The sequence below is a fragment of the Ochlerotatus camptorhynchus genome, unplaced genomic scaffold (assembly GCF_037179485.1).
Source record: "Ochlerotatus camptorhynchus isolate MF236.1 unplaced genomic scaffold, CSIRO-AGI_Acam_v1.1 ptg000513l, whole genome shotgun sequence".
Taxonomy (NCBI): domain Eukaryota; kingdom Metazoa; phylum Arthropoda; class Insecta; order Diptera; family Culicidae; genus Ochlerotatus; species Ochlerotatus camptorhynchus.
Genome location: NW_027040997.1, coordinates 49,892 through 121,980, shown reverse-complemented (window position 1 = coordinate 121,980; position 72,089 = coordinate 49,892). Strand labels below are relative to the sequence as shown.

At 36.9% G+C, this 72,089-nt stretch overlaps 1 protein-coding gene across 2 annotated transcripts; it reads left to right on the top strand.

Moving 5' to 3' along the window:
* Nucleotides 1-24,959: 24,959 nt before the first annotated feature.
* Nucleotides 24,960-61,696, top strand: L (Lobe). 2 transcript variants are annotated; one of them, XM_065235990.1, is made up of 8 exons: nucleotides 24,960-25,080; nucleotides 43,089-43,402; nucleotides 56,613-56,755; nucleotides 56,825-58,147; nucleotides 58,204-58,323; nucleotides 58,391-59,176; nucleotides 60,398-60,760; nucleotides 60,822-61,696. In XM_065235990.1, exons 1-8 carry the CDS (start codon nucleotides 24,975-24,977, stop codon nucleotides 61,645-61,647), a joined length of 3,981 nt encoding a protein of 1,326 aa, XP_065092062.1. In that variant the 5' UTR covers nucleotides 24,960-24,974; the 3' UTR covers nucleotides 61,648-61,696. The 2 variants fall into 2 exon arrangements, with proteins under 2 accessions (XP_065092062.1, XP_065092063.1); XM_065235991.1 differs by having other exon boundaries at nucleotides 24,998-25,200.
* The last annotated feature ends 10,393 nt before the right edge of the window (nucleotides 61,697-72,089 follow it).

Sequence of the window (72,089 nt, the reverse complement as noted above, 5' to 3'; positions counted from 1 at the left end):
TTCAAGACTTATATTTGAGTGACAGTATGGTAATTTAATGTGGATTATACGTCTACTGAACTTTGTGAACATTTAGACCATTTCGTCTCATAGTTTTTTAAATGAAATATATCAATACAGTCAACATTTTGGCGACCACCAGAATCTTCTTCGTTGTCGTCCGTTCCGTGGAACACTCCGGCAGTTTTTTTTTTAATTGATTGGCAGACACTAACTGAACATTTTTGATCATAAATAATACGTAGCTATATAGCGATCCATCTGTGAGAATCCTAATAAGCGGACACCATACATTAACGATATTCGAAATGGATCAACCATATATCTTACGGTTGGGATGATATCACGAATACGTTGTTAGGCACTTCTTTTGTTCTATGCGTTTTTTATTGGTGTTATACAAAATCTGCTCGGGTCTTTTTTCTTGTCTTGATTCCAAAATAATATTAGTATTAGTATAATATCAAAGTTTAAATATTGTGTTTTAAGTGTCCCACACATGAGTATATGCAATGTGGTTAATAAATTGTATCTATGTGTCGGACACATACTTACTATGTGTACACACAAAAGCTGTGTGTGATCAAACATACTATTCATTTGACACATAAATTTCATGTGTACTTCTGAGTGGATTCTGTTTCTGTTTATGTGTTCATGTGGAATTTCACATGGAAATTGTCCAATAGATATGTGTGGAATGTTTTGAGTGAGGTACACTCAGAATAATTTTCACGTCAATGCTACGTGAAAACATACGTAGATTTTTTCCATCGTACTTTTCACATAAGAGCCATGTGATTCTCATGTCGCTAATTTTATGAAAATTAACCGCCATAGGATTATCACATAGAAGTTTCGTGTTTTGGTCGGTGACATTCATTAGAGGATTCTAGTATCAATATTTGACACTGTTTATACAAATATGTCCTTAATATGTAGATAAAATCTTTACGGTATTAATAGTAATAAAGGGTGATACGGTCAAAATTTGGTCAAGGGAAAACGCGTGTAATTCGGTAAAATCGTTTATTTAAAAAATCAAATTAAATTTCTTTTTCAAGTTCAATTAGTATAAAATTCAGGAAAAATATTCAGTTAGGCTTCCGCTTTTTCAAATCCGAATTGCCGGGCCTTACGCTTGACCCCTGCCATCAGATTTTGTACAGCCACCTTGTCCACCTTCTTCGCCGCAGAAAGCCAGTTTGCCTTGAACTGCTGCTCGCCCTTAGCAGTTTTTTGGTCTTCTTTAGGTTCTGCTTGACAATAGCCCAGTATTTCTCAATTGGGCGGAGCTCTGGCGTGTTGGGAGGGTTCTTGTCCTTGGGAACCACCTGCACGTTGTTGGCGGCGTACCACTCCATGGCCTTTTTACCGTAATGGCAAGATGCCAAATCCGGCCAAAACAGTACGGAACAACCGTGTTTCTTCAGGAAAGGCAGCAGACGTTTATTCAAACACTCTTTCACGTAAATTTCTTGGTTGACAGTCCCGGAAGCTATGAAAATGCTGCTTTTTAAGCCACAGGTACAGATGGCTTGCCAAACCAGATATTTCTTTGCGAACTTTGACAGTTTCATGTGCTTGAAAACATCTGCTACCTTTCCCCTTCCTTTTGCCGTATAAAACTCCTGTCCCGGAAGCTGCTTGTAGTCGGCTTTGACGTAGGTTTCGTCGTCCATTACCACGCAGTCAAACTTCGTCAGCATCGTCGTGTACAGCCTCCGGGATCGCGCTTTGGCCGTCGTATTTTGTTTATCATCGCGATTTGGAGTCACTACCTTCTTGTAAGTCGATAGTCCGGCTCGTTTTTTGGCTCGATGCACGGTTGTAGACGATACACCCAGCTTATTTGCGGCATCTCGGAGAGAGAGGTTAGGGTTTCGCTTGAAACTACCGGCAACTCTCTTTGTCGTCTCAGCGGCTTCCGGTTTTCGATTTCCCCCCGATCCAGACTTCCTGGCTGTCGACAAACGTTCCCCAAACACTTTAATTACATTTGTAACGGTTGATTTGGCAACTTTTAGCGATTTTGCCAACTTTGCGTGCGAGTAGCTCGGATTTTCGCGATGCGCGAGCAAAATTTTGATACGCTGCTCTTCTTGCTTGGACGGCATTTTGACAACTGAAGAGTGAATTCCAAAATCAAAATAGGAGCAACATTCTACACACACACACCTTCAAAATGAGGGGTGTTCAGGTTTTTTAAATGCAAAATTGAAAGAAATACGTCAAGTTGATATTGACCAAATTTTGACCGTATCACCCTTTAATAGTAATATTCCTTTAATTTATTAAAATTTTCTAAATAAACTACATCAGCATTTTTTTTATATTCGAAACGCAGCACAAATCTGGATGATCATGGAGATGGGCCTAGATGCTTTTCTCCCTTAATTAAGAAACTGCTGGGCACCTTGACATCATTCTGTTGAGTACGATGAAACAGTTGAGGTGTGAAGCCATACTTTCGTATTCCTCTGTTGTGGCAAAACTAAATGATAATTTTGTTAATTCTTCTTCTTTTCGATTATTTGCCCAATTATAAAGCTCTCTTGCATTTTTTTATTGGATGTTCACGTTCTTTGGCCAAACTTGCTCTAGTAGCCATGCGTTTTATTGTACCTCCAATAGCGTCACAAGGACCTTTCCCATGTGATGTTGCAAAGAAATGCCATTCGGCTTCAATTCCATACTTTGATTAAAATTTACAAAGGCTAGCAAAATTTTTCCGGTTCTTGTACTGTGACGCGGCTCCATTGGACATACAATAAATCTTGTTGATATTTTTACTTTGGTTAATGCGTAAAAAACTTATCATTTTAGATATAAATAATTCAACAGCCACTGAGTCATGCCTTAACTCTTCAGAAATTATAATAAAACTTAAATGTTTAACTTGCATATTTTCTCTTAAATATATAACAAAGGGATGAATGGTAGCTTGCTGGACATTCCAGTGATGAGACTGAACTTCATCCTGTAACACAAAGCTGTAGTTTTCGGAAAAATCGCAAGTAACTAAAAATTCACCTTCTTGCAAATTATTTCGTGTAGTTTTCAAAAAATTAGATTGCTGTGTTTTTATGAAATCATGTGGTATCAAACTTGTCAATTTCAAGCAGAAAAATGAAACAAACTCGTCTGCAGGCTTTACAATAGTTTCTAAATCACATCTATCCGTGGTAACTCACTGTTCAAATGAAAGCTGATCAATGAATTTTTCCTCTAATTGTTTTAATAAAATGTTTTCTAATGCGGAAGAGTCTGGACAATCTTCACAACACCGTAGATAACAATATGTTGTCTTGTTTTCACAAAGTAGGCTGTCAGTGAACGTTTTTACATCATTTAAATGGTTAAGTTTTTTCAAACTGTGTAAAATTAGATTGATCTTTTCATGCGTTGTGCACACGCAAACATTGTGGGTTCCAGAGCTGGTTAAAAGTTTACATTGCTTAGGGCGGAGTTTTGCAAATGAAGAGAATCCAATTTTTACATTGCAGTGAATTTCATTGAATCGTATATAAGCTTCTCTCAAAGTCATCATTAGTAATCTTTTTTGAATGGCTTGTCGTTTTCCTTCTTTCTGCACAGACACATAATCTTTTTGACCAGGCAATGCCCGGCTTATATCATCATCTTCAAAAAAATGTATGACTGCCAATTTTGTTTCATCACTTAAGGCTGTGCCATATTTTGCGGTTTTTGACGAATGACCTTCCTTTATCAACTTAGCCTCTGTTGCAATATATCTACTAGCATTAAATTGATCCATAACTTTTTGTGTTGACCACGAATAAGGCAATAACGATAAAATTAATAATTTTTCACTTCTTGCAGTGGATGCATTGGAAAACTTTTCCTTCATGTTTTCTAAAACTTCTTTGAGTTCATTCACTTCGTCAGCCTCAGGCTCGAAGTTGAAAAGATTCTTTCTAATACCTTCGTTGATTTCACGGTGCTTCTTTTCGGGGTAGTGGATGTAGTTGAGTTTTCCCACGTATATCGGTGATACGTGGATTCCTGCAATGCCTCAGTTGAATATCCCGATGTTGACTGGTTGAGTGAATTCTTGGTACGATTAAGCTGAAGTAACTGGTGGTACAGTTGTACTGTAGTTGGCATCTTTGAGCTTCCGACAACATGCTGTTCCTCGTTTGAGATGAAAAGAGCTTGTTTATCAACACGAAGACGGCAAGACGTGCAAATGCGAAAACCAGTATTCAATCCTGATGCTTCAGAATATCCAATCGATTTTAATTTCTGGATGGTAATATTCGAAATATTCCTCAGCTCTTTCTAGCACTTGACTTCCTCGAACGGCCGAATGCACCTGATAAAACATGCTCGTTCACTCATGTTGCTTCCTGTATTAAAAAAAAAAAATAATAATAATCTTTAAAAATGATTTCATGATCTCACACTTATTTCCTATGATAACTTTTTAAGATGTATGCGGTAAAAAGCAGTCTTTGTGATCAACTGCTTGTTTTCACCATTCAAACTCATTTAAGTTTCAGATCGATAGGTACAATTTCTACATTAGCTACAGACCGATGTTTTTGGTGTTCACTACTACAGTGTTGAGTATTTGACTTATTACCGTTTAGATCACTGATACAACTATGCAAAATTGAAGACAATGAATAAAACAGAAAATTAAAAAATCGTCAATTTCAATGGAATTGCTCCTTCAGTAAGGGTCGCTAGTTTGAACATCATATCACTTTTATTTAGTTCTAGCTTTTCATGGTATCAAATGTAATGAATCCTAACTTTTCAATAGGGCCTGTGTAGAAAAACACTAATGAAATAAACATACCTATATTGCAAAAACGGCTTGCTTGATTGCTATAGTGTATTGGGGAAAGTTGTGCAAAATTAAAATGCGCTTCTTAAAAAAATATACAGAGTTGAAAACATGTGATTTTTATAAAAATGTAAAAATCGTGAAATTTTCAAAAAATCATAACTTTTTTGTTTTTGAGTTTACCATCACCAAACTTTGCCAGTTTGTAGCAAACATTATGAGGCAAACAATGAGGCTTAAAACGAAAATGCACTTTTTGAGAAATTAACTTTTTTAATAGCAAATATAATTTTTTTCATTGAAACAAACGAAATTTTTTACAGTGTATATTTTTAACATTATTGCCAAAATAATATCTACAACTTTGCTGGAAACACCAAATCAATCCAACAAACAGTTTCAGCAATATATATTTTTTAACTCATTAGTACTATTTTTACACAGGCCCTGTTAGAAAAGTAGTCGTGATTCAATTTGAAGAACTGATAACACAAATTGGCATCTTTACTAAAAAAGAACAACTGTGCAAATTTTCTTCAAAATCGGAGCCGACAAATTAAAAAAAAAATTAAAAAATTCGTCGATCTGTAGAGAATTGATCTGTCAGTTTTTTTGTCAAACAGAATCAAATAATTTTGTACTTACATCTTGCCACATTCTTTAAAAAATACCAAAGCCCATTATTATGCTGCCATGATTTGCACCGCTCTGAGTGTACGACTTGTGTACGAGTGTACCACTCTTTTGTTTACATGTGGACATCTCATAAGCTTTACGTGAAACGCACATATACTCAGTGTTATGTGAAAATCACGTACATTTCATTGATTATGTAGGTGTGTCAAGCAGGAACTCCCTGTGAAATTCAAGGGACATCACGTACATTCTACGTGAGCAACGTAAAACTGAGAGGAGAGGAAAAAGTGAGAACTTCCGTGATTTTTCACGTAGCTTCAACGTGTAGATTATTTTGAGTGTACTCAATGGATTGTAACGAAACTTGACACATGTAAACAATACACTTTGAACTAATATCCCTCATTTTTATAGATTATACCTAGCGTGCTTTAGGAGATATAGACCTATCTGTGTGTCGCATTTTTTACGAATACACCCTTTAAGACTGTGCTGGTAATCGTTATTCATTACCCATCGTTAACGGTCTACTAAGCTTCCGAGGATAGTCAACATAAATTGATCAACTTTTTGGAATAGTGTTATGGAAACTTCAAAATTTGTTGAAGTCTCCAGTTAACAATGTGTGTAGAACTAAGCATTGGTTAACGTTGACTTGCCTTTGAATTTCAGGTTTTGCTGAATTTGGAACTCGTCGAGCACCAAACCAAAATCGCATTTCTCACTATTTTTGTAATATGTTCTGTAATTTTGAACAGATATTTGATGATTTTGTCTTGTTGGAAAGCATATTAGTTTCCGTTTCTTGGTGATGAATATGATTTTAAATTCACATGTTTTGATTTTCTAATGATAGATAAAGTTAAAATTGGTTGATAGCTCCATTTATATTTTTTCCTAAAAGCTCATAAAACCTCATAAATGCTCCATTACTGAACGAGTACTGACCTCTAGACAATTAAAAAACAATAATTCGGACGAACAAGTTATTGAAGAGGTAACCTCTGAGTGAACGCTTTTGAATCGTAAAATCTCTGATTTTGACTCTCTGAAATCGAAATTGACAGGTTTTATGTGCCAAAAACATGCTTCACAACCTATTCTTGTATCTTACAAGTACAAAATATTAATCAATCTAATGATTTCATAATTCCGAAAAACATTTTACGTACAGAAAAGTGAGTGGAAGTAACCTTGAAGTCACAATTTTACAATAAATTTGTCATGTTGTGTTAGCCACAATTGTTACTAAAATCAATTGATTTTTTTAATGAAATTACTCACAGCTTTCATTGAAATGCCAAAAATTCAATGGTGCTCAGAAGAAATTGGTCACAACTCCTAGTAAGATTGATCACATACCACAATAGATCAGATTAATGGTCGCAGTGGTTCAAATCCCAACAAAAAAAAGATTGATCACAGTTTATAACGAAATCGCTTCTACCCCAACTAATTACAACTTTCAACGAAAATGATAACATTCAATCAAAAATGTGATGTCACAAATAGTTTTGCTATTAATATGATGGTAACTTTTTAAATAAATGTTTGGCACAATATCGTTATGTTGATCATACATAAATGATCACAATATTAAACATAATTGATCGAGCAGGTAATTTTCTAACTTCACCAAAGATTGAGAAAATTATGATACATATCACTCGCAGTCGGAGTCGGTTCTTTTTTTCGACTTCTTATGCTGAAAAACGACTTCGTCTCCGACTGAGACTCCACAGCTCTGGCAATAACTAAACCATAGTAGGTAATAAATATTTTTCTGCAATTGACTGTCTGATTTACAGTTTGGCCAAGTCTGGTCCTATAGTTTAGTTGGTAAAGACGCGTATATAAGGGGGTAAATTGTTTTCGTGCCATTAAAACGATTAAATACACCATACTCAAACCATACTACTCTACAAAACATTTGAAAATCGCTCAATTACACACATCATGGTAATCATACATGTAGTTCATACATTTAAAATAAGAAAAAAAAATCTAAACAAACATGCTAATTTGTCGATAATTTCAGAGAAGGCATGAACTAACCGTCAATGTTTGTCATGTTTGCAAACACTTAAAAAACAACAACCATGGATTCAAAGGGGACACTTTTCGAAACCTTCCAACTTCATTCATAAAATAAACCAGTCGATACACTGCAGATATAGCCTTCGCGCGAGATTTGAAGCTCTTAAACAACTCATCCCTACCCCATCTCATACCTTCTCCCACTGATTGAGTGTGTAATACCGAAAATCCGATTTTCTCATCTCCCTCAACAAGTTGCTCGAAGCTAATTGATTTTCCATATTCAACAAAAAAAACACCTCACGCAAGCTGGTTTACTCTTGCCATCTTCTCTTTGCTTTCTTACACCCTCGTCCCGCGATGTTGGGATGAAACAACTTAATCCGCATAGTGCCGTGTTGGATTTTCCTTTTGTTTCATTGACCAATTTCTTGGTCCCCTTTCATCACCTGTTTCCGCTGTAAACCATTGACGGACCACGGAATCGATCGTAAGGTGTATCGTTCATGTTCTGTATGCCACATTTTTTTTTTGTCTACGTGAGAAACTGGTCAAAAAGAGAATCGAAACCGTAACTCATCGTATCGTAGCTGCGGTTTGTAAATCGGTGTCAAGTGAAAGAGGATTAGATTTATACGAGAGGGACTCTCAAGCACAAGGGTTAAGTTGAAGATGATTGGTTTTTCTGGGTTTATTTTCAACAGGTCGTCCGTGAATGACTGTTGTTAACATGAACTTTTCAATGAATTGACGTCTATTTCCGGGAATTAAATTGTTGCCATACTGTAGTTAATCGTGGTTAGTTATTTAACCGCTACCACGAGTGTCAAATCCTCTAGCTCAGTTGTAAGACCTGATTAAAGTATGAACAAAATGACTTTCTACTAAAAGCACATTTTTTCGGCAATAATGCATACAATATGACAAGATATCAAGATATCTATATAATGGAGGCGAACCAGCCCAAGGCTGAAAGCCTCATTAGTAAAGTTAAATAATAATAATAATAATATCTATATAATGTAAAGTTAAGCAAGAATATTTACATCGAATATTTAATTACCTTTTTGGCTGTCATTGAATATCAAAAAAAATACTGAAATTTAAAGTATTGAGTATCAACAATTACGTGCTGTGCCAAATCTAGTCGTTATTCGATTTTATAAGTGTGGGTCTTTTTCGTATTGAATTACTAATTAGAGGTGCATATTTAACTGTAAACTACCCAAGGTGCACCTGGAACATGGCCAGATGTGTCCAATGTGATCCTTGGCACTTAATATAACCACAATTAAAATTGTTTTTGAATTCATATGTGATTAGAGGTGTCGCATGATGGGTTTTGTTACAAGTTAGAGACTGGCCACTTCTCCTTGTGGTTCCCGGAACATGTACGAATGTATCCAATATGGGCTTGGGCACTTTAAATATTCACAATTGAACAATTAAATGTGTTTTGAGGTGTCGCAGATATTGGGTTGGAAAATTTTAATGTAGTACGACAATCATTCAATTTAAATCAAAATTGCCCAGTTTCACAAGTCATGCCATATGGAATTCTTAAGTTTATTTGCCTCAGCTAAAAAATCTATTTGAGATTGCTTCGAGAGACCATGTTTTAGTTGCATTTTATTGTAATGATTTCAGAACATTTGTTATCAACATCAAAATAATGAAAATAAAAATAAATAAAAATTAACTACACTTTGACTCATTAGCAAAGATTGCAAAATGTAAGCTTATTATTCATTAGCAATTTCAACTATATTTGTTGGTGGACACTTTTGGTTGAAATTCGTTTAAGTTGAAACCTTCTTTCCATCATTGTATTATTTTCTGACCTCCGATGACGGAGGATTAGTTTATTGAGTCTAGCATTCACTGTCTGAGCAAGGGTGACAGAAAAAGAAGAAAATCATTAAAAATTCATTTTCACCACTGCCAATAGCTGAAAATTATCCAAACATCGCGATGGCCTGCAACATGTAGAATTTACAAAGGATACTGATAGTGCTGACGCAAAAGAATGTAGCTGGCAGTGGCAAAACAACAGTCCATGTGCCCGAAATCCATAATTAATGACTTTGGATTGCTCGCATGGTGAGCGCTGTACCTTCTGTCGAAAAGTTTAAAGACGGTTGACCGAATCCATGCCATGCAGAAGCAAAAATGTTTTGTCAGCACTCCCGACTGTGATTTGACCCATTAGCTGTCATTATGGGTTATCTGGAAAGCCGTCTTGGTTGGAGGTAAAATAAAATCACGGAGTAGGGTCAGTATTGATGATGGGATAGGCGACAAATGATTGAGTCAGCTTAAAATTGGGAAATGTTACTCAGCGGATGATTGACTGACTGAAGACAGTTTTTTTTTCGATATTGCTTAATTTTTCATTTTAGACACAGTTAAGATCTTTACTAATGTTTCTTGATCAGTACTCAATCGCTGTAGATATATTTCCAGTTGACAACGACTGCTTCTTTTCCAATTTTCCGTTTTTCTAGTGACCTTTATGCGTCATGTAATGAAGATAAATCAACAATGATCGAACCATTTGACCATGTTTGTTGATTTTGTCATCTATTGGAGCCAATAGATTAATAGTCAATGTCTGCTGGCAAACTTTTTACCTCGGGACTTTTGTTGAATCTGAGTGTAATCGTAGTATTGATGTAAAATTGTTGTTAATTCTTACAACTTATTACTCAAATACTGAATTCAGTACCTTGACCTTCATAATGATTAATTACGTTCAAGTTATTTGGTCACTTGTGTTCGATAATAAACGTTAAAAACTTTTTTGCTGTTGAATATATGTGCATGGGTAATGTCATGCTCAGAGTACGGTTATACAGTAAATTGCAGTATAGTTTAACATAAATATCAATGTAGTAATAAATTGTGACACCTTTCGCTAAATTAATGACATAACATCAGTCAAACTATAAGAAAAAACATTATATTATACAAATCATTTGAAATATACAGATACGCTATTAATGAATCGATTTTTAGTTTATAACGCTTTCCGTGTCAGTCAGCTATTTTTTCAGACAATTATTAAATGTTGCATACACTACGTTCTTACGTCAAGAACGAGGAGTTTAAAACCACTGAAGACTTTCCACGTAGAATGTAGACAACCCCTTAGGCCTTTTGATAGAATGGGTCACGAATTCAAATATCATCCCCAAGTCAAGTCACGAATGACCTAAAAAGTACTAAAGTTACTATAATGATAATTGTAAGGTAACTCGACTGTGATGGGAAAAATCGTTTCATTTTGCATTTACTACTCACACACGCGTATACAACATCAGAAACGAGCAGTAACCTGTGCGAGCCGCACTGATTTCGTTCGTTTTCTCATTGCGTCTCTTCGTTGAACGCAGCATTGATCAAAACAGACAGCTGAGCGTAACATGTTTGATTTCGCGTTCAGTAGTGGGGATGATTCCACACTTAAGCTGGGTTTAGACAGGGCAACTCAATTGATCAAGTCAGTTGAATTCAACTGACTTGAACGCGAATTGAACGTGTAAACTATGCCATTCAACTGATTTGATCAACTCACTTGAATTGAAACAAGTTGAACCAGGCTCAACTTTTCAAGCCAATTGAATTCAACTGAGTTGATCATTTCACTTGCCCAGTCTAAACCCACCCTAATCAAAATAACCATAAAAGAGAGCTTAACGACGTGTTCGGGGTATCATCCAAACCATTTGTGGGATAGTTTACCAATCCGGGATACAGTTCGTTTATGGTATTTGTTTATTAGGGCAGCTTTATTATTTTGTGCATGCTGAGTCTTTTACGATTGCATTCTTCTGAGTGAGCTGAAAGAGAATTTTGTAGAAAGAATCACTTTTTATTTTCTAGATTTAAACATAAATTTACAGATTTAATCGGTATTTACATGGAGAAAAGTATTTTACTGTAAACATAAACGTAAGCGTCACGCAAATACTTTAAAACGGCTGTGGCCAAGTATCAATATTGGGGTTTTCACTTTCAAAGACTTTAAAGCCAAACCCAAAAACGTAAAAACAAGCAGCGCGAGCTATCTAAAATAAAGAGACTAACAGTGGATCATGTGAAATAATAAAATCAAGTGTTCTGTTATAAAAACTTATGCTCATCTCACCGAGGTTCTTTCTACTAAGGATGGTAGAAACGTTGCGGTTCAAACGTACAGCAGCAGCTGTATTTTTGCTTAGAAAAACGTATCTCCAATTGTTATGATGACAGATACATCATGGTTGTATTGAAGACCTTAAGCCAACTGTCCCCGAAACATCAATATTTTTCAAGAATTAGGCATAGTCCGCTTAAGGTGATACGGTCCAGAAACCTTTGCTCTGATGCTACTTCAAATATGCTGTAGTATAAATAACAACTTCAAAAAAAATAACAAAACTGCTTTCGCGTGTTTGCTAGGTCCAGGAAATTTCATGCTTGGTATCGCAATAGTTTCCGAGATTTACTCTAGAAAATCTGAAGTGGTAGTTTAATTCAGTAATCCTGACAGGGATTTGTGGACTCTGTATCGTATCACCTTAAGAACTGATTCAGAAGCAACTTGTTTTTACTCTTATGAATAATCAATAGAGAACATTTCTCTTAAAACTCCTCTAACCAGAACAATTCTAGATCAACATTTAAAATAAGCGGAACAAGGAAACGTAAACAATGACTTAAAATGCAAATTTCTCGAGAATCAAAACACATCCAAGCTATCTAACACCAGCAACTGATAGAGCACACTTGCTTTATCGAATGGAATTGTTAGTTTGCGTGGGTGTGATTTGATTCTCGAGAAATTAGCTTTTAAAGCCATTGTGTATGTTTGGTTGTTCCGCCTATTTCAATTGTAGGTCTAGAATTAATGGGGATCTCTGTGGGAAGAAACTATTTAATCATCCCTTCGGTTAAGCTCCTTAATTTATAGGGCTGAATTTCCGCCACCAGAAAGTGCAAATAAAGTGCTACAGAATCACGGAAGGATGCAGTGAGCTCACAACAGCCCCCAGCTCATTCATAATACGAAATTAGCAATATAATGAATGTTCGGAAGCATTACAAAACTGCACCATACGAGTACAAAAGGTAAGAACGATGAAGAACCATTTATAATGTGTGTTGGAACAATAATCCTAAACCCCTTAAAATAAGGGTTGTAAATAGATGGTACACACAAACAATTGCGTGATCCACGGCTATAAAACTTCCCTTCCACTTTTTTCTTCTACATGCCTGAAAATACCAGTATCCTTCCAAGAGAATAATCCAACGGAATGCCGGAAATCTAAAACCCAACACAAAAAAGATTTCAATGCAATATGATCATCCTCATCTTTGTACCGTACCGACCGATACTCAAAGCATCAATATTGTATAGAGAGAGAGAGATAGAATTCGCTCACACACCCCTTAAATTTTCTCTCTGTTTATATTTCGTACCGGCTTTCTGCGATCCTCGTAAACCACATGTTGCTTTGAACATTCACTCTCTTATTTTGCTGGACGGTAAATAACGTTGGCTCCTCCCACTAGGGGCGTACTGATTTTTCTATTTCTCACTCTCCTCACTACGAAGTGGTTGTTGCTCAGAAGCTGTATGAACCTACAATATGCACCTTTATTCAATGTTCCTTTTGGTGAGCTCGATGCACATTTTTGTCCCTACCTCATAAAGCTAAAAAAGTAGTAGGATTGAATTGTGGATATGGGCGAGAGGGTGGAAAAATACTCTTTTCATAAGAACGGAAGATTGACATTTTGCGGTGAAATCTGGTGTGGTTTGAATAATTAACACATATCGCCCTCGCTACGTTGACAGCTTGGGGGAATTTTAAAATAATCTACTTCCTTTTATTGTGCTGTTGCCTTCAATTTGGCACTAGGGTTAATTGATTTCCACCGCTGATAGTGAATTTTGCATAGGTTCTATTCATGTGTATTTTGCACTACTTACTGGTATCTACTCCCATTTAATCTACTTTGCAGCTGGCTGGTCGAGTGGTACGAATTGTATTTTAGAATCGCATTTAAAAAATTGTATTAAATTGATCGTGAAATAATTTCGTTTAACCAAAGGATTTAAATTTCCAGGTCTAGCTTCTAGTTTAGTTTAAATTAAAGTACATCCTATGTTGAGTATCCTGGGCACCCACTCTATATTTCATGTGAAATGATGTTTCAAATTGGTATGAAAGTTTTATAACATGCATACAATATAAAACATCATTGACTTTACCTGACGCTTTATCCTTCAAACGTAAATATAAATTGAATGTTCTACAATATTGATCTATTCAGAACCAATAGAATAAAATACAACTATAAATGTTTAATTTTTTTTAATTTCGCCTAAACTTCTACTCGTGTATGTTCAACTGATAACAAAAATCAATTTAAGAAGAGTTACAGACGGTCAAAATTTGTGAAAAGGTAAGCCATATTACCCACCACCATCCATCAACAAACAATCCAACCATTGGTCACCCGTTTTTCAGATGCTTCATTCCCCCAAGAGGTTATCACGTTCATCGTTGCGAGCCTTAATTGTGTGTGAAATTGGAAAACATGCAAAGTACATTATACTGTTCTGATGTTTTAATTGAAATTTGGATATGTGAAATGAATAAATTGTTGGGAACCGAAAAAGTTCTTCCCAGGCAAATTTGCATTCGCTATTGCCTGCTACCGTCCAGTTGACACAGGACTCTCGAAATCAGTGCCTCCAATTTGAATTTCAGTTTTAGTCTGTTGGTGAGCTGAGTGAGCCGTCTCGGTCGAGGTGACCATAGCACCACTTTTCGTCCTACGATGTCAAATCCCGTCAACAGCCCATACAATGCATACTAGTCACCGGTAATGGATGCGGTGATGAAAATTTGCATTTTATCTCGTTTTATTGCATTTGCAACAGGGCCATACTCGTAGTGCACCGCAATGTACGCTGATGTTCGTTTCGTATTATTTTTTGCTATGTGTTGTGAATATTTTAACAGTTTAAGCGATGTCCATTTATTCGGATTTTCCTGTACCAGCATCAACATTTTCATGGTTTTGAAGTGTTCTGTCGTTTCGTAAACTGTAAATATATACGAAAAGTTGTAATATAGCTATAATATAATAGAAATTGGGCTTAAAAATGCTTCTCCTGCAGTACTTGCAAAATTGCTGATGGATATAGGTTGAATGTTTATGGCCCTAGCGGTCCCCTAATTGACCCTTTTTTTTTTCTCTGTTCGGGACATAATACCACTGCGACCAGTAATTTGATCTATTGTAGTATATCCCGTGTCCGTAGTTTAGTGCATGTCGTTTTACTCCATCACTATTGAGAAATGATGAAGTATTCGATTTTTTGTTACAGTTGTCATTCTTGCTTTTATCGCAAGGATCCGACTCTAATTTAAAGGTCCCGCTCTTTATACCCTTCGGAGTGTTGAAACACCCTCCAAAGGCGCGCCCCTTTGTCAGTCAAAATTGGATTCCTTAACAACAAAATTAAGGAATGACACCGATAATGACCATGCATCAGAACCCTAGTCTTAACCAGTTTAAACTATGGAACAACGAATAGGAATTACTTAGATGAAGACTAAATAACTCATTTTTTCCTTGTTTCAAGATCATCCTCGGTGGACAAAGCCAAGTCTTATCACTATTAACAAGGCATAACAAATAACAAGGACTAAGATGTGTTCCTTTGATTACTGACAAATCCTGTTCCCCTACTTTGAAGTAGTCAAAACTAGGAATCGGTGGTAGATCTTAGATCCCGTAACATACCACGAAAAGGTGATCTACCCACGTTACGGGGCATTTGACCCTATCTAAAATTTCAATTTTAGTATTGTTCACCAAATTTAATTGAATGCAAGGCTAGAACATAGATTTTGCCGCAAATGAAACCATACAAATTTATTTCAAATTTGAGCTACAGTCAAAACTAGAGCACTGGTGCCATAACTGGCAAACTTACACTATATATACCCCAAGGCGAACCAGCCAATGGCTGAAAGCCTTGTAAATAAAGGAAAAAAAAAAAAAAAAACTATATATATATTTTTACTGTTCATTTATTTAAAAGATTGCTTTCGCGGGAGCTTTACAGAGACGTGATTTTATTGTTGTCTTATTACACATAATCTTCTTAAATCTGAGTATATTTGGAGTTGGGGCGAATGCAGTCTAGCTTGTTTATATACGATACCCTAAAAACCCAAAAATACATAGTAACCTCATCTTACCGATCGCAAATCATGAGCACAACACTCGGTAGGCAAATAATTTAATTCGTTCGAGGGCATTTACATGCCTTGTTCAAATACGAATCTCCTTTTATGGTCCATCTGTATATAACGTGCTTGCGGAACGCTTGAAAAATTTGAACAATCGATTGTTATATACAACATTGCTAATCAAAAATCAATGAACTCTTGATATAAATTCGTAAACTATATAATAAGAAATGCGCTGATTTTTATCATTGTATCAAACTTACTGTTAAGCTGTACATATTAATATTTTCAATACTTTATATTTATAGGTAAGGGATCCCTTTGAAGGAACTTAGTTCCAGTGCATCCCAACATTATTAACTTTGTTTGTTTTACAGATAGCATATCACACACACCTTTAAATTATCAGCATATGTTACTATTCCTTCTAATTCTTATATTTATTTTTAAATAAAAATCTTAGCGAGGAGTTTATTACCATGAGGCTCTTGATGAGAGCTCTTTGATGCCATAATGTTGTGTTTTATACAACACACGACTGCTCGTGTTACGAAAGTTGGCGCGAGTACTCGAAATGGCGCCGTAAAACAAATAAAAATGCAGTAATGTGTTAAAAATAATACAAATAACAATCACATGAGAAATCAGTAAAATCCTTATACTTATCATAACCTGTGTTTTAATTATCATTTACTGCATGATTAAATAATAATTAATTGTGCCAACCATCTGAACTAGCTCAGACATGTATAATTAAAAAAAAGCCAAATTACTGCTTAGTGCGCCTACGGCTAGGCTAAAAATCTCAATAATGAAGAAATAAAAAATATTCAAAACCACCACTCAACTTCTCTATGTCATCATGATATCCATCGAAATAAGCAAGATAATTTTGGGCAGAACTACTGCATTATTGTTTAAAGCTATTTTTCCCGTGACCAGTTTGTAGTAGGTACCTACACTTTTTTCAATTAGTTTATTTGTTAGGCTCAAATGTCCCCTTCGGATTCAGGAAATGTAGCGACTTGGGAAACTCCTTTTTTACGTCCATGTAAATTCCCCGTACATCTGTCAGCTTATTGAGGCCCAAGGCTGCTGGAAATTTCTCCCATACTTCACGCTATACATCACCGTATTTCCCTAGCACCATTGCTTTGCACATGGAGATGTTAAAAATCTCCTTAATAAAGTTTAAAAAAAACCTAGCACAAATGCTAGATCGTTATCTGGGACTTCTGGTGGAAGGTCATAAACTCTCACGAACTGAACGGTGCCCCCCATGCTACATGCGGACCTCGACTGATTTTACATCGACATAATGGTACATTGATTGTTCATGGTTGTTTAATAAGGAATAAAGCATCAATGCCTCTGATTTGAACTTGATGAACATAGATGTTTAACGGTATGACATGATCCGCGCCCAGCGCTTTCACAAAGGTCGCAATTTCGTCCATTGTCGTTTTTTTACAACTAGCGTGTGCGAAGCTGAATCTAAAAATCAGTATTATTTTCACCGACATCTTCAGTTGTTTGCTTCCAAAGGGGCAACGACTGAAGCGAACGAACTTCACACAATGAGCAAGCACCGCAACAATAGTTAATATCAAATAACAGGCTATCGCGTGGTGGTGTGGCGGTTATGTGACATCATACAATATGTCAATTGTTATGTCAAAGTCAGTAGGCGCCCGGCCTAATAAAAGACCGCTGTACCTACATCTTTACTCGCGGCTTACTCGAGATTTGAGGGATACATGGGTACATTGATGAAGTAGCCAGCGTTTCTAACGGTAGTGCAATGTCTTCAGGTCTTGCGTCTGGGGGTCAATCGGCTGTCGATTATGAGTGACGATGAAACTCATCGAGATGGACGAATAGACAAAACAGACACAAGCTTAAAACGTAAGGGGATTCTTATATCGGATATTTTAAGAAACTCATAAACCACATCCTTAAGCTGCAACGGATTCAATACCGTTGCCTTCGTATTGCGCTAGGCTGTATGCACTCGACTCATGCAATGAGCCTCGAAGTACTCGCGGGTGTTCTCCCACTGACAGATCGTTTCGCTGAGCTGTCTTTCCGGTTTCTCATCTGTTGTGAAGTAATGAATCCTTTGGTTAAGCGAATCCCACACGTTTCAATATATTGCTGCGAATTAGAGATGAACTAGCCTAAGGCTAAAAATCTCTTTAACAAAGAATTAAAAAAAAAAATATTGCTGCGAAGGGGAATCATTGACAATAATATTGATGATGTGAATACAGAAATATTGTCAAAACCGATGTATTGACGTCAATATAGAATTTATTGACGTCAATATAGAATGTATTGACAATACGGTTATTGTCAATAAAAGCAATCGTGTAGGGTCCAGTTAATAGAACACTTTGTGAAGCTGCTCAACCGAAATCCTCAAACAAAATTCATGAGTTTGTACTATGAGTACATGACGCTGGAGGGTCCTTCTTCATTAATCTCCAATCGTGATTGCTTTTAAGCCTTCTATAGTTCTTCTGTAAATTTTGATCTGACCATGATGCAAGAAATCCATGGAATACCAGATCACGATCGGTCGATGGTTATTCCCTCAATCAAGTACCACCATGTAAGTAACGATCAAAGTGTTTTCACAGATACCCTGAAAACCTCCCTAATAAAGAAAACCTAACCTAACCTGTTTTCACAGATTTAGGCTGGTCACCCTAAAATGCTAAGCCATTTATACATCTTTCCTTACAGCACACTTAAGAGTGCTTGGCGGCCATTGTGGGTGTGTGTGTGTGTGAGTGTTTTTTTTTTAATATAGTAAGGTTTAGGAAAGCTTAAAAAAGCCTGGCCTGTTTGAAGTTGGTATGGTGTGGAATCCACTAGTTGTCTACTAAAACTTATTACTTACTCTCTCATCTGCCTGGATCCCCCGGGACCACTGTGAAACGACTACTTCGGGTGGATGGGGGGTGGGTCTGTGCTCATGCACTTCTCATACTCTCATTGCTAGCTGGCGTTGCTCTATCGCTGCTCTTCTCTCCATTTACGCTGCAGCTCCCACATTATCTGCGTGACTGCTCTGTTAACGGTATTCCAAGTGCCAAGTGCCCTCCTCTCGAAACATTTCATCGATATTATCCTCGTTAAGGACGGGCATCTCCCTTCGCACTGCCTCGAACTTTGGACAGTCGAAGACCACATGCTCCGGCGTTTCATCCACGTTGACACATTCCGAACAGAGGGGTGACGCTGCGTGTCCGAACCGATGCAGATATTTCCTGAAGCAGCCGTGGCTAGACCGTTAGGTGGAAGTTGACTTCTCCGTGTTTTCTGTTCACCAAGGTCGAAAGAATCCATCTACCGTCCTCCGCCGTGTTCAACTCCTGTTGCCACTTAGCCAACGAATCCACTCTCAACACTTTCCGTATTCGTCCGGCTTATCTCCGCCTGTAGCACTCGCTGTCCTCCGCCAGATGGTTGAGTATCGACGACGACACATTGGCCAGAAGATGCCTCTTGCTACTGCTGGGACCAGAGTTGTTTGGTATGATTATTCTAAAAATCTCCTTATTAAATATACATAAAAAAACTGACGCGTAAAATCTCCTCCCAAACTAACAATTTTCGCAATGTAAACGCTTTACTCATTTCATTTATACAGCCTCAAGCTGTATTCAAATGTTATACGATATGAGGAAACCTTTACTCAATCTCTATACAAACATATCTGGCGAACTTAGTCAGTTGCTTAGGGCCCATGCATTAATTATGTCACGCTAAATCGAGGAGAAATTTAACCCCCCCCCCCTTGTGACGTTTTTCCTATACCTAATGCATTGTTTGTCACAAAATCTTAGTTGGGTCTCGTTTAATTTTGAGCCATAGGCATAAACTATAGTATGAGGCATAAAAATCGAAATTTCTTGCATACTTGTATAGAGTATTGCATATTTATGCGATATTGCGCTTAAATTCACATGAATGTTTCATACGGTGTGGCTGTTTAGCCGGTCATCGATCATCACTCCCATGTATTTCAACGCGCTTCGAGGCGTGCTCCCCGTCAGTGATTTCTTCACGTTGTACCACTTTACAGTTACTGATCAATAGTACTTCCGTTTTGTGGTGGGCTATCTGCAGCTTTGCTCCTTCAGTTATCAATCATGACGATCGCCTCGGTTACCAACATTCCCACCTCTTTCAGCGTCTCGCCTGTTGCCGTCAAGACGACGTCGTTCGCAAAACCAACGATCTCAACTCCTTTGTGGAACTCCCGCTGTGATCCTAATAGATCTCTGTCCCATGTGTGTCCCATCCGTTGATCTCCCTTTCCGGAATCCAAACTGTCTCTCCGACAATCTGTGCTCACTCTCCGTGCATTTCGTCAGCTTGTTTAAGATGATCCTCTCCAAGAGTTTTCGGAGTGTATCCAGCAGGCCTGGATCCCTCGGCAGTTTTCCTGGTTTCGGCAGCAACACTAGTTTCTGTATCTTCCACCTGTCAAGAAAGTGACCCACGTTCAGGCATTTCTGCAGCACCTCTTGATAAAAAATTACCATAAACGAACGATAACCCAAATGATTGGACTACACACTACGAAAAAGTCATGTAAATTTCCGTGCCCTGAGACTGACAAATGCAAGCGGCCCAAATGACACAAGAATCAGTTGAAAGAAACGAAAAAATCAATTCAATCAAGCGTACTTTTCATCGAGTTGCGTATGTTTCAGTTTGGGAACACTTAATTTTTCATGACATGTTTGTTTACGTTCCATAATTTACAACAAAGATGGATTACGTCTGGCACATTTAAGCGGGCATCGTTGGACTTCTGATCTTCGTCATCACAGGTCTGGTCGATCGAAACACTCCTCTTCGTTCCTCTCTTGTTTGCTTCTGGTCTAGCTCTCTGAACACGTCTTCTGGTTCTGAGACAACTACCGCGGAGGGTGCTAAGTGCCTCGTTCCACCAGTAAGCTGAACGCCATCTGTTATTTAGCTCAAGTTTCCTCAGCATGGTCGTGTCACATGCTCTCACTAACGTTTCTGTAAACTCGTCCGCGTTCAGGTGTCTTCGTTGGACAGCATAAATTCAAGCTTTGCCAGAGCTTCCAGCAGACTGGGCCCTCTTGCATTGGAACATCTGCTTCCCCACTTCAGTGCCCAAGCATTGAAGTCTCTTTTGATGACTACCGGTCTTCGTCCGATCAGCTTTTCGGTAAGTCCATCCAGTATCTCGTGAAACTGCTCGATCGTCCATCTCTGGGGTGCGTAGCAACGGTCGCAATGATAAAAGTTTATTTAGGTTATCTTCATTAATATTGGCCTGTCGTCGCCTTTTTGTATGCTAGCCATTTGAAAACTCCCGTCGTTTGTTCATTTCCGTCCTCTTTTTTGCAGAGCATGTACCTAGGTTGCTTTGCTTTTCCTGCCCAGATCAGATCTGTCTAGGCCATTGTAGTTCCTCGCCTGGTAACCGAAACCCATGCACTTGAAGCAGGAGTGGCTTTCAGCGAGCACACTGACCACCCAACCTTAAATTTTCTCATCTCCAACAGCTTGTTCACTGCAACTGTCGAAAGCCGTATCACCACACCACCGTTTGCATGCCGCCGTACGGTCATCCGGTTTGACAGTGTACCTTAAACGCACTTATCAGATCCTCTTCTGTAGTGATCTCTTCCAGATTCCTGCACTCGACCACTGTCTCCTGGCATATAACTTTTTCGCTCGCTCCTTCGTCAAGAGACTTTTCGATGAGCTCCTTGAAGACCGAGCTCTTGATCTAAGGATGCTTCTTCAGCCCAAAAAGTTTGGGAATATTAAAATTATTAGGTTTCCCGCAAATAAAATTAATGTTCTAAAATAAATGAATTTCATAGCCAAAGCAAGCTAACAAAATTTATGTGTGAGGTTTATAACAATTATTTCTCGGTTGAAAATAAATATTAAGTGTATTTTTCAAATGAAAGTCATTTGTAAACAAACCTTGTAAGGCCATTTTCTCGCAAACCGAAATCCGCAAAGGCAAACCAACATAATGAACAGGTAGGAGAAATTCTCCTCTACACGTTTGTGGTTTAGGTTTGCGAATGAAGGTTTTGGTTCGCGAGAAAATGGCCTTACAAGGTTTATTTACAAAATGGAGTTAAGGCCATTTCAATTGTTGGTCTTGATTTAATATGGATTTTTCGCGTGGAGGCGGTTTTCATTTGAGTCCTCCCGTGTCTGTCAAAGGTGCCTCAGAGGATCTAGCGTATACTTCGCCACTGCGAGCCTCTACGTCCTCTTCCTGCACGTTTTTCTCCTGCGCTTGCTCCTCATGGACGTACACCTCGCCGTATCCCTCGGAAAAATTCACAAAATAATATTATTTCAAAAAAATAATTATATACTACTCACGTTTGCCTTGCACCAATCAGTTAGCAGTTAGCACCACTCAGCGCTCAAACATCAATATTATGTGTGGAAACACATAACATTCAACTATAAGATGCGAAACATAGTTTTTATGGTAGCACACATATAAATAAAATATTTCACGCATATAAGTGTTATGGGCTATCTTATAACAGATAAGAGGTTTATTATGGTGTTTATGTTTACACATATAAAAATATTGTTTTAAATATCTTATAAAAAGTATGTTTACTAACCGAATAAACAATAAGTTTGGAATTTTATGCAAGCAGGGAGGCCATGCTAGGGTTTACGCGGTCCTTCATGGGGGCCGTATTCAGAGCCAGATCGGCGTAAGTCAGGAATGTTACATCTGAGCCTACTACTCACCAACTACTTATCGGTGACGAGTTTTGAACGTATCCGGAGGCCTGACAAGGTTTTACCGGGACGGTGGCAGCCACACTATTAGCCCACACCATTTAAAAAATTCATGTACATTTCTGCGAGGTATAGCGCACATAAAATTAACGCTAGATTTGGCATAAATTTACACGAAATTTCGAGTAAATTTATGCGCAATATTGTTAAATTATCAATATTGTAAGCAAGCTTGTAAACGATTTCGTTGTTTATGCCAACTGTAGCTCAAAATTAAACTAGGGGAGATTTTACGCGATAGTTAAAATTCAGAATTTTTTTTCTGTGTAGAGATTAGTGATGTTTAACGCACACACACTAGCGGGTGCACCGTGTTAAGTTGTTTATTGTTTTCCTCTGACTAACCTATAGATGATGAAAATAGATTTTTGTCAATATTAGTTTGACACATATGTTTTATGTTTTTTCAACGGATTTTCACTAAAACGCTCTCACCTATTACACCAATACAACCGAATGTGAAAATCTTTTTAATAAACGAACAGATTTTCAATATTAAAAATTGAATCCTAATTTTAGGCGGATATTCCCAAAGGCCTGACACACCACCATCTTTTTGTAGCCAGCATAAAAACGTGATCACCTATCAATCCATGCGGGCCCACGACTATGCTCGCTATGGCTACTTGTTATTCGTAGAGATAGGGGTGCCAGCTCCTTGGTTATTCCCAATTTAAAAAACTTAATAATGAATTGATGATTTTGGAGATAAATTTCTAAACCATTTATTTGATTATTAATATGTTATTGAATAAGGCAGCGAAAATAAATTCGTAGTTCTACGTCAACGCAGTCGTGCTTTTACACAAGCCTTAACTTATTCGAACTGTATAATATGTTGAAATTTATTTCTCTTCGATGAAATTTGTGCTCTGAATTCAGCTGCAGTTATTTCTAATAATTACTTGTTATAATGTATGTGCTGATTATACAATACCTCAATCGCCAATACCTCAAATGTTAACAAGACGGGCAGGAATTATTGAAGTTGGAGGTTGAGGATTGCCAATGATGCATCAAATTCAACGAAATCTCGCAAACAAACCAAAAGTAAACTAGATCAAAACATATGTCGGAAAGCAATTTTTCAGGTGTTGATAGACACTCCAAGCATTTATCTATCTAAAATGATCTAGGCTGCACTATTCAGTATTGAAAACCGCGTAGTGTCAATATTCAAGCACTTTTTAACATGAAATGAATTTCTCCTGTCGAATCAATTGGTTATAAAATAGCCTAATAATAGCGATGGGTAGTATACATTACCTGCGACAGGGGGTTGTTATACAATAATTATTATTAATTTTTTTTTTTTTCAATGATCATTCACAACACTAATATTCACACATTAGTTACTTCTGTAGTGTCTGTCGGTGCAAATGACCGTCATCGGAAATGTTCGGCAGTGCGCTAAAATACATAACTTAACTAAGTTAGTTAGCACCACCCCGCATTACAACAATACATAAACACGAATGAAGCCTATCATACAACGAGCTAACCTTTTCGGATAATCAACCTTTGTAGGCGCCCAATAGGGAAACGTGTAAATAAAACAGCCTCATTTTTGGAGAAATCTCCGAGCGATCATCTTCCCCGGGTGCGGCAGAAAGTTGGTAAATATCAACAAAAAATCACGAGGAAAATAAAACATGAATCCAATACTCCAAAACTTTCGGCACAGGGCAGAGCCCGCTGAACATGCGAGAGAGTGCATAGAATGAGAGTGTGAGGCACATCACCACATCACATCGTGTAAAACCAAAATCATGTTGGCGTTGTGCCGCTATTTGGCTCTCCTCGGGGTTCGCTCTCCAACGAAACGTAGCAAGCATTGGTATCGGAGCAACTAAGGCAGAAGCATCATATCCAACGGGCGCTTGAATAAATGGATTTACCAATTCAATTGCATAGCACACGGCACGGATGGATGGTTTGTGAGCCACCAACATAAGAGCAAAGTCCCTCGGCTTCTGAGCTAAGAGATAATCAGAGAGTGAGAGAAGAACAAAAAAACCCTGAATCATAGGTTCAGTGTGGGTTGTGGACGAGTGAATAAAGTTTCTGTTCCATACCGTTCGGTGCTATGTGATACGTTACTTTCTTCAGTATATAGTTGGGCGCTAGCGTCCCAACAGAGCTCAGTCACCAGTCATTCGTTGGGTGCGTTGGACACATTTGGGTTTGTTGGGGTTTAAGATTGGAGCATAGTGATATTTACACATGTGTGAGTGATATGTTACTACTAAAATTTCAAAAGTACATGTAAAGTATTGATGCTCTAATAAGGTGAACTGTTGAACTGAATAAAAAATGTCACTATTCAAAAAGTGCTTGCAGTGATAGTATGTAATAGTTTAGTTTAGAATAGTGCTTACTGAATTCCTGTGGGTCGTATTATGGCCATGAGAATGTTATACCGTGGACCTAGTTTGCGATTGGAAACGTTGATTGAAAGAATACAGCAAAGCAGCAAGGACTACTACCCACTGATGATGAGCCAAGGTGAAGAAAATTGATGATACAATGAATTCATGTCAAAATGTTCGTATATACAGCTTACAAAGGAATGATAAACAAAGCATGTTGGATCTGAGAGGCAACATCTGAGCATGTGCACTATTAGTGAGTAATTTGTTCTGATGAAAGATACGAGTAAGGACGAAAATCGAGTGATTTCAATGCGTAAAAAGTGATGAACAATTATAACATTATTTACAACATTTATTACAACATTATTTTCTCTATAAAAGCAAGTGAAATATGTGTATACGTGCTTAGTGACTTTTCCACGAATGACAATCGATGTAATATCTTTATAATAAAGCGTTAAAAAATCTATAAAAAAATTTCGAAATAAAATAAAGCATCATAGCACAACCACATAGTGAAATTACACCCATGTTAATTTAAAACGATCTTGCATCGGAACGGTAGTTTTAAGGTTTTCTGAAAGCATCACTGTGTATAGTGTATCATTATGTTTACCGAATGGTATAGGAATAGAAAGCCAACGTCAAATATTAAGTATCAAAGTGCTCATAGAATAAACATGCGTTAACATTCAGTTAGTACGTACGTACTTATGAAGAAAAACATGAAGTTTTTTTTTAATCATTTTAGCTCCCAGAAAACCGTCAGATCCGTCTGAACACCACATATAATAAAACTGTATTTCAAGAGTGATTTTTCAAATAGCCGTATCTGCCTTTTCAAGCAAATATTCTGACGCTAATTTTTCTATACTCTTAGTGGCTTAATGAACTACGTATACAGTTTTTCGGGACTTTTAACCACCCTCCCCCCCCCCCCGCCACCCTCTCCATGCGTAGACAATTGTCCATACAGATGTCTACGCAGTATGGGAATAGGATAATTGCAAACTCCATCCCCCCTAAAATATCTACGTAGTTAATGAACAGCCTCTTAGCTTGACCACGCAAACTAACACCACCATCAGGTAAGGTAAAGTTTCCCCAACATTATGGTTGTGTCATTTACGTGGGCGAGCTAATAGTTTGGACAAATTAACGTTTGATTAATCTATGTTTACAAAAGCAGTGAAAATTCACTCTTGATTTGAAAAACGTAAAATTGATCAACATTAAAACGATTTCTGTTCAGAGACGCCGGTGGTGTAGTGGTAAGCGTGTTAACCTATCATTCCAAAGCGCCTGGATTCAATCCCAGTCGGCGCCGTCGGGATTTTCTGAGGCATAACATATCTGATCCCGCCTTCCTTCAGGAAGTAAGGGAAGTAAAACCGTTGGTCTCCAGCCCGTGACTTGATGGCTCGATAGGTAGGGTCCAAATGTGAGAGCTGCCTCCCTGGTGTCGGTAACATTGGTACTCAGTACGGAAAACAAGATTAACGGAAAACAAATCATTTTTTTTTCTGGCCCTTTGAATACATTTTAATGATCTAAAATAGACTAAAGAAAGACAAACCTCATCTTGAACTTGTACTTTTCACTTTGTAAAGCTTTTGGCATGGATAGAGCATCATCCTTTTCGTTCTGTTATTATTGACTTTCTTTTGACAAATACGATTATTTTGTCCACTTTTATCCTCAAGTACACAAACTAACGCTCCTGTGGTGTTTAAGTTTTCTTCTATACCGCAGAGTAGCCCCTCTAGAATTGTCGACAGAAAAATAAATTCAATAAAATGAGTGTTGGTCGATGTTTTTGTACATTTAATAAAATAAAAATGTACTCTCTCAAGCATAGATCCTGAGCACATCCAGTGGTGTGCCAACGTGTAATGCTATATTCGCACTACGGAGTTATAACATATTGCTAGGCTATCCTGATGGCAGTTTACTTGTCGATAATTATTATAACACCCTTGTGACATGTTATAACTCTATAGTCTAAACAAGGCATAAGATTGCTATACTGGGTGCATACTTAGTTTTACTTTGCCCTAGGTCCAGCTGAAATTTCTTTCGACTTGCTTGATTTCCTTGTTAAAACTCCTACACCATGAGTCCCTGGTTTTGCCGCTACTGCGATGTCCTGCCATTTTCTAATGCAGCGTCCACACTTGCATCTTCTTCTACCAGATTTCTTGCAGCACTTCCTTCTTCTTCTTCTTCTTCATCATCATCTTCTTCTTCTTTTTAAGCTTATTGCTTATCGCATATAAGCTTATTGCATGCTGTTAACTTAGATGCATTTCAGATGCATCAGATGCACAGAATTAGGTGTATAGGCATCTGAGATCCAATTTTGAGGCCATCAAGCAAGATTTTTTGTTTTTTTTCTCCTCCTTGATCTATCGTAGCATATCCCGTGTCCTTAGTATAGTGCATGTCGTATCACTCCATCATTGTATCGGTTTTGATACAGTGGTCACTCTTGCCTTCATCGAAAGGAACCGATTCTAACTGAAAGGTCTCGCTATTTATACCCATCGAAGAGTTAAGGCAAGGCAAAATTTATATACTAGGCATCGATTGGTGATTACCTACGCATTACGTTTCGCTGGTACGAATGTTAGTGCGTTGACTAATCTGGTTTGATCACCAAATATTTCGGAAAGTTGTGAAGACTAGTCGTGCACCATGATTGATTCCGCTGTCTGACGCGATCTGGCTGCCGAGTTAAAAACAATTGACACCGTCTTCAACCAGACTTTTTACAGTCTGAACATTTAATACTAATCAACGGACAACACAAACTACACCCAGAAGACCAATAGATAAATTTTCTTTTACGAAAAACTCTACCGGCTCAGCGGGAATCAAACCCTTACTTTGTGGCACACACAATACGCCTGAACGACAGATTACACCGCCAATCATCAGTTCCCAAATAGATACAATAAACTTTCAAATTTCTCCACTGCATGCCCAGCTACTGCAAAGTTGGAAAAGGTGTCTGTGTTGACATCCAAAACCCGAGCAGGAGAAAATATCTAATGAATACCTAATTCTGATCTGATTGCAAAATTTGGTGTTGATCAGCATGACATAGGAGGTAAAATACCAAAGAATAATACCAACAAAATTGCATGTAAAATACTTTGTAAATAACAAAAAATGTTATTTGGATACCAAAAGAATACCTGTGCGATATTGTTATTTGGCATAATTCGGTATTGGAATGGTATTGTGGGAACATTTTATTTTTTTTTGTTTTACCTCAATGTCAGGCTCATCCATACCAATTTAAAGTATCGAGATATTCGTTCCTGCTCGGGAAGTGATATTCAAAAAAAATCTCTCTGTAGACTTGTCTGTAGATGGAAATCCAGACTATTTTGAACACTTTTCCTTTTCAAGTTTCGTAGCCTCGCAAAACTGCTATGCTAATCTTAAGATCCATGCACATTGCTCTGTTTGTGATGTATGTCAGGCACATAACGGTTAAACAGAAATGTCTGAAAGGCTTGCCTTCCACATTCTAAAGCCACATTGAAATAAGAAACATTGAGTTGGGTTATAGACAGCGTCGAGTATTTTTAGATTAAAATCCTTAGTGTCGTGTTGCGAAAATTTAGATCTCGATGGCCGAAGGTAATTAGATCAAATAGTCCAAAGTAATCAAGAAGCCCGCTAATTAGCCATTTTCACAATATAATGCTGATATAAAGTTTGGAAGCTCTATATTAACCGTATATCGAATTGCACAAAAGAGAATTAACGAACTGACTGGATACTTGGGGTCACTTGGCCGATTTTAGGAAAACAAATAATTTACCCTTACCAGTCTGTCCATGAGTTTGATAATTGACGACCATCAATTCGTAGCTGCTACTCCGTGATTGATCAGAGCTAGCGAATTTGCACAAGAACCATATGAATGGGGCTTAGGATAAGCAATTCATTCTCAGTGTGCAAACTCCGGTGAATCAAGGTCAAGATCAATTACGGACATCGGAGAAAGAAAGGATTGTTAGTTCAACACCCGTTGTTACTACAAGCTAAGTTTTTTTTCCAACGAATCTCGGCAAACCAATTGCCGAAATTGGCACCGCTGACGCTGAGTGCTCGGCAACTATCTCGGCAAAACAAAAGTCTGTCACAAAAGGCAATCCCAAAAATAATAGTTATGGAAAATATCAGCAAAACATTTAACTGACTACTCGGCAAAAGCAAATTTCGGTAAATTGTAAGCTGTTATTTTGCTATCGATTTTTCGTTTTTGTTTAAAAAGAAGAATAACGAGTGAAATTATTTCACAATAAAAACTACGACCTGATTTAAATTTAATAAATTTGTTGCCGGCAGTGGCAGTGGCAAGCAACTGCATAAAATCCAGACATCCTGAAATGGTCAACGTTTGATGACGAATAAATAAGTGTACAAACATACCATCTTATAAGAGGGTGTACTCTGGCAGGCACTTACGGAATAGATAACAAATGCTTACGCGATTCTTTCACACTTTTGAGAACATTATACATTGCTAAAAATCTTGATCATAGGTCTCAAAATCCGGTATAAGTTCCACAATCTTGTCTTCAATTTCATATAAATTGTATGTTTTACGCTAAAGCTAAAGAAAAATATGGCAGGTGTTTTTGACAGCCGCACTACCGAAATTCGGTAATGCATGAGGACAATCTCAGTAAATGCATTTGCTGATTTCGGTATTAATTTTGTTTGATCTTATGCTCATAAAACTACTATTTAAAATATTGGTACATTTGTGCTAGTTGCCGAAATTTGGACAAAATATTTTGACGAATCTCAAAAAATACTAATTTGTACTAATCATAAGTTGCCGTTTCAAATCAGATTTTTTTTTCTGCCGAGCTCGAGAATTGGTTTTAAGTATATAGGGACCGAGAACACCTCTGTATCTCCATGGTTGACTCAGCAAGGACGTTTTTGTTAGTGGGAAGAGTGCATTAGATATGGATTCACTTTTCACAAAGCATGATAAGCAAATTCATTACTCTCTGCACTTTTTTCCAAATTTGGTTCCATATTGTAGCTTAGGATATTGCCTTGATATCGTATAGAGTTTTTATATAGTATGAGTTACATATTTTCCAAACATATTTGAAAAGCAATTTTCTTGTTTTCGCCTGTTTCACTTATGAAATGTATTTCCGAAACAGCCATAAAAAAATCAACGTTTTCTGATTATATACTCATTCAAAGTTTCATATTTCTTGAACTAAATTGTTTGAGATTCACGCATGTTTTTCTACATTCAACGAGTATTATCGAAGTAACTCCTAATAAAAGTGTTATGGTTATTTTGCTTAACGACATGCTCCGGGTATCATCCAAACCATTTGTGGAATAGTGAAATAAATTGGGTTATCATTCGACAATGTTTTTTTTATTAGGCCACTCAGTTTTTCACATGTTTAATATGTGAAAGTCAATCAGGATTCAGTGACCCAAAAATTTAGTGAAAAAGGCAGTTTGTGAAAACACAGCCCCAGAAGAAATACTGTTAATGTTAAGATTTTGTGAAACAATTCAAAATTGTATATTTTATCAAGTTTACTTTATTGTTTTAGAGTGGTAGAAAGCATCAGTTGTTACGAAAAACGTTGCCAATTTCCAAAGAAAACTACTTAATGAAATACAGAATGAATTCTCTTATAACATTATCATCAAATAGGATTGTACCGAAAGGCAAATAGAACGATGTTGGAATCTATTTCACACCGTTTTATGGTACGACCAAGAAAGCACACACATTATAAACAAATTCATCACAAATATCGATGAACTGAGACCAAGCAACAAATATGATATAAAATTCCTAAGTGCAAAATGCAAAATGCTATTCATTCAAACAAGCTTTTCGTCGAGAAAAAAAAATTTCTGTTAATAAAACCTCAATTTTACATGACACATAAAATAAGATTTTGAGGTCTCTCAGAGCCAGCATCTATCAATAGGATCATAAACCAATAATCCACCTATGAAATATAAAGCCTTTTTTCGTCGATCTTGTTTTCCGTACTGGGTACCAATGCTACCGACGCTTGAAAGGCAGCTTCTACACCTGGACTCTACCTATCGACCCATAAACTCATGGACTGGGGACCAACGGCTTTAGTTCCCTTCCGAAGGTCTAACCTAATAACTAGATTGGCCAGTGTTTTATCAAGAGCAAAAAATAGCAATTAGCTTTCTTTAAATCGAAAATCTTTGATGATTTTATTGGTATGTAGAGTTATGTTATTCACTATTTAAATGTGTATTTTAATATGGTATCCTTGCTAAGCATTTTTTGTTTGTGTTTTAGTATAATATACCATCGATATTCTTACATAGATGTACCATGACTTTTATGTTGATGATTTACAGAGAATTTATCTGCATGTTTCTGTATTCGCATCTGTATTCCCCCTTGTCTACGTAGCTTACGGACAAACGCTAATGGCGATTATTAGTGAATAGTGTCAAATGTTTGTACAATGATCCGTGAGTTAAAAATTAGCTAAGTTTATAAAGTCCATTCTTTCTTCCCTCCACTTATACTAACACATGACACCACATTTAAATACGATTACTACTAATTGTACCGAGAGGAAACGCCAATTAAAAGCACACTTCCTCAATCTTCTGGTGGCGCGCGTTGAAGAGCCACTAATAGGAACGATAAAAATAAAGAGTGTGCTGCTCGTTTGAAACATTTTTCCTTCTCCTTAAACTCGATGCAAAAGACCACATGTAAACATATACGCTTCATCAAACAAGCGTGACCAGCGAGAGCAATTATGACATTAGTTTAATATCAAGATTAAGACGATATATCACTTCATCAAGGGGCACTGATGAAGAAGTATGAATCGGCACACTACCAGAGATAAATCCAGGCTCATCGGAAGAGTGTCGCTTGACCTTTAGTCCGTTTCGATGACTGATGTGATAAAAATGTGGATTAAATACTCCACATCCTCATTAGCTGCTACTTTTCGCTAGGGGAACATGTTCGCCTCACTTTCGACGGTATCCATACCGAGCGTGTGTTTGTTTGTACACGCGATACAGTAGGGTAATTTAATGGTAACTTCTGGCGAAATTGAAAAGAAGAGGGACCTGCGAGAACACTTGAGCTTCGAAGTCAATTGAATTAAAAACGATTTTATTAATCCAGTCATAAGAATGAGCTCAATTAACAGCAATCAGTAAAAGAGTATCACAAAAGACGTAAGGTTTTTGCGACCTATTATACATTCTGACAATGTAGAAAGCCGGTATTGTTTTTTTTTTAATCATACACCCATAGTCAGGTACTTTTACCCCCTAATGACTTCTGGAATTCCCTTTAACGTGGTTTCTTGAACTACTTATCAACGCTAAGGTCTTTTGTCCACCATGAAGGGATAAACAGTTCGTATTCAACCGCTGGATTCTAGTCAGATGCTGGACCTCCATGGTGGACAGACAACTCGCTTGATGGATGTTACAATGTGATCTCAATTTTAGCAACACAGCTGGTTCATCTGTTGTTTTTAAAATCGATACATGTAACAATTGATTGTTAAAATAACGTTATTTTGAATAATACTTCTTAATGAAACTGCATCAAATGTGGCATAACTACACGCAAAACAAACTTCTCTTATATCCAATGTAAGGTTGGATATATTACATCCTCTGCACATGTTTCATGCAAATGCAGTTCTTCAGAATCAGCAATGTTTCACGACATGAACAGATTCTGTTATGTGGTCAGCGGAAAGTTTCTAAAATAATTTTGTAATTTTTATGTTAGCTTATTTTTCGAATAAAGTTTGCTTTCCCAAATGCATTACGTCTAGAAAATCATCTTGTGGAGGGTTTATACAATCTGGATAAACTTGCTTGTAAGTTGCAGCCTGCATTATTTTTTTCCGTTTGAAACAACCGAAATTTCAACTGCATACTTAAACATTTAAGGTGACCGGTGAAAACTATTTCAATATGATTATAAAAAAAAACATTTAACTCTTGTTCCACCGTTCACATTCATTATTATAATCTTCAAAATATTCTGGCGAAATATAGCACCGAAAAAAGTGATAGAAAAATATTAATTTTTAATTAAGCGAAAAAAAAAATTTGGGAATATTTTCGACACAGGAGTCTACTTGTAAAATTCACAATAACTAACTTTTTTATAGGGAACTGTTTTGAGCAATATTTGGTAAGAGGGACATGGAACAAAAAAGGTTGAAAACTCCTGGCTAAGATCAAAAAGAAATTTCTTAAAATTGAGGTTACTCAGCTCTTTCATCTGAGTACACCGTTTGAAAAATTTATGTACACTTCTGCGAGTGTTTAAGCGCAATATCGCTTAAATTAACAATATTGTATTCAAGCTTGTAAACGATTTCGTTGTTTATGCCAACTGTAGCTCAAAATTTAACTAGGGGAGATTTTACACGATAGTTTAAATTCAGAATTTTCTGGTGATCTCCAAGTGGCTTCCCGAATAAACAAGTATTGTAAGGCTACTACCCCTAGTAGCACACTTGTTGTAAACCGGTTGTGGAAACTCCTTTATGACTTATTCCAGTCATAAACAAGTTTCTGCAACTGTTGGTATCGGACATGTGCTACTCGGGACACCAGTTATCGTCGTGAAATTATTAAAGTGAATGATAAGATGATACATGTTATCATAAAATAATCATACACCCTGAATCGTATGGATGATAACTATTATAATAATGTAAGATTCTACCATAAACTCAATAGGTCGTAAAGTATGGTTACCATATATAAACTCATATTTTCTGGGACATCTTTTTCCCTAAACTATTCACGGAATGATCCTATTATCATCCAGTTTTTTACTGTCTGATAATGCAGGTTATCATTTATTTAAGGTAATACGATATGAATTATTGTACCCGTTATCATTATTTAGAACTTGTAATATTGTGTTTTGCAATGCAAATAAATCAACGAATTCAGGTATGATTTTGATGATTTTGTTTCTATTTTTTACAATTCAATTTATACAAACATCAGAATAATACCGTATTTTAACCTTTCCTTTTTTCATCCGAGGTTTCATTAGGTTGTTGCCTATCCGGAGTATTTTCCGCACCAATTTTGGCTGCACTTGGGGTTTTGAATCCACTTGTTGCCGAAAACTATTGTAAATCCGAGAAACTGAAAAGAAACATGAAACAAAACAAAACATTCAGAAATTTTATCGATTACCTTATCCTGAAAATATAACCTGGTGGCCGCATATATGGCATCGTCAGCTGTCTAGTTATCCAGCTATTCGGGCATGTTTGTGTTTTTTTTAAATGAAACGGGAAATAGAGAGATAAATAATTGTACTGATCATAAGAATTAATTTATCACCTACCTCCACCTGCTTTTAATGCAGCAGACGTCAAACACCAGGAACGCCAAAAAACTTCGATGCTTTCTGCTAAAGATATCGATTGAGGTTAAAAAACGTTTCTTAGTTTTGATGCCAAAATCAAAGTCGTTTGATGCATTACACACTGGAATACTTTTATACGTGATTGTGTAATGGTGTACGTGACTACGCTGCTCAACCATAACCTTTATGCTCCATGTACAGTGGGATGATACATCAGTGAGATAGTAGTAGCATAGAGGTAACTCTAAGACTACTGGGTCCCGAAGAAAATCATTATTATTTTTGGCTCACTCAGTACCAGAACAACGGTCCCAAGCAGTCCCAAGCTATTTCACTCACCCCTGCATGTTCTGCATGAATCCACACACCCCTGATGTTATCTGTCAAACTTTCATAGCGAATCAAAACAAACATAGTGTAGTAATAGAATTTCAATAAGAATAGGGTACGTTAATCGTTTGCTTGGGACCAATAGGCTACTAAAGTGGTGAGCCAATTTAAAATCGTTAGTTTCGTATTGATTGTTGGTAGTAGTCAGCTAGCAAGTTAGTAATGCTGATTTAAACTTCAAGGCACTGTTCATTTGTCATTCAGGGAAACGTCACCCAACATGGTACATTCCGTATATAGTTCTAAAGAAAGATAAGATAAGATTCCGTATATGGTTCTAAAGAAAGAAAAGATAAGATAAGATAAGATATGCTTGAAATATGTGTTTAACGTATCATAGTATTATAATCAAATAATGCATCTTATGGTGATTACAACCGGAAAGGAACGTTAATAATAGTAATGATACATCTTATGGTTTTTATTCGGATTTGTGGTTATCTTTCTCACTCCCTCACTTATGTATCCTGCACACTACTAATGATGTATAGGGCAAACATGGAAGATTTTGCAGTACATGTTATTCTTTTATGATGTTTATATTCTAGACAGATATTTACCATGTGGTAACGTCTCACCACATTTCTCTTTAATAACGTTATAAAAAAAAAAAACGTCTCACCACACATGGGTCCAGTTCAAATTTTCGTTGACTTCCGTTATTTCCTGCTTGAGGCTCCTCCGCCATGATCCCCACTCTCTGCTACGATGTCATACAATCCAGCGACTGCTTGCAGATTTCGTTTGCGCCCCATCTCCACTTTTTAAGTTTTATAAGGGAGATTTTTAGTCAACTGGCTAGTTCATCTCCAACCCCATCTCCACTTACGTTCTTGAAATTCTGTTGATATCGGCTTCTGATGACATCGACGATGGAGTTCAGCATTCGAGATCCAGCTGTGAGTCCACCAGGCATGAATTACATACCGTAGGCATCGGTTGATGAAGACCTGCAACTTTTGACTGGTATATATCATGTCTCGCAGATTTCACATTTGAATTGAAAACTCGGATTTTGGGGGTGTTGACTTATCTGGTTAGATCTCCCTATATTTCGTGCACTCTCAAAAGCAACCCTAGCCTTCTGTATGTATCTTTGCGGTATACATATCAGAAAGTACTACAAACTACCATTCCACTAGAGGGTACAAAGTTCACACATCGTTGGATGTTGTCGTTCGATATGGCATGCAGACTGTTCAGCACGACTTAGTTCAAGCAACATTGTAAATTTTATCAAGGTTATAAAGCATTCTAAAAGTCTACATCATTATCAGTGCCGTACTTGGCAGTTGGCGATGGGGGAATTTGCCACTGAATAATTCCTGAGGGGCGGAAAAATTGCTCCAATAATGTTCCTTTAATTGTCCCTTTTCTTTAATTCTTTTAAATTTTCTCAACTTCAACGAAGCTCTATCAACTTCTTCCAAGTTCAATAATAATTTTTCCCAAGTTATCTCAATTTTACCAAGATCTCAGAATATTTATGACTTCTTTTTTTGTTTTTTTTTTTTCTTTATTAGAGAGATTTTTAGCCATAGGCTAGTTCATCTCTTAATTTATGACCTTCTGCAAACTTGAGGAAAAACCTTGAACCATCTCTACGAATTTTCCAAAACATCTTGGCAAAACAAAAATCTCAAATCAAACTCTGCAGTTCAAAATTCTCTGGACTTCGACGAAGTTCGCTGAGCGTCTGCAATTTTGGCTGAACTTCTACGAAGTTCTTTGAGCTTAAAAATATTTCCAATACTTCTATGAATGTTTATGAAGTTCCTTGAATTGTTAGCATGACTTCTATAAAGTACTCAGAATTACTATTAGTAGTAGAGTGAACACTTCTATAATGTTTCCTAAACTTTTTAAATTGTTGTTAGTTTTTTTCAAAAAAAAAACTTGTAGTTTTACAAAGTTCGTTGAATTTCCACAGAATTTCATGATCTATTATAAGTCGATTAAATTATAACGAAGTGCCCTGAAGCTAAAAGAAATTTAAAGAGGTTTCTTAAATCAAACAAAGTTTCCAAACTTGTAGAAGGTTCCCAATTATACAAACCTTCCCCAATTTTTTACAAAGCACCCTGGATTTCTTCAAAATTCTCTGACGCTTTACGCAGTTCCCCAAATTTGTATTAAATTTCCTGAATTTCTACGATGTGATATGAACAAAATCCTTGATGTTTTTTACAAGTTCAATGAAGTTAAAGAAAAATCCCTCAGTTTCATCAAAGTTCCTCTTCTACAAAATTCACATAATTTCTCTAAAGTTCACAAATTTTCAACATTGTTTAATGAAATTCTACGTTCTCTCAACATCTATAAAACTTGATGAAGTTAATCTAGTCTAGTCTACACATGCACAGCCAGTACTGAACTATAAAACATGCTGAAGTTATCCTGATGAATGTGGTCGTCTTAGTGGAATACCTGTATACTGAGAGAGAGAAGGATTAGTAATTTCCATTTAATTCCACTACTTTATTTGCTTATCCTTGACAGATACGCGTATTTCGCGTATTTTTACAATGTGCAGACTTCTTCAGTGCCTTGTACTAATTAGTCGAGTACAAGACACTGCTGTTTTATTTAAGCATTCCGCTAACAACCCAATTTCATTATTTCATTAAAATCTTTGCAATATTATATTTGTCATATAAATATATTTACAAACTAAAATTAATTTCTACAATTGCTGTTTAAACATACCTTATATACGTTCACATTACATCCTATATAACGTGATAAAGCCTAACTAGATATAAGATGCCATGCATCTAGTTTCACAGGAAATTATATGTATGAGGTTTGATATCTAGATACTCTAAATCATAATATAGGCTGTAGTGTATCACGTTTAAAAAAAAAGGTAGATTGACTGCAAAATTTATTTGTTTTAATAACTTGTCAACAATATGTTAGTTTAGGACCGATTAACATTAAGCCCCGAATGCCCCTTAACGTGGATCACCTTTTCGTGGTACATTACGGGAAGTAAGATCTACCACCGCTTCCTAGTCCTGACTATTTCAAACTGGGGGAACAGGATTTTTCAGTAATCAAAGGTACACATCTTAGTCCTTGTTAATTTTTATGTCTTGATAATTATAATAGTAATAAGGGAGTCGAGTTTCTAACGCCTTTGGATACGGTTGTGTGTTAAGTTCGTTCTCTGTTTTGTGCGTGCATTCGCTTTCATAGTTTTCGGCTGCATTTGCTGGATTAGCGCTGGCACTCTGCCTCCCGGACGGTTATACGTGTGTGAGTGTTGGTTTCTCGCTTTCCGAGAAGTTTTAGAATCGAGAAAGAAAACATGATTCATCATGTTTGCAAAATTGGCGTGGTTTGATTGTTTCTCCCGGACCAGAAATTTGTGGCATCGCGAGTGAAAATTTTAATTTCTGTTTATTTACGCGGTGATGAGAAGTGAGCTGATCTATTGGAAGGGTTTTGAGATGTGCATTGCTTTTGTGCACGGAGTGACTTGAAAAAGAAAAGTGAAGAAAAGTGATATTTGGTTGTTGTGTGGTTGGAGTGGAGGGAAAAAAAAATATGCGTGGAAGCATCGGGAATGCGCTCCCGGGTGAAGTGATTTGGTGAGTACGTTCCAGTTGAAGATTGTTGACAAGTGTATTTGTGGTGATGCAAATTATGGTTTAGATGACGCATGGCTTCAAACATTTTGTGTATCCAAATAAAACATATTACATACTAAATACGCACAGGGCATCGTCTGCTGACCATTGCCGCGGGTATATCGTGGGAGTCCCAGGTACCCGGTTCAAGCTTTAGTTGGCGGCGGTGGCTCTTCTTGACCTTCTACCCCCTGAGTAGTTAGTGTGAATAAGGGCGTCTATGTGATGTTTTGCTGTACCTGTTGTGGACATCTAGTGCATCCTGTTCCCTTAACTTGTTGAGGACACCCTGTCTTGCCTCAAAAGTTACCCTTTTTGAAGTACTAGTCTTCACAACATAAAGGGCACCATTACGGAGCATGAGATTTGATCAAATTATTCGCAGTTCTACTTGTCCAACGCCCCCGGCTGGGTGAGGGATAGAGGATGACACACACACACACACATAATTATAATAGTAATAAGTCCTCGGGTTTCTTGAACCGAGGATGATCTTGAAACAAGGAAAAAATTAGTAAGTCTTCATGTACAGTCACCCCAGTATTATAAGTCACCCACAATGACGGGTCACTTCCATTAGATTAACACGCAGAACCGCCTGACCCATAATACTGGGATGACTGTATGTGGTTGCTAATCTTCTGATAGTTGTTCCCTAGTTTGAAGTGGTTAAGATTAGGGTTCTGTTGCATGGTCATTATCGGTGTTATTTGTTGCTAAGGAATCCAATTTTGACTTACAAAGGGGCGCGCCTTTGGAGGGTGCACTCACTCTTCGAATAGTACAAATAGCGGAACCTTTCAATTAGAATCGATTCCTTGCGATGAAGGCAAGAATGACAACTATATCAAAACTCGAATACTTCATCATTTCTTAATAGTGATGGAATAATGTGACATGCACTAAACTAAGGACACGGGATGCTGGTCGCAGTGGTTTTATGTCCCGAACTGAGGAGAGTTGCAGCTACATTGTGTACAATCCTTTTAGGCATACTTATAGCAACAAATTTAGTGCATGTTTTAGGGTGGAGCTCGGAAGAAATTTTGACGTAGGACTACGTCTGTGATTTCTATAGAGATTTTCACGTCCGGTTGTATTGGTGCGATATGTGAGAGCGTGTAAGTGAATATCCGAGGAAAATACATAACAAATCGATGTCAAACTCATTTTGACCGATCTACTTTCATACATTTTTTAGGTTAGCCAGAGGAAAATAATAAACAAATTTATACGGCGTTGCTCCCGCTAGTGTGCGTGCGTTAAACGTCACTAATCTCTATATGGGGGTACACTTTGTGAAAACCGAAAATGGAACATGTAACAATATTATGAAAGATTTTGAACATTAATAACTCAGCTGCCCCTGGACCAATTTCAATAATTTTATCACTAATCAAACAGAAATTTTTCCACGCATCAATAGCAATACTACCGATCAATAATTTTCAACAAGAAACTATTGAAAAAGTGGTGATGTCAAGCATTGTCCAATGTACAAATAAAAAGTGATAATTTTATCACTGTTTTCATGAAATAAACGTTCTTCCCAAACCCAGTCGTCATAATCGAGTACCACTTGGTTGCACATCATTATGCTTTAACCTGAAATGATATAAAACAGCGCTGCTGTCTAGCCTCAACTCATTTTCTCTTCGGACGGCTTGGTGAGCAGGCAGCTTTGCATCAATAGCAGCAGTAGGAAGGTGGTGGAAGGTTAGGTAGTCCACTCTTCTGCCCTTCAAGCAACAGATTGGCAAAGGAGGAAAAGGTCTTGGTAAAGGAGGCGCCAACCGTCATCGCAAGGTTCTTCGTGATAACCATCATCCGTCGTCTGGCTCGCCGTGGCGGTGTCAAACTATCTCCGGTCTGATCTATGAGAAAACACGAGGTGTGAAGGTGGTGAAGGGTTTCCTGGAAATGTGATCCGTGATGCTGCTATTACCTACTCTGAACACGCCAAGCGTAAGCGGCCATGGATGTCGTCTACGTTTTGAAGCGACATACGCACTATGTACGGTTTCGGAGGTTAAATCATCACCAACTTTAGCAACAAAACGGCCCTTTTCAGTACCATAAAGCTTATTACAGTAAAGAGTTAGAATAGAATTTATCTGTGCCTGTTTGTCCATATTCAGAACCACACGCCCCCAACGGCCACACAAAATGCTCTCCAGAGATGTAATCTTATAACCAAACTTGGAAGCAGGCGTGCAAGTGATTTTTAACAATTCTCTTCATCAACTTTCTCTTTAAAAAAATTACTACAAATTTGGTACGCCTACAATTCACAAACGGAAAGAGTTAAAATAATAGATGAACGATCAATTAAAAGAACTAAATGCTCTTCACATTTGTTCCGTCCACTAGCGGTCCTACGTCAAGCTTCCGTTCGTGGCCCTAGGTACAGACTATTCTACTTTTTTTTAATCGATCATCAAAGTTTGAATCATTTTCTTAAAGATTGATTTCTGTACAAAAACAACGTTTTAATTATGCTATGCTGAAAAGGGCAGTACAGCTCAAAATTAAACAACGGGAGATTTTAAGCGACAGTTAAAATAAAGAACTTTTTTCTGTGCAATCATATGAACAATGTTCAGGAAAATTAATTGTTTTCCGTAATTTTGGGCTAATTTTATGTTTGAAATATGCAAATATGTTTTATTTTGGGAGAGCTACCGGTGAATAATAATTTTATCTAGTGTTCCCTTATTATTCCGGCACAACCCCCATACCACAACTATAGATACACCACTATTACTAGAACACCTACCCTAATATTCATCCGACCATTTCCACAACATAATGAAGTATGTGCTGCTGGTACATACAATGCAATCAGTTTTAGAGCAACATATGTTCCAAATGCAAGCAATGGCTTTAAACTTAGATTGGCCCGCATATTAAGACTCATGCAGGCAAACCAACATCAGTAACAGGTGAAGGAAGTTTGCACTGCCTGGTGCCAAGAGCGTAACGGGGGGCGAACAAAAAATCTATGGACATTTTTTCTGGGTTTAGGGGGGCAGCTGCCCCCCTCTGGCTACGCCTATATCTGATGCTGTTAGTTGGGTGTGTTGTGGTCATTTTTTACATGTTGGCAGAACTATTCAAAATATAAGCGATGATTTCCACACACACATCCCGAGCAATGTGCAGCATCAAAATGACAGCAAATCGAAATCAAATTTATAAGACAACATGAAACTGAAATCTTAATATAATTTCTGTTTCGGCGATTGAAAAATTTGATAACACATTTTATTTAAATTTGGATGAAACATTTGCTCTTCAAAAATATGTTGTTGCAGTTCTGTTTTCATTGCCTTAGCAGAACATTAAATTTAATACTCGTTTTGTTATCAGTTTGCTCTCACTGGTAGCAGAATTAGTTTTCAATGAGATGTCACTGGAAGATTTTTTGTTCTCAATTTTGATATTTTAACCAAAGATGAATACTAAGATGAAACTGTCGGAAGAAAAACTTTCTATTTTAGTGTCCTCTTTCACGGTCCCTTTCATCCAATGAATACCCCCCGTATTAAAGGTAATTTTGTGGTTTTGCTGCCCCCTCAGTAGAGATGAAATTTTTATCAAAACAAACACACCAAAATCAGGGGTGTCCCATTTTTTAATTACTCGATTAACAACTAATAGATTATTTTTTGTTCGCTGTGCTGTCATTTTTCTACCAATGAGAGTGCAGCACATGTTTGAAACGATCGGTGATGATCCTCTGAAGAAGTTAATGCTTCTATCGGCATGATATAACCGATTACAAATATTTTACTTTTCGGTTCGTTAATCGATTAATCAATAATTCGAATGAAAATTGGCCATCACTAGATGAATGAGAAACGTCATTTCAAATATATGGACCGCACATAAATAATGATACAATTTGAAAGGGACCGGGGCTCATCACAAATTACGTCCAACGGGAACTGAAATAAACACGAGTGTTCACCGGTTGTTTTAACCGTTAAAACGACCAAAACGACATAAACCTGAGTAATCGTTAAAAGCGTGATCACAACACCAAATAAGTTTTCATTTTGATCTCGGTCTTTGCTCGGGATTACATCCATTTTTGCAGACGTTGACAACGCCCTCGTAAAATTAAAATTATGTTATTTTACTTCAACCGCTTCGCCAATCAGCTTGTAGCGTGTGAATACCACGTAAGATTTTTACGATAAATAGTCACGTTCCAAAAATTTCACATTTATCTCCTGATTTCGTAAATAGCAACATTCTTAAAAACACATGACTGAAGCATCATTTCAGCTTAGATTACGATAAATTACTCTTATCATCATCATTCAGCTACCTACATCTGCACAAGAAAAATGAGAAAAGAAGGTTGTGCAAAGATTCATACTTGGGCGTGAGATTTCCCCACAAATTGTGATTGATGCAAATGTATATTTTTCCATATGTTATTTCTCTTGATCTCATTTATCCGTTCATTCAAATCCGTATGATAATAAAAAGGATCAACAACCAGTCTTATCATCAAGAACAAAATCCGTAAGGAAGTGTAATGGAGCATCGCATCAATATAAATTTGCCATCATAAATAATCCATTACCTGATTATCATCGTGTAACAGTCATCAATCTAATTATGACTTCCGTTTCGTCCTTCATATAAACCTACGTTGTGTTTTTTTTTATGTTGCAGAGCTCTACTCTTCGCACACGTCGTCGAGCTTTTCACCCTCCATATCGGATGGCATGACGACGCCAAACTCGATCACCAACGACGGCGATACTGGAGTACTTTTACCGAATGGGGATTCAGCTGGTGTAAGCGGGGCTAGTACTACCGGAGACAAATGCCGTACCGAGAGACGCAACCGGATCGACAACAATAATAAAATAATTAAAAACAACAATCACACTAATAGCCACAGCAAGAATAATGACGGCACTTATCGCTGTCAATTTTGTGATAAAACGTTTCCACGACTTGGATACCTGAAAAAGCACGAACAGGTGAGTGATTAAGCATCGATGGTCTCAGGGATTGATTGCAATCTGCTCAGTGACGTAGCATTTCTATGTAAGGGGCAAAATTTCCATTACGAGCGTAAATTTTCACAAGCAGAGACTGGAAAAAAAAACGTAAGAAAATGTATTTGTTGCGTTATACCATATTCCCTATACACTTTTACAATCTACAAATAAGTTTACTCAGACTGCAACTAAACTACTAATACTAATAAACGTGATAGCCCCTGTTAAGGTTCCTGTCACCGACAAAAATCGACAAGGAAAAATCTTTTGAAAATATGTGTAATATTCAGAAATTACAGATAATTAGATCGATACGCGTAATTAACCCCTCGCACCTTTCGATCGTAAAATTCGATGGCACGGCAAATATTGTCGATCAAATCCAAACCACTTCCCGCCGGGGCCTTTTGCGAACACAGAATACCTTATATAATTGTGCCGCTCCTCACCGCACTGTACCAAAAGCACTTGATATCGTGGATAAGCTTATTTCTGACTTGCTAGCTTAACATAGGACGTCCCATTGATTTACGCGTTTGATTGATTGACTGGTCAATAATCGCCGCATCGTTATTGCCATTTAATAAGTCCAACTGTTCCTACTATTTTTTATTGCATTGCCTTGGCATGCTAGGCTACAAAGCATTGGAAAACGTGTGATATCGCAGATCAGTGTTGTTGTTTTACAACCATCCCCATGTCACTTGGTTGGTTGAAAAAAAATATTTTCTTCGAGGCTCAGTCAGATCCTCGTAAGCGAAAAGTAGTAGGTACGTGAGCTCCCTAGCGAGGTGCTACTTAAACGAGCATCAGCAGCAGCAGAAAAATTGCAATTTTAATCGACTGACTTAATGGTGCCGATAATTGTCCTTTGGTGAAATCAAAGGCGCCCGAAAGGAAGTCAATCGAATGCCCTGCACGTCTCTTTTTTTGCTTTATGTTGAACTCGGCTGAAAACCGGAACGTCACTTTATAAATACATATTTCTGCTGAGTAAATTCTCATGTTTTCCTGCGGCTAATCGATGATTCGTAGAAACCATAATCTCTATAATGTTGTACTTTGTTACAATGTTGGTTACTATCATCTAATCAACAGATTTATTTTAATTTTATTTTACGCTCCAAGAAGGCACAGCGAACTATCAGTTAATCAATGCTTTTGCTATAGAAAAGGTGCTAAAAATATAATCTTGCAATCGAAAGCCAGAGAAGCAGCTTCCATATCTGGGTAGATATCGCACCCATTATATTGAAAATTCATTTTCAGCCCGTTCGGTAGAGAAATGTATTTTTGATAGAATTTCAACGTATAAAAATTCGAATAATGTTATCTAAATTACATTTGACATAGAAGGGTTTTTAAAAATGTAATTATAGCTTTTATTTTTCTTTAAAGTGTATATCATATTCTAACAACAAACTTAAAAATGTTATTTTAAAATTTCAAATTGAATAGAAAAGGTTTTTTTTATATTTTTTTTTAACCTTCAATGTTTAATCATGAATTTTAAAAAACGTCCAATCTACAGATTTGGCACTGTCTAAAGGAAAATTTATTAGCTTTTCAAAAATAGGATCCTTATGTTTCGGAATCTTTCAAAAACTAGCCGAAAATTATTATTTTTTATATCAAGTCTGATAAACAGCACAAACCGATTCGATACCATAATAAGCGTTGCATTAAAGTAGGCTTTAAACAAATTATGACAATACAAATGTCAAAGGATGAATTTTTCACACGAAATATATGTTGGACCCTTCCTTGTACCTGTTCCGAGTTCAATACTCCTTGTTGGTCATTTAAAAGGTACTTTAACCAGGTTATGTTATAAGTCGTCACACTGTACAACGGCTTTGTTTTCATTCCGAACAAAAACGGGGCCAGAGATGTTTATGCATCAAAAAAATCCCAACGACAACGACAGGGGTGAGAAGCAGCCACGCATACAATCCAATATTGATTGGTAGAAAAAATTGTGCTTCTCCCTTTTCTCTATTGTAGAAAATGGTTTATATTTTGAGATGAAATTTGACAATTTTCGTCGAAATTGTATGGTCCTGTAAATTTTTTATGCGAATTTATAAATTATTTGTGAGTTGAATGCTTGAAAATTCGATGCTCCCAAAGAATTGTTATCGCACAAGCGCTCCGTGACTCCTGTTCTAGAACTTCGTGAAAAGAGGATTGTGTTTATACTTTCCCAAAAAAGCCGAAATTTATCATCTCATTTTCATAAAACCTCCAGTAGTTCTAAAACTGCTCAACTATTAGTGAAATTATCTTTTATAATTCGTGCTGTGATGTGAAGTTTACCAACCACTCCAATTGTCTGTTAAACTTCGTGCCTCATGGGATGTTATGCATAATTTACCCTTACAAGTGAGTATCTTCCACTCTACATTGACTGGAGCCTCATTAGCATACCATTATGGAGTGAAATCACAGTCATGATCCATACATGAGCAAGGCGGCGTTCGCCATCGGAATCAATCGAACGAACTCGTTTGCTGATATTTGTGAGATGTGACCAATGCCTCGCCCCACAATAAATTATCCTCGGTCGGGCCACCAATAGCAGATCGATATACCCTATGATGAAATGAAATTGCGTTGGAAAGAGTAAGAAAGAGAATCAGCACATTATCGTGAATGAAATATGGTTTATCCTTTAATTGATCTTGTTTGACAAGATCTGTTGAGAACACAGTTATGGTGCCAACACCTTTGGTGTCATCGGATAGTTAGTGAGAAATAAATCAGGCTTAATTGGTATCTTGCTTGTTGTGTCCGAATAAAGGCAATCAGTTTCATCCTTGTTTGATTTATTTTAAACTTTGCGGGTGCTGCATTTTCGTCTTGTAAAATTATATCATTCTTTAGCATTATAAAAACATTTTGAACTTGCAAACGATAATTTTTAATTAAAGCCCGATTAAAAATCTAAATCTAGTGGAAGGTTTCAATATACATACCGCTACACACTATAGTCACTATATATATAGTCTTACGGATACAAAATCCCACAAACTGGCAACTTTAATTTCTTCAATAAAAATCTGGCACCTTGTGAAAATGCTCTAGCTTTGCAAAACGTTTTAATACACAACATATACCTTTTTATCTGCGTTGTATCAATATCAATGTTGAAAATTTTATACGGAATAGGAGAAAATGTGTTCGACCAACTTACACTTTTCAACGCATATCTGCAATGCATTTGCCAACCGTTCCATCCATAAAAAAAAAACTCTGAAAAACTGTATTGAACACGAAGAACACAAGTAAGTCAATGCAGTGAAAGTGTTTTATCCAGAAAAATTTTCGATGTAAAATCAAAAAATACTTGCTTTAAATTTTCGGATAGATAGTGTGTAAATGTATGTGTATACTAATGATGATGATTGAAGAATATTTCAAAAAGAAAAGAATCTGAATTGAGTGACAGTGTCTTGAGTCTTAACGAAATTTGAAGGATTTCTTCTGACGAATGACGAAACATACGTCAAAATGAATTAATAATAACTTTTCGGTAAAAAATACTTCACCTGATAAATAGTTGCGGGGATGTCTTAAACAACTGCAAATTCACTTTTGTCAAATTTATTGGCAAATTTGTAAGTAAACTCGAATATCTACATGAAAAAGAGTTTGCAAAAGATGATTTAACTTCAGCATAATATAGTCAATTGTTACTACTCTAGACTAGATGGTGTACAGATAGTGATGTCATTTTGAAAGCTTGGTTAAAATAAAACTTTTACGCGTTTTGAAGCGTTTAATCATGTTAGATAGGCAGTAGAGATGGCCGTGTACGGGTTTTTACAATTTAATTTTAAAAAATCGGTTCGGGTCAGGTACTGGTATTTAAAAAAATCGGGATCGGGTATGGAACGGGTATTCAAAAGAAATAATGTCGTGTTCGGGTAAAAACATAAACAAACTAGCCAGGTACAACTTTTAAAATGGTTGCTTTAAAATGGTTGTCGGTAAAAACACCACATTTCTTTAGCCGTGCTTCGCAAAATTCATTATATAGGGTAGAGAACTACTTCGGCCTAATCGCCCATTTTGGGCCTATCGATCAGAAAACTTCAAATAAATCCATGATTTCAGAGTTAACAAGTCAATTATGCGTTTGGTACGATACTTTAGTTAATAAGCTACCGAACGAAGTCAGTGAAAACGCGTGATATGAATGTTTGCACCCATTTTTCCCAAAAACAAAACAAGCGCTCCGACCGAATCATGTTTTATCTTCATCCGATAGGCCGAAGTGAATTCATTGGCGTTTCAATGGTGTTTCAATGCGTTAGGCAGAGTTTAGAATCCGTAGGCCGAGTTTGGCGTCAAGAAGCAGTGTTAGACTTTTGACAATATCTCAACTATTGGTTTCTCGATTTTAAAAAATCGGTTCGGGTCAGGTACTGGTATTTAAAAAAATCGGGATCGGGTATGGAACGGGTATTCAAAAGAAATAATGTCGTGTTCGGGTAAAAACATAAACAAACTAGCCAGGTACAACTTTTAAAATGGTTGCTTTAAAATGGTTGTCGGTAAAAACACCACATTTCTTTAGCCGTGCTTCGCAAAATTCATTATATAGGGTAGAGAACTACTTCGGCCTAATCGCCCATTTTGGGCCTATCGATCAGAAAACTTCAAATAAATCCATGATTTCAGAGTTAACAAGTCAATTATGCGTTTGGTACGATACTTTAGTTAATAAGCTACCGAACGAAGTCAGTGAAAACGCGTGATATGAATGTTTGCACCCATTTTTCCCAAAAACAAAACAAGCGCTCCGACCGAATCATGTTTTATCTTCATCCGATAGGCCGAAGTGAATTCATTGGCGTTTCAATGGTGTTTCAATGCGTTAGGCAGAGTTTAGAATCCGTAGGCCGAGTTTGGCGTCAAGAAGCAGTGTTAGACTTTTGACAATATCTCAACTATTGGTTTCTCTTTATGAAATCTTACGGTATGTAGGGTAGAGAACTACTTCGGCCTAATCGCCCATTTTGAGCCTATCGAGCAGAAAACTTCAAATAAATCCATGATTTCAGAGTTAGCAAGTCAATTATGCGTTTGGTACGATACTTTAGCTAGTAAGCTACCGAACGAAGTCAATGAGAACGCGTGATATGAAGGTTTGGAACCATTATTCCCAAAAACAAAAGAAGCGCTCCAACCGAATCAATTTTTATCTTCATCCGATAGGCCGAAGTGAATTCATTGGCGTTTCAATGCGTTAGGCCGAGTTTAGAATCCGTAGGCCGAGTTTGGCGTCAAGAAGCAGTGTTAGACTTTTGACAATATCTCAACGATTGGTTTCTCTTTATCAAATCTTACGGTATGCACGGAAAGGTAAATCAATTTGGAAGCCATCAGTAATAATAACATTCCTTTTGGTGCTAAACTGCGCTAGATTAAGAAAGACTAAGTGCGGGTTGTGCTTAATAGGCTGGAAATGGGGTAGTTAACCCTACGGAAAGGTAAATAAATTTGTAAGCCATCAGTAATAAAAACATTCCGTTCGGTGCTAAACTGCTATAGATTAAGAAATACTAAGTGCGGGTTGTGCTTAATAGGCCGGAAATGGGGTAGTTAACCCTATCAAAGGAATAAAGGTTTTCAATTCGATGCCTAGACAAATTAAACGTGCAACAGCACTTACATAATTTAAGAGACATTGCACTTCACACGTTGAAGCTGTCTTTTGAACAGATAGGGTAGAGAACTACTTCGGCCTAATCGCCCATTTTGGGCCTATCGAGCAGAAAACTTCAAATAAATCCATGATTTCAGAGTTAGCAAGTCAATTATGCGTTTGGTACGATACTTTAGCTAGTAAGCTATCGAACGAAGTCAATGAGAACGCGTGATATGAAGGTTTGGAACCATTATTCCCAAAAACAAAAGAAGCGCTCCGACCGAATCAATTTTTATCTTCATCCGATAGGCCGAAGTGAATTCATTGGTGTTTCAATGCGTTAGGCCGAGTTTAGAATCCGTAGGCCGAGTTTGGCGTCAAGAAGCAGTGTTAGACTTTTGAAAATATCTCAACGATTGGTTTTTCTTTATCAAATCTTACGGTAATAATAACATTCCTTTTGGTGCTAAACTGCGCTAGATTAAGAAAGACTAAGTGCGGGTTGTGCTTAATAGGCTGGAAATGGGGTAGTTAACCCTATTTAGTGAATTTGTTTTTTATTAATTGACAAATTATGTATCTTGACGAAGTTTGTAACGGATTATTTTGTATCGATTGCTGTCATAACGACATTTAAATAATTATCGTAGCACTGTTAAAAGTATTTTGTTCACCACGATGGTGATGATGGATTTTTGATAACTGATTTATTAGTAGTTGTAAAAATATCTAAATAAAGTTAAAAGAAAATTATTAGCAGTAGTTAATAGAAAAAAAAAGAATTTTGAGTATTCTACAAAGGTCGGGGATGAGCATTCCTGAAGTTACTGAAAATTATGATAGCATCAGATTTCGGGATTGTTATTATAATATAATGTTGATTATTCCTGAAATATTGATCACTGCTTGTGAATATTTGAGGTGAACAAAAGGGTGAACAAAGAGGTTAACGCCTAAGCTTTTTTTACATTTATATAGATGTGAAGTAGCTATGGGATAAAATGGTCAGTCCAGTCAATCAGTCATTCAGTATTATAGGCTATATTAGGCTATATATTTTTAACTTTTTAACTTTCTCTTTGCATCACCACGGCCATGTAAAGACATTCCCATGTATTTTCAGCACACAGATCGATAAAAGAAGCTTTTATCAATCATATAATATGACAAACACAACAAGAAACGATTATCTGCTCAAGTTATTAACGAAAGAGGAAGTCGACGAAGAGAATGGATCAATGTTACTTAGGACTTAATGCAAAGTTCAGCTTCATTCAATATCAGATTTTTTAGTCTTCATAATATAATTTATTAAAAGTAAATTTTAATACGGTATCTTCACACAATATTGAAAAGAGTAACATTATGCAACTGTATAGGTAACCAATGCTCGAGTAAAAAAAGGTCATTAAACCATTACCATAAATCACCTTCTATGTTAACTACTATGTATTTTTTTTTTTCCAGACGTTTTGCCATACGCAGCATGAGCACTTACTAACGTAGGGATTTAAACACATTTCTACCAATTAACTGTCAAAAGTTGTATTTTATGCTCGTCTAATGCCCATATTACCCCACATAAAATTAACGAGTGTAACTTTAATGGATTTTAGTAAAACCGTAAAGCAAGAAAAAAAAACAAGTTGGATGGTCAAGTAACTAAGATTTATCGGTATAATTTTGAGCTTGATTGGCAGAATGTGTAATAAGTTTGTCCAATGTTAGCCAAACCGTGGATCTTTTATATGCTTTGCGGTTTTAGTAAAATCCATTAAAGTTCCGATTCTACACGTTGTAGTTTGATTTTTATACCTGTGATCCTGACATTTTTACCCAGGGGATGAGTACTTAAGGGGGTTAGGTTTTTGATGTCTTTATTGGGAATGACACTGATGAAGACTGCACATTTTAGTCGAAGTACGTATCTGTCATGGATACCAAAATTAATTATGTAGAATTAAATAAAAGGAAGATGATTTTGTTTTTGCTGACATTAGGACATTTGCGACATTAGAAGTTCATTCTCTATGTCGATATTGTAGACTCTTCCGTTCCGATTCTTCCGTTTCGCCTGTACCATCTGCTAACTCTATTCCATGTGCTAAATTACTTTTGATCAGCGGGGTTGAAGATTTTAAAAATGTTCAGATTGTTCTAAATGCCTGTTTTTTAATGGAATATGAAAGAATAGTTCATGATCAAAAGAAATAAAATTATAATAGTTTAACATGATGTTTATTTGGATGTTGAAGTTATAATGTTTTATCCAATCTGTCCAATCTGGTATTTTCCATTACTTTAAATATGAGCTGTTATTCAATATGTTTGGAGAACACCCTAATAAAAAATATCATAGAAAAACAATAAATCTTATTGTAACAATGCAATAAAACCAATTGTTTATATAATAAAACCAATGGATAAGTCAAATAAAAAGTACAATAAAGAGAGGTACCGTTGTTTACAGATGGAGTTTTAGTCGGTATTCTTTTTTTTTTTCAATTACCAGCTGCCTGATCTTTGGTAATAATGATACTGGTATCTTTATGACCAGGAATCCAGAAAAAATACCGGTTAAAACTCCATTCGGAAACAATGCTACCTCTCTGTAAAATATATTCTTTTGAACCATAAGATTTATGGTAACCTGGGGTTTTACAGGGGGTATCATTAAGAGTCTTTAAACAAACAAAAAACGTTTGGTGGCTGATATTATTCAATTTATTGTTTTTGTATGGTTAAAATTTTACAATCTTTAGAGTAGGTCCATTGTAAAAGCAACCGGTTGTTACCTCTTAAGGTAAATTTACCATAAGAGGAATTTTTAGCCTAATTTCAAACAATTGTCCTTTTTTATTCGGGCAGATCTTGATTAAAAGGCTCATTAATGACTTCCATATTCTCGATTTTTTAATAAATGAAAGAATATTGCCTTTCTTTTTTTTTTCCTCTGTTCGGGACCTGACACTACTGCGACCAGTAAATTGATCTATTGTAGTATATCCCGTGTCCTTAGTTTAGTGCATGTCGTATTACTCCATCACTATTGAGAAATGATGAAGTATTCGATTTTTTACAGTTGCCACTCTTGCATTTATCACAAGGATCCGACTCTAATTGAAAGGTCCCGCTTTTTATACCCTTCGGAGTGTTGAAACACCCTCCAAAGACGCACCCCTTTGTCAGTCAATCGTGAACTTTTCCCTTGGTGAACAACGAAACATCGTGAACAACGCTGACCATAACGAAGTCGATATGATCATCCATAGTAAAACTGCTCAATCATGTGATTAATTCTGAAACTTTTAACGTGATTCGATGATTAGGTTTGCAACTATTAATAATTGTAAATGTTAAAAAAAACACAATTATTAATAGTTGCAAACCTAATCATCGAATCACGTTAAAAGTCATGTGTTACCAAAATCGGACGGTTGCTCTATTGATATGTTCTACCACCGTGATTTGTCTTCCGTCGATCTTGTTTTCCATGCTGAGCACCAATGCTACCGACGCCAGGGAGGCAGCTCCCACACCTGGACCCTACCTATCGACCCATCAACTCATGAACCGGGGACCAACGGCTTTACTTCCCATCCGAAGGAAGGCGTGATCAGAGATGTTATGCCTCAGAACATCCCGGCGGCGCCGACTGGTATTGAACCCAGGCCTGCTGGGGTGAGAGGTAATCACGCTTACCACTACACCACCGGTGCCGTTTGATCAGAGATGTTATGCCTCAGAACATCCCGGCGGCGCCGACTAGGATTGAACTCAGGCCTGCTGTAGTGAGGGGTAATCACGCTTACCACTACACCACCGGCGCCGCTCTACCACCGTGATGGCATAGATATTTTCAACTTTTTTTATTCCATAGGACGAAAATAGGTGCTAAGGCTGATGTAGCGCTGTACATATATTTCCCAGAGGTTACAGAAACAACAGTAATACTAAGCTGTATACTGTATGACATACGACATGGCATACAACATGACGGTTTTGGGAATAGATACAAGTCTCCTATCGGCTGACAAGGGAAACACTACTTCCTTGCATTAATTTTGAGATTCTAATAATAATACTTTCCTAAGAAAGGCAGGAGCAATGCTTTGGTATGAAAACGTACCTTGTGTTATCCCAACTTATTTGATTTGAAAAGAAAGGGTAAAGTAATAGAGGTAGTGCGACAATTAAGTCATCTCCACCGGGCGGATGGTTTCTTCTATATAAAGTATGCATACGAAACGAGACAGCGACAACATCGTTAAACCATGTTTTCTCCTCTCGTTTGATGTCAAAGGTTGTGACTTTTGTTCGTATATCTTACGCTCAACTTATGTTCTTTTGTAGCAGTAAAGACGGTGTCGTCTGGACTGAAAAATAAGTGTCGCACCAGATTTCAGGAGAAAACGAAACCAGTATGTAGCTGTCGGTGGGTTTGTTACGTTGATATTTTCAAACGATCGCCCACTTTTTCGTTCAGTTGTGTAGTTTAAAAAGAAAAGCAGCGTCGTCTAGCTACTCGACTAAATAATTTCTTTATTAGGTATTGTGTGTTGTTGGTTTTAGTTCTCTAAACAGACAGCTTCTTTCAACACCTCTGATTAGCTCTGAGTTGGTTCCTTTTGTTCTTCGTCTCTAGAAACCTACTGCAAATGCTATTCAACACAACATGTTTTTGCAAACTTGTCTCCACGGAACATCTCTTGTCGGCAAAACTTGTTTTTCTCCTTTCTCGGAAATTTATGCTTGTCCTGTACTTGGAGTAGATTCATTCACGTTATGATCAGTTCATTTGCTAGCGCGTCAAAGTAGAATTATGAACATTGAGTGCTTCCATATCGTGCACCACAACAGTCATAATTGTAATCATACCAAATCGGGAAAATCATGTTTTAGGTAGCTTCTGCTGGTAGACATTGCTGCTCGACATCGGCACAATACAAATTTCCGGCGTGCCAACAGATCACCTTTTTGAAACATCGAGCGAATTCTTCAAGATTGCGACTTAACCAATCGTACGCATTTGTAGACGCATCGGGTTGCTACACAAAAAGGGTATAATAGAGTTATCAAAGCGTGTAAATACTGACTCATTAGTGAAGTAGACAGCTGGATGAAGGATTAATTTACTTTTGACCTAACGGATGAACATCAAGATGTTTGATATTAGCACAACTATCAATAACGGATATAAACTAGCCATAGGCTAAAAATTTAATTAATAAAAAATAAAAATAGAATAAAAACAACTATCGATAAATTTTAATTCTAAACTCTTTTTCTTCTTGATGACTTTTAAACTTTTTCTTCTTCATGACTTTTACACATTACATACTGGAACTTAACGTTTGTCCTAAACTAAATTTCCAAACCGAAAATATTCTCAACCTGGTTGGTTGGTTGTCTTTTTTAAGGACAATGGAAATTTGTTCGATGTAGTTTAATCATACTTGACCAGCTGAAACTAGAACATATTAGAAAACTTTGTCTATATGAATTACGATGAAATTTTGCAATGAAATTTTTTTTTTGAAAATCATAGAACATAGCTTTACAAAATGATTTTGCAAGCGATAACTGGCCAGTGGTGGCGGGGGAATACCCCTCACCATCCCTCTCCAACGGGAGAGTTTGGTAAAGAGAGATGATCAAACCGATTTGTACCTTCCTAGAGTTGTCCTTGCTCGCTTTCTACTCTCTATATGCAATTGTCACATTGCCGTACTCTAACGGAACTATCAATTCTATACTTTCATCTATCGTATAAAAATTACCACTTTAGTCTGTTATTTGAAATTAGCATGTAAATCGTTGACTTCACGCAGACGTAATACTAAACATATAGGGGAAATGAAGGCTTCGGCATGACAGACTATTTTCGGCAACCCAAATTGAAACACTATTTTCACTGGATTTTCTTACGAAAACACTTCGCTGAATGCATGCAAACGATTCTTTGTGCTTTCAGCTTCAATTTGACTATATTTTTACCACTGAGAAAAAGCAATCTAGCAAGTTTTTATTGAAATGAAACACACGCACTACAAATTGTAGCTAATTTCGAGTTGCCGATAATAGAACAGCAGATTTACATGCAGTTCAAATGGAACGGTTGCCGAAGAAAAACTGGTTGCCGACAATACTCGCTCTCACTAGAGAAGATTGCGGCTTTGTAAAAACGTTTCAAAACAGTTTTTGACAATTCTTTCGACTGAAATTGTTAGAGCAGCTGGCAGCAATAAATTGTAAACAAACCAATACTGCATATGTGTGCGTTCCTTAGTTAAAAAGGCTATAGAAAGAAGGTCGCTGCTTAGGTTGCCGAGAATACGTAAATTCCCCTAGTCAATTTTTTTTTTTTTTTTTTTGAAACGATGCATATGACTTTTTGGTTCTTATCATTACGTTTTGTTGTTTTAATTTTTGATCTTACAATATTTTTCCCTGATTGTATGCGCAATGCGCATTCGACCATAAAAGAGTAAAAACATCGTTTCATCATACAATAGCTTTGAAGGTATCTATTCTCAAAGTTCTGTACAATTACTCATAAAACACTAGGTTGGGGACAGCCGCAAAGTTTAAGGTGTTTCGCTGTGAGATCCTTAGTTTCGTAACCACTTCGAAACTTTAAGTGCACAATTATCAGTAATAGACAAATAATTATTATTATTATTATTTAGCTTTATTAAGGAGGCTTTTAATAGACAAAGAAGAAGAAAACACATATTATGTCACGATCACATCGGCCACAGAACAGTAATTTGGCTGGCTTCATTTTGATACGCTCAAGACCTCTTGAAAGGTTTGTCGGTTCTTTAATATCCAACCGGGCTATATAAAACATATTTTAGAATGACATCTATGAATACCTTTCATTTGAGCGTAAGAATAAAACGGACAACATATCGTTTACTGGCGAATGAAAGATCTTAAAAATTAGATAACGTGTCGTGTAGATGACGGCATTCTTTGGCACTTATTTTTCTGTCAAAAAGAATTTTGATTTGTGAACTGACCAGCACACAGAAGTCCCAACGCAAAAGAAACCCAACGAAGGGAATGCACCATCTCCTCACAGTTTATGAATTGAAGGCGAAGATCGATCAAAACTATTTCATCTATTTTGCCACAATGCAAGTTTCGCTACAAACAAAAGCCTGTTTCATATTTTTTATAACCGGCCCTTTTCCTGCCGATTTGCTGCGATACAAAACAAAATCAGAAACGACTCTCACAGATCGTTCAGGAACGCTTCAAAATTGCCATGCAATTCCAACACAGTTTTTGCTGCCATGACTCAATTTTATTTATGGTGGCGTTTCTTTGCGCCGCCTTTGCGTTACGAAATTCCACTAGGGAGTTCTTTTTGGTTCGGCTATACCTACCATATTATTTGGTTTCCAAGACCATTCCACGTAAGATTCGCAACTTGATTTATTTAATATGCAACTTCGTTGACTTCCTTTTTCTTCAACTACAAAGAGTTCCATTTTCTACTCATCTCTTTTCGCCCTTTCTTGCTTGCAGAGCCATACCGAACATATGCCATTCAAGTGTGAATATTGCGCTCGTTTGTTCAAACACAAGAGGTCAAGAGATCGTCATACCAAGTTGCATACGGGAGATCGTCGATATCGATGTCCTCACTGTGAGGCGGCTTTTTCAAGAAGGTAAGTGTTTTTAGCATAATCAGAAAAATAACGCAAAACTTTTCATATGTTCCGAAATTGTTATTACAGTGATCATTTGAAAATTCATATGAAAACACACGACAATCAGAAGCCCTTTCAGTGCACAATTTGCAATCGTGGATACAATACGGCAGCTGCTCTTACAAGCCACATGCAGAACCACAAAAAGCAAATCGCCCTTACAGGAAGTCCAAACCTAACCTACAGTCCTCGTTCGACAAGTTCACTTTCAAGTAGTGCTTCAAATCCTAAACGGAAGTTCTCGCCTTATGAGCAGAACTTGATGATGGTCAATCGTTCTAAGCTACTGAAATCTGGTGAACTAACCTGTATCTACTGTACCCAACATGACTTTTCCAACATTGAACAGCTGGGAGCTCATGTACAAACTATGCATAGTAATTTACTTTTGAACGAAAACAATTTTCACCGACATACCTCGCCAGAGTCGATGCTACCATATCCGCCTGTTTCATGTGAATTTTGCACTATGAAGTTCCCTACTATTCCAATGATGCTTAGTCACCTCAAATCAACTCATTTAGATAAGATAAATAGTCCCAATAGCTACATGGAACAGTTCAACAAAAATCTCATGAATACGTATACTTCGTTCTACGGAACAGCTTTTTTCGATGAGAAACATGATCACGAAGAACAATCGGAAATAAATGATGAACGACCACCTAGTGAAAAAAGCATAAAAGATGAAAATGGGAACGATGAAACTTCCATGACAATTGTGGCAAAATCTATCAAACAAGAGAAAAAGGATGAAAACGATAACTCACAAGAGGCTCAAGAACAACTTGCTCCTACTGATTTAAGTCAACCTCGTCTCAAAAAACTGAAAATGGAAAACGAGGGTACCTCCGCTTCTAGCCGAGATGTCAGAGAAACCGAAAAAGGCAGTTCATTAGGTGGTCCTAGTTCAGTTTTGCCAAATCCACCAGGAGCATATCTTTGCAATCAATGCAACGCGGCGCTACCTGACTTTGAGTCTTTTCGAACTCACTTAAAAGCACACCTCGAGCAAGGTTCGGCAACATCGTCATTCCTTTGTCAGCAATGTGGTGTCACATTAGGGGATCAACAAGAGTATGAGAAGCATGTGGCTGGTCACTACCTTGTAACCAGCGCAGAATACATTTGTGAACCAGCTTGTAATAAAGCTTTTACTAAAGTAGAAGAATTACACAAACATTTGTATGATTCTCATACCCAAGTGCTATACAAATGCATCCTTTGTAATGAAACCTTTGATAGCAAAGTTACTATACAGGTTCATTTTGCCGTAACACACTCCAATGAAATCAAACTATATCGATGCTCTGCTTGTGCTGAAGTGTTTCGAGCCGATCGAGAATTCAGGTAATCTGTCGCGAAAAATTTCGTTTAAAAATATAATTAAAATGTACCTCTAATAGGCATCACATCCGTTCACGTCACATCGCGTCCGGCGCAGTACAATGCGTTTTCTGCAGAGTCGTCTGCGCGTCTGAACTGGAAATGCAATTTCATCTAGCTGCTCATGCCAGGAAGTTCAAGTACGAATACCCTTCGATTAAACAAAGTGTTGAATATTAATTATTTTTTTTTATTTTCCGTTTGAAGATGTCCCGCATGTACAGAATCGTTTCATGTCGAATTTCTCCTAGACCGACACATGCAAACTCATCACAGTCAAAAGGAGATTTCCAATGCAGCGGCAGCTGCGTCAAGCCCGGCTAATAGTAATGGTAACACTAATAACCTGGATTACTTACAATTACACGGTCAGATGGCCGCTGCGGCTGCTGGTTGGCAAAATTTGTACGCAGCTAATAAATTTTATAATCCTCTGCACGTGGACACTCTTAATTCATTAAAACATCCAGGCTTTCTACACGGATTCTATGATAGCTTAAGTAAATCACATGCACAGCGCTATCTTGAACAATCCAAGAAAGGATTTGTAAGTCCAAATAATGCATCCCAATCTAAAGCATTGCTCAACCTATATAATCAAAGGTCAGCATCAATAAATGGACTATATTCACCGGATCATCATGGAAACAACACCGGAGGGAACACACAATCTGCTGCATCGTCCAATACAACGAGTTCGACTAAGACTCCTCAGATTTACTCCCCAACAGCATTGTTGCATAGGTATGGTGGCAGCTCGTCCGGTGCAACCACAACCACTACCAATACTGTTGGACACACATCGGTACCAGAAAAAATGGCTTCAACCACCAAAATTACCACTAGCACCAACAATTACTACAGCTGCGGAATTTGTGAAAGAAATGATTTTACTACCGAAAGCGAAGTCCAGACTCATCGAAAAATAGTTCACAACCTTAAAACGGGAGTTAGCTTACGATGTGCTTACTGCAGTGGAGACTTCCGTTCGAGGTAATAATCACTTCCATAAGATATAAAAATAACCATAAAAATTTAAGTATCATCCAAACCATAAGTGAAATAGTTCTACCATTCGTGTTATCGTTCGTTTATGGTATTTGACTATTAGGGTTGTCTATGTAAGGAATATTCTAAGATGCTGCGGTCATATTTGCATCGCCCCATACACTGTTCCATTGTTTGTTCTGAAACTACAGTCAACGATATTGAAGGGCCTATCGAGTTAGGGAGGTAAATTTTAGAAATGTTTATGAGATTACTGATTGAAGTAATGAAGTTATGAAATTGGGTTTTTAGTGGAATGCTCAAAAACAGTAAAAAAGTTTTCTTCAATTTAATTAGTCTTAATTACTACAAATACAAATCCATGACAGATACGTTGAGCATCCAGGACGAAATTGGCCGCATCCGGACATGTTCCGAGTACCCCAGAGGAAGTTACCAATTTCTGACTTGGACCAAACCCCATCAAGTTGAGGTATCACATGAGAATTTTAAAACAAGTGAAATGGTGGTTATATCAAGTGGCCAACACCATATTGGACATATCCGGACATGATCCTTGCACCCCAAAGGAAGTGGCCAGTTTCTGACTTGGACCAAAACCCATCATGTGATGCCTCAAATGAAATGGTGGATCTATCATGTGCCACATTGTACACATTCGGATCCGGACATATTCCTGCTACCCCACCCAACCTGCTTAAGTAACATTGATAGTTTTTATCGTAGTTTTAAAGAATTCCAAATCATGGTCTACATAACCCTCATAAAACCATAATTGTTACTTGGGTGGGAGGGAGAAGCAGACTCGAAAAATATGAATGTCAAAAGGAGCCAGAATCAAACTGTCACGAACTGACTTTGGGAGCCAAGCAGTTTGATGATGCTTTTCTTACAGTTGAACAAGAATACATAAGGCGGTATTGACATCTTGCGATTTATGACAAACCGTTGTTTCCAGCTATTTTATTGAATGTGACACCGTTTCTTTTTAATTCATTAAAAATAAACTCAAATAAATATTGTATGATACCATTAACCACGGTTTTATCAAAACATCTAGTAGCATAATAAAATACCAATAATAAAAATACATTGATTTCAATGCCACAAATTGTCATGACAAGAAGAACAACTATACAGTGAATTCCATGTGTGCTATCTGCTTCTCACTCCCAGGTCATAATCTAACACTACCTATACTTTCAGGAACGAACTGGAAAACCACATGAAAATTACCCATAACACAGGTGGAAAACATAAATGTTTGATATGCGACGAAATATTTCCTTCACCAGCAGTTCTAGCAGAACATAAATTAACTCATTGTAAAGTCGGTGCCTCAGGACGCTGTTCGCATTGTCCAACCACATTACCTGATGTACATAGCTTCAAAGCTCATCTTACCCAACATCATCAAACTACGGGACCCAGCAGTACAAATGCAAACAATGTATCAACTAATGGGAGTATAAACTCTGGATCCAATCAAGAACAGGAACGATTTCCCATTCAGTGTATTTGTTGTCGCCAAACTCTCAATTCCGAATTCGAAATCAGTTTGCATGCTAAGTAAGTGGTAATCTCGTTTTACATTGATACCAAAATATATGTTTTGTTTCTCTCTCTACAGATTTCACACGAAGTCCAGCGAGACAAATGAGAGAACATGTGCGCTTTGTCTAGATCCTCTAACCTCATGTCAAGATACTAAAATTTGTGAATCTTGTCTAAAGCGACACAATTTTCCATCGAAATTACTATCGATCAACAGTTTTATCAAATCATCCTTGCCATCTGCAAGTCAAACTCAAGAAGAAAGTTCTAGTCACCAACAACAGATTTTACAACATGTCCAGCAATCACAATCAAACTGTACAATCAAGTGCAACCTATGCAAAAAAAATATTTCCAATGTTCAAAAACTACAAGAGCACCTGATTGATCACACTTTCGCTGGATGTGAGGATCGTGGTTATGTGTGCTATCTATGCTCTTCAGTATTTACTTCCTCTGTTGGCCTACAGACTCATATTGCAGAACATGGTCCGCAGGCGAAACCATACGACTGCAACCACTGTGATGAAGCTTTCTTCTTCCGTGCAGAACTCGAGCATCATCTCATCGATCACGAACTTGGTAAGGTACATTTAGTTCCTAGAAATACGGAAGAATCTTCTGCAGGATTAGAAATCAAAGCAGAGTTGATAGATTCGGCTGCAAAAAATGATGGGGAGAATCAGTTTGATGAACAAAGTTCTTCTGTTTGTAAAGAACAAGGCGAACAAAATTTAAAACCATTTCCTGTAATAAATGAAAATAATACTGAAAACTATAAGGTGCAGGAAGCTGGTGAAGATGATGATGAATACATTGAAGTGGAACATAGTATTGAAGAAAACAAGAAAGGGGAGAACGACAATTCTCGAAGTGAACATCCTAGTGAATGCTCGGAATAGGAATAAATGCATCTAATATCAATAAGAAATATTATCAAAAAGTAATTATAAGCATAAAATACATATGGCGGTACGGTGAGATGTTATTTCTAACACACATATTCTTTCGATCGGTGTATAGATAAACATCTAAAACCTTGGCGAATATTGCATACTTAGAAATTCTTACCGACTTCGGATTTTGTTTTGCCATAATTTGAACATTTGAGAAAAATATGCTTACAGTTTTACCAAACGTTCAGCTGTACTAATTTTATAATGTCTTAGTGACTACTATTGGTATGTAGTAGACACTTTGTTATGCTTATTAGTATTTAGTAGACGCTTTTATTCCAGATTCGATAGTTAGTGACAACATTAATGTAAGGTAAGGTGGGGCAAGGTGGGTCAGCTAGTACATTTATTTGTTTGTCAAAATCAACAGGTGCAATGCAGCCCCTTTTCAATTTTATTCAAACCAGAAATAAGGCTATATTGAGCCTGTTGATGTTGATAATCAAAAACATAAATTAATCTAGTAGATGATCCATCAATTAAAATGGCTCTTCATTTATAGAATGCCGTGTTTCTATTAATTTTGCCTCTAATGCCGTGTTTCTATTAATTTTCATTTTGGCTTTAAAATAAGTTGATTAATTATTAATTTAATACCCTAAAGGCCCAAGCGCAATGTGGGCGGAAACGGAACCGAAACGGAAAGTTTGACAGTTGTCACAAATGAAATCAAGATGCCTAACCGAAGTCGATTTGGTTCAAACTAGTTTTCAATCCGACAAGTAGGCTTTCTCAGATCGGGCTTTTCCGCTGCCGCTGCCGTTCCGCTTCCGCTGTCATTGCGCTTGGACCTTAACTGCTTAACCTATCGTGTGCCAGATTTCATAATCTAGGGGATCAATCTCATTTTCGTTTTCAGTGACAGAAGTATGACCCCCTCCAGTGAAAAATCACTGGCCATGCTGCACCAGGGTAGAGATATAGATTTGACAGCATAGAATAATAACTCAGGGGTTAAATGAATCCGGCTTTAAAATGCAGGATAGTAAGGAAAGTTTTGGAATATATGGGATAGTCAAAGTAACAGTGATAGTAGCTAAAAGGTGGGAAAATAAAGAGGTAGAGATGGATGATTAGCTTTACCTATAGTCCCTGTTCCACGACCTACAAAATATAGATGTAGATATTAAGTTTATGTTGTTACTGCTGTCAGTAATCTTAGATTCGCCTTTTTAACTATTCCGGAAGAGAATAAAATTGATTCTTGATTATATTAAAGGAAATTACTTTTTTTCTACAATTTTACAAGTAGCCAACAAGTTGTATGGTTAATATGCCTAACAACCCTATACTGAAAAGCTATTGCAACAAAAACTATTATTTAATTTTAGGGAAAATATTCACAGTTATGTAAGCATAACTGGTAGTTTAAAATATCTATTTTGCTCCACCAAGCTCAGTCGATTCTAATTCTAAATCAGATCCTGATCATTCTCTCAAAATTTGAGTTTACTTGGATGCGAAATTATACTGCACTTTGAAGTTTATATGGGAATTACTATTAGAAAAGTTACCTTTTTTCCCAACGTTTTAGTACTTACCAGATTTACGAGAAGCTACCTGCTATTATGTAAAATTTAATGAGCTACAACTTTGCGAAAGAACGCTTTTGATTGGTTTGATGTTGCCAGCTGAGCAATTTATGGAGCATGTCCGAAGAATATCATCTTTCTAATTAATTAATTAATAACTAATCATCCTGGTGGTCAATTTAAATCGAGCCTTCAGCAAAGTTGCAGCTTCTGTATGAGTACAGATAGCAAACTTTTCCGTTGATCATTACAGCGAAGGGCTAGAACGATGAGAACAAAAAGTTCACTTTTCCATAGTAATTCCCATATAAATAGCCAGTGCAACATGAGATCGCATCCAAATGAGCTCAAATCACCAGGACCTGAATTGAAATCGATTAAGCTTGGTGGAGCAAAATCAATATTTTGAACCACACTAAATACATACTTCCTTACAACTCCAAAATTTTGTTTAACCTTTTGGCTTTTATGAAGTTTTTAAATTTCTTTCTAGTAATTGCACAATAGACTATTTTTGAAACAGAATGTTACGGGTATAGTAAGTTGGTATTAGAATAAAGATGCTAGTCGCAGTTGTCTATAGACGTATACGTTCGATTTTTTTTTGCTAATTCTAGTCAAATACTAAAATTACTAAAAAAAAACATCATTTTCAAAGTTGATAGAACTTAGTATTTTCAAGTATCTGTATGAAATTGAACTAAATGTCACTGTCCCACTCAATGCAATCTAAGCTTTTCGGCTCAAATAAAGTTTCGGGTAAATCAATACAATAGCCCACCTTACCGTAAACAAACTAATGCTAAACTCACCCTAAACAACATAAAAATTTTCCTATCCAGGCTAACCTCATCCTATCATTACCTACTTCTTTAATTGTGTCGAACTCTTCCTTTCTCAAACTTCACTTATTGTAGATAGAGCTGGAATTGGGCCGAAACAGCAGTTGTAAACAATGACTTCTCTCGATGCTTTTTGCGTTATTTTTCCTTTTAATTCTACTACTATTGTATCATTTTTACTTTCACTATGATATAGTTTAAAGTGATAGTGAAAGTAAATTGGTTAAAGTGAATTAGTGAAAGTGATACAATAGTAGTAGAATTTAAAAAAATTAACGGAAAAGGTATACAATTATTCTACTAAAACGCTCATCAATCAATTTAGATTCTCTCGATGTTTTTTTTATGAATTCAAAACAAGTCCACGCAAACCAATGTTGATGTTGATTTGCGTGGACGATCCTTGACTTTCTAGAAATCATCGAGAAAAGTCATTGTTTACAAAAGCCTTTACGCCCATTTTTCCAGCACTATCTAGTATTTACAAACGCCTGCTCGAAGATATGACCAGGCATAGCATATCATTTACATTCATTTCGGGCATTCATTTACATACCTCTAACTTTTTTCATCATCAGAATTCTATGACATTATGTTTGAAGCTTTGTAGGTTTTGATATTCGCAACAACTTTTGTGTGTAACTCAAATCTGTATCTCTTGTACATGATGAACCAGCGCGAATTTGCCATGCCTAGATATGAATATTATTTGTGATGGCTAATGTAAAAAAAAATCTCTACTGACTGTAACTAAAATAAATTCAATGGGAAGATTTATTCTTCAGCTTAACGGCTATTTGCTTCCCTAAGCAGACCCCGGCGTCCTGTTTGTTCCATGAAAAGTGTTCCAGTCTAAAGCTATAATTTCTCACTAATCTCCTTTATTAAACTTTGGAAAACTTTCTTCATCAACTTGATAATTAAATGTTGTCTTCTGCTGTCTTAAATGACACTTTTCTGTCACTATATGCTTTAGTTCAAGCTCAGTTCCCTATCTAAACCATATCAAGACCAACAATTGAAATGGCCTTATCTCCATTTTGTAAACAAACCTTGTAAGGCCATTTTCTCGCGAATAAAAGTCCGCAAAGGCAAACCAACAGAATGAACAGGTAGGGGAAATTCTCCTCTGCCCGATTGTGGTTTAGGTTTGCGAATGAAGGTTTCGGTCCGCGAGTAAATGGCCTTACAAGGTTTGTTTACAAAATGGAGTTAAGGCCATTTCAATTGTTGGTCTTGATATGTCGTAGAGTAAGTGCTTCCGTCATGGCTACATGACTCCACCACAACTCACCCTATCATGGTAAATGGTATTCCCAAATGCCACAACAGAAGCACACAACATTAGGAACCTCAATCTAAAGTACACAACCATGATTGAAACATTCACCCTATTCCAAAATCAAGCAATAGATTAGATTATTTATGATACCATCGTCAATATAAGTATTTGAGCTTATGCAGGGTGGTGGACAACAGATTTTCGAGTCTTAGCATCTTGTGCTGGATCCTTTCGCTCTTCAGTTTGAGGTGGTGGTGTTACCACTCTATTCCTAGTAGGATTATTGTATGTTTGTAAACAGCAAGTATGTTTTTCAGAAGTGCCAACTAGAATGAGACGGTCCAAGTATGTATAAATACTAGAACAATGGATTTTTTTTTTAATTTTTATTAGGGAAATTTTTAGCATTTGGCTATTTCATCTCTGAATAGAACCATGGACTCCTTCCTAGCCAGTGGACGAATGTATTTTTTAAATGTTAGCCAATTGAAATTAATGTAATTAATGTAAGCACCTACCGCCAAAAATGTTTGTGATTACTTTTTGATATATTCTAAGGATAGAATCAAGAGAATACATAGCTATCCCCATATCTTTATTAGCTACAGAAATTAGCACTTCTCGTAAAACTGATGCCACGAACATTTTGGAAAATTCCATGTTCAAAAAGTTGAACTAGCGATGCTAATAATTACTTTAGCCAATATATCTTGATTTACTTATTTGTAAAGAAGACTGCAACCTGAACTACACTCCTATACAAGATTTTCTTTATATTTGTTGCGTCCAATGTACATTGCATCCATTGGTATTATCCTAGGGGGGGGCAACATATATAAATATCAATCCTAAGATTCCCGACAATCTCCCGCTAACGAATCAATCTACGAAATATGACATTGTTTTCATGTAAATGCATCGCGTTGTTTTTTTGTAGGAAATCATCCTTTCATTTTTTACATCTACTCACCGAAAGCGCATCTAACGACAGCAAAACAAAATCTTACTAGTATTTTCGATAGAGTCGCTCCCCTCGATATAGGCACGGTACGGGAAGTGGTGGTAAAATGAACATAGCATTCCAATTGTTTACATGTACAGAATGTTGATGGTTGCAATGTTAACAAGACAAGTATTAATTTTACCTTTTAGGGGAAATGGCTCTAATGTTGGTCTATGGATCTAAGATTGGGCCCATCGTTAAAAATCTACTTTTTATCAATTTTATTAAGAAGAACGCGTCATTGGGACGGTACTAATGGATATTTTTGGTCGCTATCGACAGTTTAGTCGATTGCTGAATTTATGTATGGGCCCAAATTAGGGGCATTTAGGTCGACATTACATCCATTTCCCCTATGTTCATTTTATTGTTACATTTATTTTTTTATTTTCCCAAAATGAATGCATCGGCTATAAAGTAAATCAAATGAACTGTAAAGAGACGGAATCTAAAGGTTAACCAACCCCTATACATTTATAAATTAAAAATGTACCGATTATTATTCTTGCAGAAAAAGGTGAAACTCAATCTTCTAAAAAATACACTTGCATATGATTCATGAACTACTCCGAGCAGTGGTTTTTTAACTGACTCGTACTTGTAATCGCGTGCATTAATGCATAGCTCGGGTTGCAGTAGTGATCAAAAGAAGAAAAAAATCGGAGAAAACAATACGATGTATCATTGTACATACTTTTTAGAACTATATAATTTCATGCTTTTTTGGTATTTCCCTAAAAATGTTAACAAAATTATCGAAAACATACATTATAAAAGTAACCATGTAACATGTTATAAACTGTTAGCACAAAAAGTAAAAGCTTGCATTTTTTAGTTAAATAAATCGTAGAATTTAGTAAATTATTTTGTTTTGCATCGAATAATAGATTTACGAACATATCATTATTTTCACGCTAGTAGCATTATTAGATGGCAGCATTTATGGTTAAACTTATGTTTATAAGGGGCACCCAAAATCTGAAATGACCGCAAATAAAACAGAAAAAATACTGGAAAATTGCCGCATTTGTGAAACAGAAAGTGAAAGAAATACTCCAACCTATAAAGTTTAAGTGAATTTAATATTTTAGCGTTTATATAGAAGACTATCCCATTTCTGATCCATTTCATTCAAGTTCTGAGATTTTTACCCCCTATCAACCACTTATTTTCTAAGTATCCAATAACCTCTGTACAAATACTCAGCTCATTTACTGATTACAGGACCTGCCCCAAAAGCTAAGAATGGCTACTAGGGGGAAATGTTGTAAAATGGACTGGCGATACATCATTGGGGTTAAATAGTATTCTAATCTAAAAATTATAACAATAATTAAGATTATTAAGATTTTTTAATGGCTTGGAAGAGTTTGAAAAGCAAAAATAAGAGTATTCCTAGCATTTGATATATGAATCAAATTACTGCATTACCAGCTTCGTGATCTGTGTGAAAATATAATGTTTTTCGATCACAAATTAGCGTTTCTAATGTACAAGCTGAGGGTGGGGCAATATGCGCCATGTGGTTTCTACAGATAGTGGGAGCCTTTTTTTTTCCTTAATTTGTTTTCCGTCGATCTTGTTTTCCGTGCGAGCACCAATGCTACCTACGTCAGGGAGGCAGCTCCCACACCTGGACCCTACCTATCGACCCATCAACTCATGAACCGGGAACCAACGGGTTTACTTCCCTTGCGAAGGAAGGCGTGTGATCAGAGATGTTATGCCTCAGACTCAGGCACCGACTGGGATTGAACCCAGGCCTGCTGAGGTAAGAGGTAATCACCGACACCGCTGTAGTGGGAGCCTTATAAAAATGTTCTAAATGCAGTCTAAATGTATACCAATCTACATAATATCTAGCAAAAAGCATACACTGAACCAAAACATCATCCTTTGATCGAATGATTATTGCTTCACCCAAGCCCTATAACTATTATCAGATGATTTTGAGATGATTGTCATTCAGCTCATAATCTGTTAAAACCACAACAACTTGGATGCTTATCATCCTAATCTAGGATGATTTTAGTTCAATTTTTGAGAGCATAGGTGGACGTAAATCAAATGAAAATAGTAAGTTAAATAAATACTCTTCTTATTAATATTGAGTGATAGTTGTAGCAATATTACCGGTTGAAAATAAGTAAAATTTTAAGTTTTAAATTTCTTTATTTTTATATACTTGCAAGTAGAGCAAGGGGTAGAGTCGATCTTACGAACTGTCCATGACACCTTCCCGCGTCCGAACGGCATCGTTATAGAGCAACTTTCGTTGCTACCGTTCCTGCATCTTCTGCTGGGAACGTTACTCGACCTCCAATGTTCAAGACAATTATGTGGAGAAAAATCATTTGCACTGCACTGTAGTGTAATTATCTTAAATTGAAGCCATATTAATTAAATTAATAAAAACCTAAGTATAAACTAAACTAAAACTTACCGATCGTTGAAGAAAACAGCCTACAGAAACTCAAAATTCAATTTGAAAAATTAAAGCTACGTGCTTTCCAATATGTCTGTCAGATACGGCGCTGTCGAATTGTTGCATTTTCAACAGTTCATTATGAAAATGAATGATTCTCGTTATGGGCCTTCGATGATACATTTATCTCTTAGATTTAAGATTATGTTCGTTTGGTTTGGTACATTCCGGAAACAATCTTAAATTCATACCAGTTTCATGTCTATTATCATCTGTTTTAAAAATGATTTTCACTTTATACTATGCATCCTTTATCACTTGTGGCTGGTTTCATTCGAAAACAAGAAATTGGCATTTGTTAACACACCGTATGACGAATCATTCGATATATGGCAGGTCTTTTCTTACAGTGTACGACTTAGCGGTGCATATTACCCAGCGAAAAACAAAAATGCTATTTTAAGATCGTCATCGTAACCGTTTCCACACCGACAGATGTTGCTGTCCACGAGGTTTATTCTATGACGATGTCTAGCGTCTATTCATCACGCGAATGAAGTCACTACTTAAGGGGGTATTCCCGATCTTTTTTTTCAAAAAATCAAATTTTTTTTTCACGTTTTTTTTTGTACTTTAGACTATATACTGTCATCCCCCCAAGCCGTTTTCCGATCAGCGAATTCGGTGTCCAGGCATAGCTGACTAATGGTAAGAACCCCCAAATGGTTTTAACTAAAGTCAAAACTTTAAACGCGTTTTTCTCGAAACCACATTTTTTTTATCGGGCGAAGATTTTTCTCAGAAACTATAAGAGATATTGACTTGAATCTTTGCGCATTTTGTTCCTTATTAAATTCTTTGGAGCTTCTCCCACTTTCAGCCAAAAATATTAACATTTAACATTGTTTGAAGCACCTTAAAGCTGCAAAAAAGCGGGCTAAAAATCGCCTGTTTTTTCATATGGCCGCCATTTTGTTAATTTGCAAGATTTTTTGCTGCCAACGGGAGAAGCTCCAGAGAATCTTATGCAGATTATTAATTTCATCACGAAATCTGTTTCAGATGAAGCCGTTCCAGAGAAAAGTCTTCGCCCGTCCAGGCGTTTGCGGCGAACAGGGGTCTGTTTGCCGCCATTTTGTGACGTCAATAATGTCTTTTTTATGTCGAAAAAAATTTATTTGTAAACTTTAATGTTCAATAAACAAGAATCTCAAAGAGTTAGGCGCATTACTATTCATTTTCCTTGAAAAAAAAATAATTGAAAAACAGCCCGAAAAAAGGCAAAAGATTGGGAATACCCCCTTAAGTCCAAGCCTTTAAACCACGCTCTCAAAGAAACATGAGGAATAATTGAATGTAACCACCGTCCAAGATTTCCATTGTCCCAATCGATTTGCCAACTCGAAAGAGTACTCTGACGCACTAAATGGTAAAATTCATCGTGTGAATACTAGATCAATAGGCCAACATTAGAGCCATTTCCCCTAATATGTCGAAGTTGATCGGGAATCCCATGAGTTGCTTGTTTCATGGTCAGATCATATGATATGATGAAGTATATATATATAGGGGAAATGGCTCTTCAAATACGTAATATGGGTATTCCAAGTGCACTTTGAATCAAACCAGACCCCAAGGTACTTGAAAGACAATAATCGGTAATGTTTGTACCCAAAAGATTAAGCTGCATTTGGGCTGGGTACCGCTTTCGAGTAAACACTACCAGTTCAGTTTTCTGCGGCAATAATTCGATCCCTAGATTCCTAGCCCAAGAAGACAAGTTATTTAAGGAACTTTGCAAGTCTTCGGCATGTGAACCTCTTACGGAAACCACACCGTCAATGTCTTAGCGTGCATAGTTCTGCCAAACAGTTGTCGATATCTTTGACATAAAAGTTATAAAGAAGAGGGCTGAGACATGAGCCTTGGGGCAGGTCCATGTAGCTAATTCTGGAAGTTGTCAGTTGTCCAAGGGAAATGTTCATTTGATTTTTTGACAACAAATTGAACAAGAAATTATTAAAAAAAAATCCAGAAAGTCCACATCTATGCAGATTGTCTGACTAGAATTTTTATGCCTGAAAATGCAATAGAATGGGCAATGGAAGCTGAATCAGCAGCCCAAGAATACTGAAGCCAATTGCTCCTTGTGCGCAAAGGCCAGTTGAATATCTGAGGAAAGCAGCGCTAGAAAATCATTTGTTCTTTTGCTCTTGCGGAACCCAAAGTGTGTATTTGATACGAGGGGGACGACTCTATCTACGATGCAGGAAATATTCTCCCCTATTCTGCGAGTCACGTGACTCTCTCTCACCGGTGAGGTGACAATAGTCACCTCGTGTGAGGTGACTCTCCATTTGATTTGCATGGAGAGTCACCTCACACGAGGTGACAATTGTCACCTCACCGGTGAGAGAGAGTCACGTGACTCGCAGAATAAGGGGGATTGTGTTTTGCTGTGGCTAGCTCCGTGTACACTGAGTAGATAGAAAGAAGATTTATCACGATTTTGAAGATTTCCTGCAAAAAGATGATGCGCGATGCAAGTAGATGCGAGAAATTAAAGAAGATTTTTCGAAGATTTATTCGCTAGTGTGAGATTTTTTGAGCATCTAGAATTGAGATTTAGATGTGTCGCCCCCCTCGATTTGATAGCAAGTTATTTGATTCGACCCACCCGCATAAATGCGAACCATTACTTGACCTTACCAAAAATGGTTAAAAATTGTTTGTAATCCCTGCTTAACTTTGACTGAAATGGTTATGGAACTTTACATGAACGTTTGTGTGATAAAGTTTTAACCTTATGTATTATGGTTTTTTGGAAGTTGACCTTACAAATAATGGGTTGTTAAGAACTATTACCATTCAAAATAGTTGTTTTCTCAATACGTTTTCGAAAAGAGAACTATATTAGACCCTTTTTACTTATGGTTTGAGAACTTTAATGGTAATGGTTATGGTAGTCAGTAAGGTCTATGGATGGTTTTGTAACATCGAGCAATTTTATGTGGAATATATCGCGAATTGGTTGCGAATTGGAAATGAGTACCAATTCGCGACATATTCCACGTAAAGTTGACCGATAATACTAAATCATCCATGGAATTACTCACTACCATAACCATTGCCATTAAATTTCTCAATTCATAAATAAAAAGGTTCTAATATAATTTCTTTTCCGAAAATGTATGGAGAAAACAAGAATTTGTAATGGTAATAGTTCTTCACAACCCATTATTTGTAAGGTTCACTTCAAAAAAACCATAATACATAAGGTTAAAACTTTATCACACAAACGTTC

Bases quoted from the DNA above. Each gene is read 5' to 3' on its own strand.
- L (XM_065235990.1), top strand. From the start codon at position 24,975: ATGGCCATGAGAATGTTATACCGTGGACCTAGTTTGCGATTGGAAACG. The intron at 56,756-56,824 runs GTAAGTGTTTTT...TTGTTATTACAG, and splicing joins GAGGCGGCTTTTTCAAGAAG to TGATCATTTGAAAATTCATA. The intron at 60,761-60,821 runs GTAAGTGGTAAT...CTCTCTCTACAG, and splicing joins GAAATCAGTTTGCATGCTAA to ATTTCACACGAAGTCCAGCG.